The following is a 72,089-nucleotide window of genomic DNA, read 5'->3' as shown; positions in this document are numbered from 1 at the left end:
CTCATCTTGTACCCAAAAAATAAAATAAAAATTAAAGTCTTTGTCTTAGCACATTTGCAACCTCTAAATAAAACTTTGTGAAAAAGAGGAAAGGGAAATGAACATTTGCAACCTACAAATATCAGTTTTGACTACTGTATTCTTTACTTATTGCTTCTTCTTTTCCAGTACTGTGAAAAATCGCTTCGGATCGAGCAGTTCATCAATACCCATATCAGTTGTAGTCTTTAATTCATGAAAAATGCACTATAGCCGATCAAGAAACTACATAATACAAATTAAATTAAGAATAACTAAACAGAGAATGAGCAACAAGGGAAAGAACGGACAAAAAAAAAGTCAAAATCTTTTTAAATGATTTGGGGTGCAGGAAGAAAATAATTGTTCTTTCTTTCTTTCTTTCTTTTTTAAATTTTTAGGGCTTAAATAGTCATTTTATACAAGTTATTTAACATTAAATATTGAGTGGGGTGTATTCAATAATTTGTGGGGTGTTAATAAAAAAACCTATATTTAATTATCTAAATATCCGGTTGTTCCTTATATTTAATTATCTAAATATCCATTACTATCCTTCTTACCATGGCAGCATTACCACTTAACGTTAACCGTACATTTCATACAAAATAGATGGGAATTTTGTGTGATTTAATGATTTAAAAGTTTTAATAACAAAGGGTTGCAACTTGTTAATTAATTTGCTCATAAAAGTTGTTAGATTTATTTATATGTTTGAACAAATAATTATAAATAATATACTCAGACAACAGCTGTTAGATTCCTGTGGATGAATATAATTATTTTTTATTCAATAATGCATATAATTTCTGGAATGACAAAAGAGTGAAGACTACCACTTGCACTCATATGTTCATGTTATGCCATCCTCTGACAAAATTCGAATGCTTCATTTGTTCCTTATCCTTCATAGAAAATAGATGGGAATTTTGCCTAATGATTTAAAAGTTTTAATAACAAAGAGTTTCAACTTGTTTATTCATTTCAGAAAGACTTCACACTCTTGGACTAGAGATACTCCTGCGTTGATTGCCGACGGTCATGCATGGAGAAAGTATGGACAAAAAATTATCCACAATGCCAAGCATCCAAGGTAGATACATGTATACGATTTACCTTGTAAAATTATAACAATTTTCAATAATTAAAATGGTAATAATTTCAAGAAATGAAGTTAACCACATTATGCTATATATATATATATATATATATATATATATATATATATATATATATATATATATATGCAGGAACTACTTTAGATGCACACACAAATACGATCAAGCGTGCAAAGCAACCAAACACGTGCAACAAGTTCAAGATCATTCACCAGTGTTTCGAACCATATATTATGGCACCCACAAGTGCAGAGACCACCTCAAAACTTCTAAACTGCTCTTGGATTGTACAAGTCCTAGAGATTCTTCACAGTTCATTAGTTTTGAAAACGTCAATTGTATGACAAACAAACAAGAGCACCCATTTTTCGCATCCTTCGCTTCATCATCGGTTAAAGAAGAAGTGTTCGTCAAAGAAGATATGCCAACAACTGATCATATGGTGACAAGCGACCACAACCATTCATCACCGTGCGATCATCTTGTGTCGCGTGATCTGACGGCGTTCGAGTCCTCTGGGCCCATGAGCGGGTTTTCATCAAGCATTGATCAGTATGATCATGACAATATGTTTTGGGGGATGATTGCCGAGTCTTACTTTGATAAATATAATGAAGTTTTGCAATGTGGATTTTGAATTTTGAGTTTTGATGATTAGTACGTAGCTAGCGTACTCCTTGTAGTAAATTGAATTTAAGAGAATCGGGTGTATGTTCGGTTTCTTTGAAGAAACTTATTGCTTTCTCGGTGTATAAAATTGTGTAAACACAGTAAATTATTGGAAGAACAAAAAGAAAACAAGAAGCAATCTTTCCTATTTCTTCTTGTTAAGTGATTAATGGAAACTTAATGCTCAAACTTAATGGAAACTTAATGCACAAAATAATCAAATCAATTCTCCGATAAGTAGAGCTCTGATAAAATTCGATACGATCTGTGAATAGAAACGAAATGCACAAAATTATAAACCAACAAGAACCCTATTGTTTTAGAATTTTCCTTGTATAGTTTTACAATTATGATGATCTTACAACAAGAACCCTCTCTAATTTAGTTGTTTCAATTAGTGTGTGTTCTTTAACGTTTTCCAAAACAGTTTTTCATTTTGAAGATACCAAAAACGGGTTGATTTTTGGATTGGTATCCTATATCTAAACTGAATTCTTATTGTTAAATAATCTCTTTCTAGTTTCTCGGAGACAATTAGAAGATCCTCTAGAAGAAATACATGCTTCTTTGTTACATTGCTATGTAAAAATAAACTCAAAAAAAATAAAAAATGTAAAAAACAATATTTAGCTTAAGTTCTGTAAAACATCAAATTAATATTTCCTATGTTTTTCAAGAATAGTCTATATTAATAGAAAATGCACCGCATTTATTTAAGAAAAAAAAAATTCTTTTATGCCACCACCACCACCACCACATCCTCCACCTCTATCACACATCCACTATGGCCACCACCACTTCCACCATCCCACTGAACCACCACTACTGCCACCATAGCCACCACAATCATCACCATCAGCAATTTCACAATGTCCACCACCATCACCTCCACCATGGCCACCACCACCTCTACTATTTTCGCCACTATCATCCCCACCACCTCCTAACCACCAGTTTTGAAATCATCCCTTACAACCATTATTGACACAACCAAGCTCTGCTACCATCGTCTCCACTATCAGCACTACCACCACAGCCTCCACCATTGCCCCGTACTCGACTATGGTCACCACTTATCCCACCACAACTGACACTTCTATTGTCACCACTACTACCACCACCTCAGCCATCATTGCTATCAATACCACTCTCACAAGTTCACAACAATTACTATCTCTACCACTACATTATTCACCATCTTAAAATTTTACACAATTATTACTAGCTACCTAACATAAATTTATAAGTTTTTTTTTTTAACATTTTAGATATTCATATTAGACACGTTTTTAGTGTTTTTCTTTCTAAAAATCGCTATCGAATTAAACTATTAGACTCATTCTCATTTCATAAAGTCTTATATGTTGTCTTCATTTTACAAAATAGCTGTTGAAAATTGTTTTGTGAAATGTTAATTAACGAACCCTTCAATTTCTATTAACACGTATACCTGATGATTTGAGGTGAAATGTGAACAAATATATCTATGCAATTCCTGTTGTAATCGATAAGGCTAAAAATCTAAAACAAGTTGAAAGTCTAATTCCTTAAAGATAAGCCTAAGAAATATGATAATATAGATGGCCCAACAACTAGTGATTTTTATATTGTTGGTTTACTAATATTATAAAAAATAGGAACATGTGGCTGACGACACTAGCTTACCTCATGCAATGACGCCGTAAACATGTCGTAAGATAGCAACAAGTAAACAACAACCGCGCGTGGAACAATCACACCGAATATAGACTTAAAACGCGTGCGTGGTTTTGGATTGTGACTCTTGGACCGTCACTTTTCCTTTCCTCACCATGAGACTTCTAAAGGAAATGTCAAATACGCGCTAAAACTAAAAATATATCAAGATATTCTTCAAGAGAGATGTTATATACAAAGTGATAGATAAGTTATTTTACTATTTACTTTGTACTTATTTTTTTCCACAGTAAATAAAGATGGAGTTAAATGTTTTTAATTTAATTTTTTTAATGCACAGGTCCTATCGACAATTTTGATTATTTTTGAATAATTATTGTAACCATTGGACCAATATATTAATAAAATAAATATTTGACACATTTACTGGAGAGATATTTCAGTTTGTTGGGCGTATGACCTAATACACTAAATGTAATAATACAATTAGTTGGAAACTTAAAAACAAAATTTTCTAATAATTTTAGAGCATATCCAAATAAGATGTCAAAAGATAAATGTCAAATTTTAATTTGATAGATGAAGTGGCAATGTTAGATTTTCTTTTTTTCCAACCGATATGTTTTTTTGTTATAAATGATATTTATAGGGCTCATTTTAAAAAGAAAATAAATTAAAATAAATTTTCAAGATCTGTAATTGGTGCATTCATGGGATCCACACAATAAAATAATTTAAAATTATTTGACATCACATTTTCTCATATGTCAAATTTGACATATGAAATCTCATATGTCAATCCACATAGGATTGACATATTAGTTGGAGCTTGCTCCTGTTTTAGGATTTGACATCTCATTTGGCATGACACTTGGTGTACCGGGTTGCGTTCGTGGCACACTAAAAAATTTCTCCATCCATGAAAATGAAGAAAGATTTAACATTTATATTCAATTGACCATATCAACTTACGATTAATTGCAATGTCATACATCCGCTTACGATTAATTACGATTTCAGAGGACCTTCTTTTGACGGATGTAAAAGGTTACCTCCCATATCGACTAAATAGCCAAAATGGTCACTGAGATTTGCATAATTCATCACTTTGGCCCTAACATTTCAAATCAATCAAAGTGGTCCCCGAGATTGTCCACCATCCATCATTTTGGTCATTCCGTTAAAAATTCTGTTAAGTGTCCCAGAGCTCTTAGCCGAAAGTTTGGGTAATTTTCAAAGTTTTGTAACTCAATCGTTTCTTAACCAAATTCGACCCCTAATATATCAAAATGAAGATAGGAAAGTGTAGAATAAGATTATACCTATTTGGAAGCCCAATGGTTGCCAGAGATGGCCTTGAAAATAGCCTCAAAGTTGACTAATCCGAGGGAAAACTGGAAAACTCGTCGGAAACTGGGTAAACTTTAAACGTTCATAACTTCTTCAATACTCAACAAAATCAAGTGATTCAAAAACAAAATCATACTTCTCGATAAGACGAAGAGAATGGTACCTTTTTCGGTTGCTAAATCGTCATGGTTTGGTCGAAAAATGGCTCGAAAGTTGCATCAATTTCAGGCCAAACCATGACGATTTAGCAACCGAAAAAGGTACCATTCTCTTCGTCTTATCGAGAAGTATGATTTTGTTTTTGAATCACTTGATTTCGTTGAGTATTGAAGAAGTTATGAACGTTTAAAGTTTATCCAGTTTTCGGCGAGTTTTCCAGTTTTCTGCTATTTTCAGGCCATCTCTGGCAACCATTGGGTTTCCAAATATGTATAATCTTATTCTACACTTTCCTATCTTCATTTTGATATATTATGGGTCGAATTTGGTTAAGAAACGATTGAGTTACAAAGCTCTGAAAATTGCCTAAACTTCCGACCAAGAGCTCCGGGACACATAACGGAGTTTTTAACGGAATGACCAAAATGATGGATGGTGGACAATCTCAGGGACCACTTTAATTGATTTGAAATGTTAGGGACCAAAGTGATGAGTTATGCAAATCTCAAGGACTATTTTGGCTATTTACCCCTCCCATATCACTTAATTTGGCTACAGCTAAGAAAACCACAAACCCTCTACAGAGAGATTAATTAATTTTTTAATCGCTATATATGTTAGTTGTTAATCAGGAGATTAGGATTAATGCAGTGGTCGTGGTCGGAAAGCGTGCTCTCAAATAAGGAGAAGGTGATGGAGGAGTTGATCTAAGGGCGTGAACTGGCAAGTCAACTTAGTACGGCTTTTGATAACAGGTCACTTGTTAATGGTGATGATGGGGGATCGGATGAAGGTATTATTAATGAGATTTTGGGGTCAGTTGTGAATACCCCTTTGATTATGAATGGGAAGGAGACTGATCAAGAGTTTGTTTCTGATCAGATTCAAGGAAATAGCAGTGGTGTCAGTGGTAGTGGTGGTAGTGATGGTGGTAGTGGTGCTAGTGAAGGTGGTAGTGATGCTGGTGGTGGTGCAGATTCATCATCTTGGGGTGCTAATCATGATCATGTAGCTGCTATTAAGTCTGAAGATTATCCTGAGGAGGAGATCAAGATCAATTGTAAGAGCACTTCAACCTTCAAGGATCGAAGAAGTTATTACAAGGGAAGGTAATTAGTTATATTTCTCTAATTAATTACTACCTAGGTAATATTCATCAACATCTGCATTAACATGTTGTTCCAAATAATTTTTTTCTCCAATTAAGTGCTCTTTCCATGTATGATTAATTGATTGTTCAATCTCAAACATTTGTTTAATAAACCTAACACTAAATAATATTTTACTTTGACAATTAAATAATGATCCACCAGTGATGAATAACTGTAATTAATTTGCTTACAATAGCTGTTAGATTTATGTGGATGTGTGAACAACTATAATTAAAATTAATTTACTTATAACAACTGTTAGATTCATGTGGATGAGTATAATTGTTATTTTTTTATTCAATAATGAATAGAAATTTCTATTGAGACAAAAGAGTGCTGTCGTATGTTCATGTTTATGCCATATTCTGAAAAAAATTGGATGCTTCGATTGCTCCTTGTCTAATGATCTAAACATCCACATAATGTTAACCATACATTTTACAACAACTGTTAGATTCCTGTGAATGAGTATAATTGTTTTTATTTTATTCAATAATGCATAGAAATTATTGAGACAAAGGAATGAAAGACTAGCATACCAGTTATGCCATATTTTGGCCAAAACTTGGATGCTTCTATTAGTTTCGTTATATTTAATGATCTAAATATGCATTCCTATCTTTCTTACCGTGGAAGCATAATGCTAGCATTACCAGTTAACGTTAACCGTAATTTTATAAAAAATAGATGGGAATTCTGCCTAATTTAATGATTTAAAAGTTCTAACAAGAGTTGCAACTTGTTGATTCCTTACAGAAACACTGCACACTCTTGGACTAAAGACACTCCTGCTTTGATTGATGACGGTCATGCATGGCGAAAATATGGACAAAAAAATATCCGCAATGCCAAGCATCCAAGGTACATACATATATACGATTTACCTTGTGAAATTGTGACAAATTTCAGTAATTAAAATGGTAATAATTTCAAGAAAGGAGTAGACCATGTGGCTATGTTATATGTTATGCAGGAACTACTTTAGATGTACTCACAAATTCGATCAAGCGTGCAAAGCAACCAAGCATGTGCAACAGGTTCAGGATCATCCACCAATGTTTCGAACCACATACTATGGCACCCACACCTGCAGAGACTACTTCAAAACTTCTGAACTGGTCTTGGATTGCACAAGTCCTAGAGATTCTTCAGAGTTTATTAGTTTTGATAGTGCCAATTGTTTGACAATCAAACAAGAGCACCTATTTTCTGCACCCTTCGCTTCATCATCAGTTCAAGAACCGATCGTTAAGGCAACAAGTGATCATACGGTGACAAGCCATGACAACCATTGGCCATCGAGTGATTATCTGGTGTCGCATGTTGATCTGATGGCATTCGAGTCTTCTGGGCCCATGAGCGGGTTTTCATCAAGCATTGATCAGTATGATGGTGACGATGTGTTTTCGAGGATGATTGTCGAGTACTTTGATATATATAATGAAGTTTTGCAATACGGAATTTTGGGGGTTTTTGAACTATAATCCTTGAAGAAGATTAAAAATTCGTAAAAATTTGGTGTTAGATTACATTTTAATTTTAGTCTTTTAATGTGTACTTAATTCAAATTTATCTCATATTTTTGTTTTAATATTTAATGGATATCTTATTTAAAGTCTCCGCATAAAAAATTTCATGTATTTTTATAAACATTTTAATTCATTAATTTTGCTTAACTTTCTCTAATTTGTGTACCTAAACGTCTGTACCATAATACATTTTACTGAACTAGTATACTGAAATGTCCGTACTTAAATATATTATATTGAATTAGTGGCACATAAGAAAATATATTGTAAAGTTCATACCTAAACATATTATACTTAATAACAGAATGCTGATGTGGCTTTAGTGTATTGGTCCATGCGTCAAAGTGTAATTAAATTGTAATAAGATTAGGTTGTTATGAGTTAGTTGGCTGGCTGCCTTTATTTGTAAGCTAGTTAGTTAGAATCTCAAACACTATATGTACTGATGGAGCTTCTCATTTCTCATTAATGTGAATCTCTTCAAAGCTATACTTTTCCCTCTTTCTCTCTCTTCTCTCTCTTCGACTCTTTACATTTATGAAGTTTTTCAACTTTCTCATAATTTCTGCAACTTTGTAAAGCTTGATTGAGCATTGTTATGATGGTATCGAGCCAGCGATCTGCTGAGAAGATCTGATTGAGAATTTTTGTGGCAGATTTTGGTCATCATGTTTCCAGCGATTTGTCTTGTATCGATTTCTGCAACTGTGATTCTTATGGTAGTTTACAACGGAGAAAATGTTAAATCCGGTGACATCTCAGGTTCTATGTTCGAAATTCTTCAACATATCATCTTGTCATGAAGATTTATTGTTGAATCTTGCTTTTCTTGAAGCTCTTGAAGATCAATTTTTTGTGATAGTAGTTAGCATCTTTACTTTCTTGTCAAGATTAAGGCCAATGCCATTTCTATATGTCTCGATGATATAGATCTCTGAATTGTACAAAGGCCAATGCCATCAATTCAGTATGTGGAGTGAATCCAAAGGCCAATGCCAGTGATTCCAAGTTTTGGGTTTTTTTCAATCTTGTTAAATAGTGTTGATTGTAGTTGCTGAATCAAAAAGGTCAAAGCCAGTGATTTTAATTGTTTCTTGCAATTCTTGAAACTTGAAGCTTAGTGGTTTATTTCTTGTCTTGAAGAAAAGTTGTTTAGTTGTTGATTTGAAGTATAGCTATGGCATCTCCACTTGTGAAAGTTGAAGGGTTGTTGGGTATGCTTACAATTAAGCTTAGTAAACATAATTACACTAAATGGGCATTCCAGTTTAAGTCTATCTTAAAAGGATACAAGCTTTTTGATGGTTTTGATGGTATTGTTGAATGTCCTGCTAAATTTGTGCTCAATGCTGAATCTGGGGTTAACAAAGAAATTACAAGAGCATTTAATGAATGGGAGTCCATTGATTTGACACTGTTAAGTTTGTTGATTGCTTATCTTTCTGATGATGCTATAGAATATGTAATTGGGTGTAGAATTGCTAAAGAGGCTTTGTCTAATCTTGAGGAGAGATATGCTTCAGTGTCTAAAACTACAGTTAATCACTAGAAAACATAATTACATACCATTAAAAATGAGGAGATACAATGAATAAATATTTGTTGAAGTTGAAATCTATTAGGGTTTAGTTAACAGTTGCAGGAGAGTTTATGTTATATAATGATGTTATGATTGTTGCATTAGCTGGTTTGCCAAAGAAGTATGCTATGATTAGAACTATGATTCTGACTAGAGATATTACTGTTTCCATGAAAAAGTTTCGAGTTTTGTTACTTGGTGCTGAAAGGGAAAATGACATGACTATTAACTATTTTTCTCATAGCATGTTAGCTTTATATATGCAAGGGGGTTCTAGTTCTGTAGGATCATCTTAGTTCAATAATGGTGCATCTTGTTCTAATTCTGCTAATGAGGAATCCTCTAGCACTGGTGGTCGAATCATTCATGTTCCAAGGGTACCTTATGGATCCCAACCACCTGGATTCATTCCATTGTTCTCTCAAACACAGTCTCAGCCTCAGTCTCAGTTTCATCAAGTGCAATGTGCTTATTTTCTTGAACCAAATAAGTTTGGCTATGACAATGGGTTTGTTGGTAACATGGATCCATCTTTCACCAATGGTCAACAAATCCCACCTCCTACACAATATAATGGTAACCAACAGAGACCATATAATGGAAATTAACAAAGAGGAAATGGTTTTAAGTCTAACTATAGAGGTAGAAGGTTTAATAACTACAGATCAAGTAATAACTAGTCTAGAAAGGACAACTCAACATCTTGAGTGTCAAATTTGTCAAAGAAGATGTCATACTGCTTTAAATTGCTTTTACGAGAATTCTCAGATACTAGCAACTAGATTTACTACTAAGTGTCAGATATGTGGAAAAATAGGGCACATTGCTCTTGAGTGTTACCATAGGAGCAACTATTCATATCAAGCTGCTGGACCTCCACGATCTTTGCAACCAACTTTCAATGCAAATCAACAAGTTCCTCAAATCCCACACGTTTCATTTTCTCAGCAGCCTGGTCCATCTAACTCTCAAGGCTCATATGCTACTCATTTTTCATATCAAATTCTTGGTGCTCCAAATTTTGTTCCATCTCAAAATCCTCCTGGGATCGATAAGACATTAATACATGCTCTGGCAGCTCAAAATACTACAATAACAGCAAATCAACCTATGTGGATACTAGATACTAGAGTTTCTCATCACATGACATCAAATCTTACTAGCTTGAACAACATTTGAAGGTTCAAAAACTATTAAAATTGGCAATGGTTAAGACTTACCTATTCAGCACACTGGTTCTATAGTGATTAAAACTCCATCTCACTCTCTTATGTTAAAATAAGTTTTACATGTGCCTTCCATTGCAACCAATCTCATGTCTGTAACACAGCTATGTAAAGACAATACATGTTGGTTTATGTGTGATGACACATTGTTTTTATGCAGGACACAAGAGAGATGTTGTACAAAGGAAGAATTAAACCTGGTGAATTGTTTCAGATTCTTGCATTAACTTTCTCTTCTGCAACTACTTTGTTGGGTTAGTTAGTGAAGTATTTAGTGTGGCATCAAAGGCTACGACATCCAACTAATGAAGTTCTGTTAGTGATGTTAGCTAAATCTCATATTTCTCATTCTATAGATGATGTTCATAAGATGTGCACCGCATGTATTCATGGCAAAATAACTAAAACTCATTTTCATGATGAGTCAAATAGTTGTATTTTACCATCTGATAGAGTGCACACAGATGTATAGGGTACATCCTCCTATTAGATCAATTGAAGGGTATAGATACTATGTAGTATTTGTAGATGATTATACAAAATTTGTGTGGATTTTCCCACTATTCAATAAATCAAAAGTATTTTCTACATTTGTGAAGTTCTACAAGTTTGTTGAAGTGCAGTTTGGTTTTAAAATTAAAAGTTTACAATCAGATGGAGGCGGTGAATTCATAAGTAATGTTTTTAAGGATTTCATAGCAACAAATGGTATGACTCATAGAGTGGCATGTATTTACACACCACAATAGACCTATTAGAATGACTAATAGAGTGGCGATGTTTTCTCTCAGCTAATGGCTTGGCTGAGAGAAAACATCGCCATATTATTGAAACTGCAATTACTCTAATGGATGCAACTGGTCTAGCTTAAGAATTTTGGTATCATGCATGTGCTCATGCAATGTTCTTAATAAATAGGATGCCTTTTAAAACATTACACATGAACTCTCCTTATTTTGCATTGTTTGACAAACATCCTAATCTACAAGAGTTGAAAGTCTTTGGCACAATTGTGTATCCATACCTAAGGCATTATAATGATAACAAACTGCAACCTAGGTTTTCAATATGTTTGTTCTTAGGATATGCATCAAGATATAAGGGGGTTATTTGCTATCATCCGCAAGCCAAAATATTAATTTTATCCATACATGTGCTTCATGAGGAAAATCAATTTCCAACAAAGGTTAATAGATTTGAAATCTCTGAGAATATAAACACAATAGTTCCTAGTTCTTCATCTCTAGTGATTGTGAATGTTGTAACTTTTGAAAGTCAAAATAATACATCTCAGGTAATGAATCATGCTACAACTTCATCAACTCAAGTACAGCAATTTGATATTGGGTATACTTCATGATCTACATAACATCTGGTGGACTTCGAAATGGTTCTAATCACACTCAATCATCAAATGTTGAAGGGTCATCTCATGAATCTGAAACACACAGTTCACAGGTTCTTCCTCAAACACGAGATCAATTTCTCCCATTGTTGCATGTCTTTGATCCTGCACAACTTCAAGTAATATTGCCTATCCCAGATACACATAAATCCATTTATGAAGCTAATCATATATCTAGTTATAGCAAAACACACAGTATGACAACTAGATTGCAATCTAGTGCAATTATGAGGAAAAACTATGCTGCTTATTTGTATGTGTTACCTGAGCTAAAATCACTACAAGTTGTGATTATGCTAGATATTCCTTTTTAGCATAAATCAATGATACTAATGAACCAAAAATATTAAAAGCCGCTTCATCAAATCCTTATTGGCAGCAAGCAATGTTGAATGAATATGATGCACTAAAGGCTCAAGGTACATGGATATTGGTTCAAACTCCAGCTAATAGGTCTATTGTGGGGAGTAAATGGATTTATAAAATAAAGAAGAATCCAGATGGCAGCATTGCAAGATACAAAATAAGATTGGTTGCACAAGGGTATACACATGAACAAGGGCTTGATTATGCTGAATCCTTCAGTCCAGATGTGAGACACATTATTGTAAGGTTGATTCTTGCTCTTGCTACTTGTCATAAATGGGAAATTAGACAACTTGACAATAAAAAGGCCTTCTTGCTTGGAGATCTTCAAGAAGACATATATATGAAGCAACCAAAAAACTTTATAGATCCAAAATGTCCTCAACATGTGTGTAAGTTGGATAAATCTTTATATGGACTCAAACAAGCACCTAGGGCTTGGAATTCAATGTTCACATGCGTGTTAACATCTCTGGGATTCAGTGTATCTCAATTTGATACAAGTTTAATTGTCAAGAATGATGGAGAAAATATAGTCATTTTACTGTTGTATGTAGATGATATCAATTGATTATCACTCAACTTGGAGAGTTATTTGATTTGAAGGATATGGGGTAGCTGACATACTTTCTTGGACTTCTTATTCAATATAAGGCAGATGGAAGTCTCTTTGTCAATCAATTAAAATATGCCAGATAATTACTAAAAAAAGGCAAGAATGAAAAATTATAGACCTACACCAATTCCATCCAAACCACACACTCAGTTACTTGTCTTTGAAGGCAAGCCTATGTCTGATCCTACCATTTATATAAGTTTGGTGGGGCATTACAATACTTGATATTCTTTAGGCTTGACATTGCACACTCTGTCAATGTTGTTTGTCAATACATGACTAGGCCTACTGATATGCACTTCTTTCTTGTGAAAAGAATTATGAGATATTTACAAGGAACCTTGGAATGTGGTCTTACTTACACTCCCTCAACTGATCTTCATATATCAACTTTCTCTAATGCTGATTGGGCTGCATACATAAATATAAGAAGGTTAATAACAGGTTATGTTGTTTATTTGGGTGGAAATCCTACATCATGGCAATCAAAGAAGCAAGCCTTTGTCTCCAGAAGTTCAACTGAAGTTGAATACAAAGCACTAGCACATTGCACTGCTGATGTTTGCTGGATAAGATCTGTGCTCAAAGATTTGAAAGAGTTTGTAACTTTTCCACCTACTATGCATTGTGACAATATCTCTGCTTTGGCACTCAGTTCAAATCTAGTATTTCATTCTCGAATAAAACACCTAGACACTGATTATCACTTTGTCAAAGAGAGTGCAGAAAAGAGACATTACAGTTCATTATGTTTCAACTGAGTCACAAGTTGCAGACATTTTTGACTAAAGGATTACACAACCCAGTTTTCATCAAACATTGCATCAATCTCAGGCTTGGATATCCTAGCTGAGATTGAAGGGGAGTAATAATAGAATGCTAATATGGCTTTAGTCTATTGGTCCATGTGTCACAGTGTAATTGGATTGTAATAAGATTAGGTTGTTATGAGTTAGTTAGCTGGCTACCTTGTATTGTAAGCTAGTTAGTTAGAATCTCAAACACTATATGTACTAATGTAGCCCCTCATTTCTCATTAATGTGAATTTGTTCAAAGTTATACTTTTCCCTCTTTCTCTCTCCTCTCTCTATCTCTTCGACTCTTTACATTTATGAAGTTCTTCAACTTTTCTCATAATTTCTGCAACTCTGTAAAGCTTGATTGAGCACTGTTAGGAATACTAAACTAGTGTACCGAAATGTCCGTACCTAAATATGTTATACTACGAGAAAATGTCTGTACCTAAACATAATATTGAACTAGTGTACCGAAAAGCCTCTACCAAAATATTTCTTATATAAGATACTTACCATAAATGGGTGATGCAAAATGTCAACAAATAAAAGCTAATTCATTTGCTACTGAGTACTACGGTCAAATGATATTCCTCTTCACTTGTAAGTGAGGTCTTAGGTTCGATTCTCGCCAAAGGCGAATTTGAACCACAATATTGCTAGCCCATTGTGAGGCTTAACACACCCCCTCCCCTTAGTATAGATAATATCGTATGTTAAAAAAAAAAGCTGACTCATTTGAATTCAAATGAGTATTATAATTTACAATATTTTTATAAAATTTAATTCATGGACACTATAAGTTATCATAAAAAAAAAAGACATTGAATGCATATACTGACATTAAATTGAGTCTTGGGACTATAATTAATATTTAATTGTATAAGACATTCCTCTAAATTTCATCTTATTTAAGAATTAAAATCTAGTTTTCTTTTTGAGTTTTGATGATCTGTATGTGCTTATTAGCTAGCGTACTCCTTGTGATAAATTGAATATAGGAAAATTGTATGTATGTTCAGATTCTTTGGAAAAACTTGTTACTTTCTCAGTGTACAACATCATGTAAACACAGTTGATTATCGAAAAAATAAAGAAAACAAGAAGCAATCTTTTATATTTCTTCTTGTTGAGTGTTTAATTGAAGCTTAATTATGCTTAACGTATATACCATTTTCATATACAACGCAACGACAATTCTTAATCAAATCAATTCTCTAACATGTATAGAGACTTGATAAAATTCGATACGATCTATTACCAGAAATGAAATGCATGTTGGATTAAGTCCAATATAAATCAACTTTTAAGTAATCTTCACCGTAATAGGAATGAAATAATATAGGTTAATGCTAAACTTGAGATTTGATCCCTTTTTATCAGCCTTGTGAATGTGTGTCTTGGAATCAAATAAGGCTGATTGAATCCTTGATAAATAAGTAATTATGATACCTAACTGGTAGGCTAAGAAAGTGAGATTTGGGATTCTTTTATGAATGGAACCCTAATGCCTTAGCCATTATAAATACTAAGATCTTTGCAAACTCTAGACTCACAACAAACGTTTCTCATAAAATAGTTGTATCTGGCTAGGTGTTTGTAGAAAATTTTGTTATTGCTACTGCCTTCACCTTCTCATGTTAGACTTCCATGATTGCCGCTTCGATCATGTTAGTCACTTCCTTCATTTGTGTTTTAATTATATCACCACATAAGGCTAACAAGCTAGTGATATCAGAGCACTTGATTGTATGACTAAAGCCTATACAAGTTTAGGCTAATAAGCAAGAAAGCTGATCAATACGTCAATAATTCGAGTGGTAGCAGTTAACGATTGTACCTTCTATATTATAATTATTGGTCGTGTTAATTGTATCAAAATTATTTGAGTTTCGAAGTAAACACCCAGTACATCAGATTCTTCTTTCTCGTATTCAGTTTTGATATAATCAAGGATATGAATAGTTGGTTCATTACTTTGAGAAAATTTTCAGTGTAATCGGTACACGGGGTGATACATCACATGTCATTATACAAATTGTAGGATATGTATGTTAAAAAGTTAATAATTTAAATAATAAAATTTCTCATCACTTATATAAAAACATGTGGTGTACCCCCGTGTACTGGTCACAATAAAAAATTTCTCCATTACTTTATCGAATTAATTATGACTACTAGAAAACCATGGCATGTTTTAGATTTCTATTTCAATTTTCATGCTAATAGTTTTGGTTGAATCGATATAGTGATAAATACAACCACTTTCTGCTAATGTCGTTGTCAATTTTGTAAGCATATATATTTCTGATCTTGCATTGGAAGATTGATGAGCTGAAGCGCCTCAATTATATATATTTGTTTTCGTTTCTGATCTAGCATTGGAAGACTGATGAGCTGAAGCGCCTCAACTAAGCAAGCTCGATGAAGTCATCTATCAAAGCTATATGGTATTAGAACAGGGAGAAGATTTATGGTTTAAACATGACAAATTCATATATGCATGAGTGACATACTAATCGAGGTAAAGAAAATTATTAAGCAAAGGTAACTAATATTCAGAAACCAATTTTTGACTATTTGTTCCTCAGTTCTTTATTATGGTGGCATTGAAAAGATATCGTAATGACATAGGCAACTGAGTATTCAAAATCCAATTTTGACTGCAACCAAATTATTGCAATTAAAAAATGATAAGCATAAGAATTCGAATATAGTTTGATGTACTTCTGACTGCAGGAGATTGGAGATAGAATGGATTCTCTTATAGAATTTATCAAACTTACTGTTGATATTGTGTAAATATATGATTATGATAGCACGTATTTAAAGCGTATGTGACCGTTTAGCTTCACATGTGAAACAATCTGCTCTGATACTATGAAGAAAGTTGAGATTCCATCATAAAATTAATTGGTAATATGGGGAGTAGCCTAATTTACTTATAAGCCCATGCAAAATCCCACATCCTATCAATGTAGAACTCATTCTCAACAATTATATATATGTTTATGTCAATAAAGAAGTGATGAACATATAAATTTAAAAGGCATGATCCGAAGAGTACTTCTGGCAGGAAAGAAGAATGATCCAATGAGTACTTCTGGCATGAATCTCTTTCTGTATTGGAACTCAGACATATGTATGAGAATATTGTCTGCGGTAAAGGGACATGGAACACTAGGTATGTAGTAGCTGGGCGGCACATGAGCAATTTGAAATTTTGTATCGCTAGACGAATACATCCAAAAATACATAGAGTGCATGAGAAGGAAAAAGACTACTGTTTTCCAAGTCATTTTACTTCAAATGATTTGTATTATTCAACAATACATAAAATAAATGGTTGTGAATGAAAATAAAAGATTAAATGATTAAAATACTTGTATTATCGAAGCCACACCCAAGTCTATTTATAAGAATGGTTTCTCCTTGGCAATCAAATTCTTAAACAAATAGCTCTTAGAAATTTTAGACCTCAGGGAAATTAAAAAAGAAAGGAAAAATTAGTATCTGATTTCTAGTTTCTAATGTTCATTGACTAGGACCTTATCAGTTACATAATTTTTATAAAAAAAATAGTAATTGATTTAGAGTTTTAATACTCACACCCTTATTAAACTCCTAATTAATTTTCAATTCAAACATTTTCCGAAGATAAAAAATAAAATTAGAATAAGTTTGTACGCATTAAATTTTTATAAAAAAATTTCAATTTTTTAATCTTATATGTATCCATTCTTAAATATACCAATTTGTTAAAAATGTACCCTTTTTATAGTATAAGATGTGCCCATTTTTTTTTATATAAAATTTCGTTCAATATTTTATCTAATCCATTTTTTAAAATTTATATGGGTACATTCTATTTTGTTGATTTAGGAATGTATCCATGTCAAGTTTAATACACTAGTAGAAAAATCTGTTTGCGCAAAGAAATTGAAGTTGTCGCTCAAAGTGTCTTTGCGCGATGAAAATCTATAAGTCGTTGCACAAAGTTGAAAATTCAAATAAATAAAAAATAAAAACTTTGCGCCACGAAGAAGTGGTCACGCAAAAATTGTTTGCACGACGAACAATAAAAGTGGTCGCGCAAAATCCTTGAAAAATAAAAATAAAAATAAAAATAGAAAAACAACTTGGCGCGACAAGCAACAACCATTCTCTGCTCTTTCTTTCCCAAAATCCCGCTAGCCGGTCTCTGCGCAAGCCGCTCCCGATTCCCTCCACTCCCCCTCGCTCTCCTCTCATCTCGGCCTCCGTCTCCATCTTCATCTTTGTTGGGTTCTCACTAATTTCGCAATTCCCAATTCCTTTTTCAAATTCCACTTCCACCCATCCGCCGTCTCAACCCAAATACGCTCTCCAACCCTGGTTCTTTTTAAGTCTTCCCTCTCCTTGGCGTCCTTTTCTCTCACCCTTCTTCGATCTTCACTCTCTCTCTCACTCAATTCTAAAAATCTCTCTTTTTGCTCGTACTGCACAACTACCGTCCTCGTCGATCTCCCTTCCGTCGCAAGCCTTTCCCGAAGACAACCGTCAGTAATAAGGTATTCATGTGGGTAATTTCAATTGTATATTTTTTTCTTCTCTTTCTAATGCGGGAATTAAGCTATAATATTCCCTAATTTCAGGTCTAATTTGAGTATGGGATTGAGTTTTGAGTTAAGTTTTAGGGTTAGGAACTTCGTAAATTGGGGATTTCAGGGAAATCAATTTTAGGGTTAGGAATCTGGAATTTAGGAACTGTTGCTTATTACTGTTAAGTGAATTTCTATTTCAATGTTTGAACATGGTTGTCCACAAAGGTAAGTATGTCAAATAATTTTGGGGGTTTAATGGTGTTATGTGATGGAAGGGATGTTTTGTGAGTTCTATTTGCTGGTTTTCATTTAATTGAGAATAACTTTGATAACGATGGAGAAATTTTTGTGTCATAAAGAATGATAATGAAGCAGATGAACAAGAGATTGTAAAGAAATATTTTTTTTGAATTTGTATGAAATGTTTTGAATTTGTTAGTATACCATATCGCAACAACCAATTCTTTTGTCTTACATTGATTTGGGAAATTATAATATCAAGCTTCACGTCCTTGTTTATCTAGGTACTTGATCTATCTTGAACTTGATATTTGAAAACAGATAACCTGTTGCTTGATATAAGAAAATGGTAGCCTATTGCTTGATTGTTTTCGTCCAGGTACTTGGAGTTTTACAAATGCTACTTAAGATTATAATGTTTGTTAAGGACTTTAATAAATTCTTGATTACCTGCTTTTTGTTTGTCAACTATTGATCTACTTCTTCCCATTACTTAACTAGCGTTTTCATCCGAAAATTAGAGTGACAGAAAAAGTGGTATGAGCCCCTTTTGGTAAGTCACCCTCTTTTCTCCCAAATTTCAATCGCTTCTCATATGGGATTCCATTTCTTTCTATGCATTCGTCTGATTGTTATAGTTGTTAAAGGAATTCTTATTGATATTACCTTTTCATGGTAGATGCAGAACTCATATAGTTCTCCCTACACTTATGGTTTATTGCTTTTGGGCTGCTCTCTTTGTACAACTCAAGGAATGCAATCACGTTATTTTTTGGTAAGTTTTGATCACACACACACACACTATAAGAGTATAATTCATCTTTAATATTTTTAATCCTATAAATTATAGGTTTTATTTAAAATCTCATTAATATAAATAACTACAAATTTTATTTTTAATTTAAAAATATAATAATCTACATAGAAATACATTATTACATGAATGTCAAGGACTTTGATAAAAAACTAAAAACCACCCAAATTTCAGAACTACGACTCAAGTCACATGTGCAAGTGTTAGATTACTTTCCATATTACCAACATACGAAAGTACCATAGAAAGACGCAAAAGTTGGAGAATTCTATCCGACATTATTCATGCAAAAACATGATTCCAATTTAATGTGTATAAGAAAACACAACTGAAATTTTCTAATATATAAAAAAACAGAAACATAAGACAAAGTTATCTTTGGGACTACATGATCATTAAACTAACATATATGGTCTATAAAAGAATAGAATCATGGTCTAAAATATCCATAATATCCTGATATTTCTATCGAAATTTCCGTGTTTTTGGACTACCGATATTTTTTTGGACTACCGATATTTCCGATATCATCGATATTTTAGACCTTGCTAAGTCACTCATGTATCTTACCATGTAATGTATAAAGTGTAAAATATTGTACTAATTCATTATATATAAATGATTATGGTGTGTTTAAACTTCTTTCATTAATTACTACATATTTTCTACATTTACAATGTTTGCCAGCTCGCTATATAATCAACTTAAATCAGTTATATCTATCATGCAATGCATTTCCTTCCAATTTTTTGTGATAAACTAATAGATAATTGACTAAATAAACATCCTGCAAAGTTTCAATAAAAATTTCCAAGTTTTTCTTACAATTTCCGTGGTTTTTATTCAATTTTTATCGATATCGATAATATCCCGATATTTCCATCGAAATTTCCGTGTTTTTGAATTACTGATATTTTCGATATCATCGATATTTTATACCTTGAATAGAATTAGGCAAAAAATCAGAAAGGAAAAGAAGGAAACTAGGGTTTTGTTTGTTCTCAATGGGACAGGTAGGAAGAGAAAAAGCACCGAGCTAGTATGTTTTTTAATATAATATTATCTTGGTGCAATACATTGGTCTAAAATATATATAACCCTTCACTTTTTATTGGCTGGGTCCAAATATCTTTTTATCTGCTTTGTTTGCTGAGCTATTGTTTTTGTGCCTCAAGCAGAAATAAGAGGAGGTCGCCTTCGACAAACAAAAGGATAAAAAGAAGGAAAGAGAAGCCCACCAATCTTCAGCAATCATATTATGCTACAGAAAAAACGATGGGATGTCATTTCCAAGTTTTGGATTAGAAACTTTGATTAGTTAAGGTTCTGTGAAACTGATGGGAGAACAATGTTCGTGTCAAATAGTGCTTGCGAAAATTTTCCTAACCCTACTGTCTATTTTCTTCATTCCCAAAATCACTTTTATCAAAAGATTTCCATATTTTTTAAAGTTTGAACCAGTAATTGTTCTAACCATTAGTTGTTTTTTTTAGTACATCGATATTTTTAGACTAAGGGAAATGGGAGTTCGGCTAAACTACACAATGGGCAACCTAATTTTGTATCGAATTCGTCATCCACGAGATTCGAACCTAAGACCTCTTACTTCTAAGTGAAGAGGAATACCACAAGACCGTAGTACTGAGTGACAATCATTAGTAGTTTTGCAATAATTTTGATGATTAACCATGTTGGGTTTTTGCTAGAAAGATAAAAGAAAAAGGGCTTAAAAGCCCTGGTAAAGAGCTGTCTTAATCAAAAGGGTAGAGTGATTTGCACTCTCTCATTCACCAAATTTAGCAAGAAGAGATCATACTAATTAATTACCCCATAGAAAACATGCAAAAAAAAAAAAAGAAGGAAAAAAAAGGAGAAAAATATTATAGTAACCGCAAACTCATATCAATAACAAGATTCAGAGCCCATAAATGAGGTGGGCATGCAGTTGCTTGGTTGGTTAAGGATTGAGGAGGAACTTCTCTTTAAATTATTTATTGGCTTTGTTGGAAAATTTAATAATAATAATATTATATTAAATTTATTAATTGAATGGAAATTAGAAGTTGAGCCTTTTGGTAGAAAGATGTGTCTACTCAAATGAAGAGTTGCAACTTTTGACTCTTCATGAATAATCATATGCTTTCTAAAGAGATATTTCACATTCTATAAATAGGGAAGCCCCCTATAATTACAAAATAATTTTTCATTGTTTTACATAAACCTATAGTGCACTATATATTAGAGTCTTATTGAGTCCATATGAGACAGTTTTTAACACAATCGTGGTTCATGGAGCCTTGTGATTTGGAGTGCTACTATTAAAAGGACGGGGTCATTATATCTTGTGGGACATGAGCCGATCAACCATGAGCACCGTAGTGGGGTGTAATCTTGTCTTAAGGACAAAGTATCCAATACTTGCCTCGACCGTATTTTCTAGGTTTTTCTAATCCATTATATCATGTTCATTTAACATTGGTTACTCATTGACATGCATTAATTTTGATATATAATTGCATGAATTATTTCTTAAATTTTTATGTGATTTAATGTAGCGATTAGACCCTAATTTTTCCAATAGGCTTATTTACGAAACTTTGTGTTTATGATTTGGAACTGATTTTATTATAAATCACTATATAAAGATCATTTCTATAAAAAAATTAATTGAAATTAAGATCGTTTAATCATAGAAAACGGTATAAAAACAAATGGACGAATTCGGTAAAAACATTATAAATCTTCTATCTATTTGCTACAATTGATTAATTAAACGATTTTAGTTTTAATTGATTTTTCGTTGAGACGATTTTTGCATAGTGATTGATAATATAAATGGAATCGATTATAAGCGCGAATTTTGTGAATAGGTCGCAATGTATATTTTTGCTACAAACAGGGGAGGTTAGGGATGGGGCGGCTCTGCAAAAACGTCGGCCGAGTAAATCCACGTATGAAAGCTTTGTGTCTCAAATGAAATTATTTGGACCAATAAAAAGACAAAATTAGTTTAAGGTTGGGATAAGATATAGTACTTGATGTCCCATTTTCCCAACAACTTGAGAATTTCTAAATTAATATTTTGCTAGTTGCAATGAAGAATAAATTTAAAATAAATATCCAGAAGGTCAGTATGCCAACATATTAGAGAGATGGACCTGGTATAAATAGATGGTAAGTGTAAAAATAAATTAACGATTTCGGTAAAAACATTATGAACCTTTTATGTATTTGTTACAATTGATTGATTAAACGATCTTAATTTTAATTGATTTTTCGTTGAGACGATATTTGCATAGTGATTGATAATATAAATGAATTCGATCATAAACATAAAATTCTATGAATATGCCACAAATACAAACAGAGCAGGTTAGTATGGGGGCGGCTCTGAAAAAACATTGGCTGAGTAAAACCACGTATGAAAGCTTTGTGTCTCAAATGAAATTATATTTGGACCAATAAAAAGACAAAATTAGTTTTAAGGATGGGATGAGATGTAGTACTTGATGTCCCATTTTCCCAACAACTTGAGAATTTCAAAATTAATATTTTGCAGGTTGTAATGAAGAATAAATTTAAAATAAATATCTAGAAGGTCAGTACGCCAACATATTAGAGACATGGACCAGATGATACAAGTGATTGTACAAATAGATGGTAAATGTAATATTACTCTTTATCAAATCTTTAAAAGCAACAACTATTTAGTCTTAATATATAATTAAAAAATGATGTGCTTATATCAAAATGCCCCTTCTGCTAAATATATTTAAGTATAACCATGCTTCCTACTTCCACTTTGTTTTCATATACGAAGCATGATTACTTGCATGAAATGTGTACTGAAAATTTTCTAATTTGTGTAGCAATATTAGAATTATCATAATTCTTACTTTCTCATGTGTTTATTTACGCATTCTTTAAAAATAATATACAATTCATTCCAATCCAATTCATTCCAAACGAGACCATAGTAAAAGAATATTGAAAGTACTTTGAGCCTTCCAACAAACCCGTTTGAGCTTTGCTCGTCTGAAAGTTGAATTTCTATTATAGAAATTCCTCTCTTGAAACCGTTGCATAAAACCACACTTTTTGTTTTGGGGCAATTTGTAACCATATAAATTGTGAGATACAGCAGTACTTGTTGATGGGCACGGAAGCAGGAATTGTTGACAAACGGAGCATGTTATTCAAGATTTTTTTTTTCCTTTGTGATAATTCAAACTACTGGGCACGGAAGCATGAATTGTTGACAAACGGAGCATGTTATTCAAGATTATTTTTTTTCCTTTGTGATAATTCAAACTACTTTTAATTTAGAGTTTTTCAATCACTTATTTCTATCTATCTAGCTAGTAGTGACATCAATAATTTAAAAATCATTTGTACTAACTCCTATAGGGTTAAGGATGATAGACCGGCGAACATGTGCTAGAGTCATATAATAAGTGACGAAGAGAGTATGAAAGAGTAAAGTTTCATAGTCAGAGAGGAAATTAAAAAAGCAAAGAGGACAATGAGACACTTTGAAGTTTGAGAGCAATTTTGTTATTAGTCTTCATTAAGAACAACATTTATATTTAAAATGAAAGAAGGAAAAAGTAGAAGGGAGACGGGGTTATAGCTGCGGGAGTTTGCCATGCAGGCCCCGACAAAATTTGAACTTTCCTCCAAATACATGTCGCAACCTTATTCTTACAACCGATGAAATACCCATAATTTGCAAACTTATCCACATAAACGTTAACAAATTACAAATGTACTTATAGATTATCTAAAGCTAAGTTTCTTAAACCCCTATTATCAATATTCTGGTTGGCTGCTCATTAAAAATAGACTACAAGCCAGGGGCAGACTATCTAGATCAAAACTCCCCAATATGTGTAATTCCCACTTGGAAAACTATTAACATCTATTTGTGAAATGCGGCTTTGCTTATCAAGTCTGTGTTATATAAATTCCTCCGTTTTGAATTACTTTGTCTTCCTTGACAAGATGTAATTGTTTTTTTTTTTTTTCTGATTCAACAAAATTTATCTCGTACTGTCGATGTTTCTCTTAAAAAAAGCACTTTGATTGATTACTAATTAATTTAATATCCTAAAACATAATTTAGTCATGTAAACTTGGTATTCTAGCATTGTATAATGATTCTTTTCTAATACAATTAAATATGTCTACTGGCAATATTACTTTTTCTTTTAAAATATATTTTTTATACAATATTAGGGAGAACACATTATACCACATCGCATGACCTATTTTTCACTATGTTGATTTCGTGCATTCGAATTTCCAGAGTTGAACTAAATAATATTGGTTTCCCGCTGAGGTGCATCTCTCCCAATTTGGGCTTTTTATGAATGAATTTCCATGAAATTAGCAGGAAAATTTTCCAATTAAAAAAAAAAATTCTAGGTGGTCGATGACGATTGACGACGCATGAGAACCCTAATGACGTTGATAGAAATGTGTCACTTGATTACGTCATGAAGGCCTTGAATTTTCTACTGGAACGTGGGTATTTTGCTCAAATGAATGATGAATGAATTTGAAATTAATTTCTAAACAAATCAAGGTTACAATTGTCAATCAATTGCAGGAAGACTTCCTACTTTTGGACAAGAAATGCTGCTGCTCTGACCGACGACGGTCATGCATGGAGAGAGTGTGGGCAAAAATTCATCCATAATGCTACCACTCCTGGCTAGTCGTCAAAGATCATAAGGATTGACGACACTATCAATGTCTCAAACAAACAAGAGCACCTTTTTTTTTTTTTTTCTTCTCATCCTTCATATCATTTGAAGAAGATTTGATCATCAAGGAAAAAATACCAACAAGTGATCGTGATCATCATATGAGTCCATTGGCCCATCAAAATCATATCAACCAACCATGGCTGTTTGATTATCTCTGTCGTACTAAAGTATCTTCGTCGTACTAAAGTAGAAATAGGAAGTTTGTTGGATGATTTAGGGCAGGGGACATGAAATGTATTAAAGTCAAATAAAAAGTAGACACTCATGCTTCTAATACGGTTTTTTTTTTTAATTTTATTTTATTTTAACAAATGATATTATCTACATTAAGGGGGTGAGAAAGTAGATTTGGCCTCACAATAATCTTACTAGCTACTCCATCATTCTTCAGTCGACACATGGGGACGAAATGACATCTACCTAGGTCTAATTGCATGGTTTCCTGGGCCAACATGTACTGAGCGCCTTACTTGGTCTTTAAGTCAACAAAAATCATCCCGAGTGCTTGGTCTGACATCCTTTATGTCCCTTAAATTCTTTTATCCTTGTTGATGACCAACATGTGCTCTAGATTGGTGTCAGAGTGGACCTGTCTTCGGGACTTCATGCTATAAAGTTGTCGGTCTCCCAACTTGCCTTCAGTGGTCGGACATTACTTTATGAAAAGGTGCTCGTCCCCTTAGCTAATAGTTAGACCCAACCGTCGAGCGGATGTCCACAACACTCAGAGCTATCTCCCTAATTCCCTTGGTCATCTTTTCCTTCTTTGGATTGCCTTTGGGCCATTACTAGGTCTTTCTTAGGCCTGCCTGCACTATTTTAGGGGTCGAAAAGTCCCAAAAAGACCATGTGTTAACAAGTTTCCCAACTCCTTGCTGAAAGGTTCTTTCTTGGGCATGGAGTTGTAACAGTCGGTTGGACCCTAAAAATAATTATCGGGTGTTATGTAAAATGTTTGAAGTTGGGCTCTGGGGTGGTCGACCTTCTTCCTAGAAGCGCTTGGTTCAAAATTTCATCAGTCTCCTGACTCCTTGGTCAAGATAGAAGCGGTTGAGATATCTGTGCTCGTTGTGTATGTGTCTATTGTGGGTTGATGGAGAAATCAAGGCATCTCACCATTAAAAGCGTAGCAGACAAACATGGCTGTGTGGACAAAAAATAATAAAACTCTTAAATCTTGCTCTTATGACATAACCTTAGCTCGTCTAGTCCTTGTCTTGCCAAATAACTCATCTATAAAATAAAAGGGTGGAGTGAGCAACAACCATCGTTGCCCAGTTAGTAAAATATGTAATATGCCAATCAACCGATGTCGTTTTACACAGTCTAGAAAATATGAGAATAATATCAAAGCTTTAGTGACATAATTCCACATCGCATCATCCCTTCACATGTTGGTTATACTTCATAATATGTAGCGCACCACGTGACCCCTAAATTGGTCATTCTGCCCTAACGTCACCATGTGCCACATACGTTTATCCCTAGGATAGCCCAACACTAAAGTTCTTATGCTCCATAAGCATTTCCAATTATCCACATATCACCATATATAATAACTCCGAAAACATTTCAACAAATCCAACATGCTTGACTTGAAATAGAGAGATATTTGGAAATAGATCAAAACCCATGATAGCTCATGGTTTTCACATTTATAGGAAAATAAGAATATTTTGAAAACATTACATAAACCACTCACCTCGATCGATAGCTAGAACCTCAGCAAGACAAGTTATCTACCGAAACCCACCGAGACAACCAAATACTTTCTCTCCGCTCTCTCTATGTATATAAGTATATATAATCTCTACGTGAACTCTTACTGCATGCACTGTATGCTCCTCGTTATTTTCTCTGTTGTAAAACAATGGGACATGCTCCTATTTATGGTCTCAAATAGTCGGCACCCCAAAGACTCTAATTGGTTGAAACTGAAGCTACTGAGTTACTTAGGGGCTCTGTCTTTTGAAAGTACAATAAGAAGAAGATAAGTCACCAGCATATATGATAGTCGTGGCATCAAAGTGTTTACTCACTCTAATAAACCAAACACCTGGTACTGTTGCACGCAAATAATAATTTCCGTACCTCCATGGGTTTAACAACTACTAACGCTATTTTAATCAGTTGCTCCGGAATATGCCACGTCAAAAATCTAACTAAGATAAGATGTAAAAACATGGTTTCCTAATGGGTATAAGGGTGATAGGTCAATAATTCCAAGCGATACGAAAATGAAATAGTAAATCTGAATAATAAGAGAAATACACACACATATATATTATATTACGTAATATACGAGATTTTACAGCCACGTTGAAGATGTAAACTACCACCTTAGTGTCATCGTATTAACAACCCTAATGCAACTCTCTTTGCCATATATAACTAAAGTCTCCACCTCTCAAACGCTCCAAGAGCACAATTCTAAAGGATGCAATCGTAATTCGCCCAAAGGGCAAGAGAGTATAATTTCAGAATGAGGATAATAAGATAATATAGATGGCCCAACAACTAGTGAATTTGTTTTGTTGGTTAGCTAATATTATAAAAAAATAAAATTAATTAGAACACGTGGCTGACGACACTAGGGTTACCTCATCAATGACGTCGTAAAACATATCGTACTATCGCAACAAGTATAGAACAACCGCGTGTGGAACAGTCAACCAAATATAGAATTATGTCGAGGGCTAATCTAGCGATTGGTAGAAAAGATAGACCTTAATGGCGGGGATGGTGTCGAATTACTGGACTTTCACTTCTCCTTCCTTCAACATGAGCTCATCTTACAAGGAGATGTCAAATCTAAGCAGATGTCAAATATACTAACTAGAAATAAAACACATTAAAGTGTTGTAAAAAAAGATGTCGTCCATGACGTAGTAGCTGAGTAATTTAATTTCTTATTTTTTATCTGTCTTTTTTACAACAAACAAAGATAGAGTCAAATGGCTTTAATTTTTTTATTAATACATGGATCATATTGACAACCAATAGAATGAAAATTACACCAATTTTGATTATTTTTTTAATAAATAATGTAATTATGAGGCCCACTATCTTAATAAAATAAATATTTAACACATTTATTAGAGAAATTTTTTAATGTGCCGGGAATACGGCTCGATAAACCAAGTGATAATACAATTAGTTGAAAACTTAAAAAAAAAAAAATTTCATTCATTTATATTTTGACACTTGATATACTATTCGGCACACTAAAAAATTTCTCCATTCATTGAAAAGGAAAAAGATTTAACATTTAAATTCAATAGGCCACATTAGTAACAAATAAAATTGTGGCATATAGTAAATTACATTTTATCATCTCAACTTTGGGTCACATAGTAATTCATACCTCATCTTTTAATATTGCTATTTCATACATCAATTTAAGATTAATTGCAATGTCAGAGGAGTTTTTTGACGGATATAAAAGGATACCTCCCATCCAACACTTTGGCTACAGCTAACAAAACCATAATCCCTCACATAAACAAGAGAGATTAATTAACTTTTAATCGCTATAGTAGTTAGTTAAGCAGGAGATTAGGATTAATGGAGTGGTCGTGGTCGGACAGTGTGCTCTCAAATAGGGAGAGGGTTATGGAGGAGTTGATCCAAGGCCGTGAACTGGCAAGTCAACTTAGTACGGCTTACGATAACAGGTCAGTTGTTAACGGTGATGATGAGGGATCGGCTGAAGGTTTTGTTAATACCCTTTTGATTTTAAATGGGAAGGAGTCTGATCAGGAGTTTGTTTCTGACCAGATTCAAGGAAATAGTAGTGGTGTTAGTGGTGGTGGTGGTGGTGTTAGTGACGGTGGTAGTGTTGTTAGTGGTGGTGGTGGTGGTGGTGGTGGTGTTAGTGACGGTGGTAGTGTTGTTAGTGGTGGTGGTGCTGATTTATCATCTTGGGATGCTAATCATGATCATGCAGCTACTATTAAGTCTGAAGATTATACTGAGGAGGAGATCAGTTGTAAGAGCACTTCAACCTTCAAGGATGGTAGAGGTTCTTACAAGAGAAGGTAATTAGTTATATTTCTCTAATTAATTACTACCTAGGTAATATGATCATCAACATCTGCATAATTAACATATTGTTTAAAATGAATTTTTTTTCCAGTAAAAGGATCTTTCCATGTATGATTACCTGATTGTTCAATTTCAAACATTTATGTATAATACCTACAATACTAAATAGTCTCTTTGAGAACTAATGACCCACCCGTGATAAGAATAACTGTAATTAATTTGTTCATAACAGTTGTTAGATTTATGTGGATGTGTGAACAACTAGAATTATAATTAATTTTCTCATAACAACGGTTAGATTCTTGTGGATGAATATAATTGTATTTTTCTATTCAATAATGCATAGAAATTTCTATTGAGACAAAAGAGTGAAGACTACCATTTGCTCTTATATGTTCATGTTATGCTATATTCTAACAAAATTTGGATGCTTCAGTTGTTCCTTGTATTTAATGATCTAAATATCCATTCCTATCCTTCTTACCATGGCAGCATAATGCCAGCATTACCAGTTAACGTTAACCGTACATTTTATCAAAAAAATAGATGAGAATTCTGCCCAATTTATTGATTTAAAAGTTCTAATAAAGAGTTGCAACTTGTTGATTCTTTGCAGAAAGACTACACACTCTTGGACTAGAGATACTCCTGGTTTGATTGACGATGGTCATGCATGGAGAAAGTATGGACATAAAGTTATCCACAATGCGAAGCATCCTAGGTACATACATATATACGATTTACCTTGTAAAATAGAAACAAATTTCAATAGTTACAATGGTAATAATTACAAGAAATGAAGTTGACCATAGTTATGTTATGTGTATGCAGGAACTACTTTAGATGCACTTACAAATTCGACCAAGGGTGCAAAGCAACCAAGCATGTTCAACAAGTTCAAGATCATCCATCAGTGTTACGAACCACATATTATGGCACCCACACGTGCAGAGACTACTTCAAAACTTCTGACCTGGTATTGGATTGCACAAATCTTAGAGATTCTTCAATGTTCATTAGTTTTGACAACGCCAATTGTTTGACAAACAAACAAGAGGACCCATTTTTCGCATCCTTTGCTTCATCATCAGTTAAAGAAGAACTGATTGTCAAGGCAGCAAGTGATCATACGCTGACAAGCCACGACAACCATTGGCTACCGAGTGATTATCTCGTGTCGCCAGATGATCTGATGGCATTCAAGTCCTCTGGGCCCGTGAGCGGGTTTTCATCAAGCATTGATCAGTATGATGGTGATGACGATGTGTTTTCGAGGATAATAGGCGAGTTAATTTGATAATAAAGTTTTGCAATAAGGATTTTGAGCTTTGAGCTTTGATGATTAGTACGTACTTAGTAGCTAGGGTACTCCTTGTAGTAAATTGAATTTAGGAAAATCGTATGTATCTTCAGTTTATGTGAAGAAACTTGTTGGTTTCTCAGTCTATAAAATCGTGTAAACATAGTTAATTATTGAAAGAATAAAGAAAACTACAAGCAATCTTTTCTATTCTTCTTGTTAAATGTTTAATGGAAGCTTAATTATGCTTTTCGTATACCCTTTTCATATACAATGCAATGACAATTCTTAATCAAATCAATTCTCTAATACGTAGAGATCTGATAACATTCAATACGATTTATTAACAGAAACGAAATACATGTTGGTTTTAATCCAATATAAATAAATCTTTAAATGGTCTACACTGTAATAGGAATGAAGTAATAGAGAGTAATGCTAAGATTGTGATTTGATCTCTTTATATCAGCCTTATGAATGTGTGTCTTGGAATCCAAATAAGGTTTGAATCCTTGATAAATATGTGTTTATGATACCTAACTGGTAGGCTAAGAAAGTGGGATTTGGGATTCCTTTGTGGATGGAAACCCTAATACCTTAACCAATATAAATACTAAGGTCCATGCAAATCCTAGACACACAACAAAACACTTCCCATAAAGTAGTTGTATCTAGCTAGGTGTTTGTAGAAGATTTCGGTATTGCTACTCATCTTCTCATGTTCGTCTTCCATGGTTGCCACTTCGATCAGGTTAGCCACTCCTTTGTTTGTGTTTTAATTATATAACCATTTAAACTTGACAAGTGGTATCAGAGCCCTTGATTATATGATTAAAACAATAAAAGTTTAGGCTAATAAGCAAGAAAGCTGATCAATATGTCAATAATTCTTGATTGGAGTGGTAATTCTTGATGTCATTATATAGTCATATATCATGTGATCGCATGTACGATAATACATGGATTTTGGCATATTAATAATTAACGATTATACCTTCTGTTATAATTATTGATCGTGTTAATTGTATCCAAATTATTTGAGTTTCGAAGTAAATACCCTGTACTTCAAATCTTTCTTTATTCAATTTTGTAACGATATGAATAGTTGGTTCATAACTATATCGAACTAGCCATGACTAGAAAACCACGGCATGTTTTAGGTTTTTTTTTCTTTGTTTTCATGCTCATAGTTTTGGTTAATTGATATAGTGATAAATACAACCACTTTCTTCAAATGTCGTTGTTGATTTTATAAGCATGCATGTATGTATGTATGTATGTATGTATGTATGTATGTATATCTGAAATTTTGTTCTGATCTTGCACTGGAAGACTGATGAAGCGCGTCAACTCAGCAAGCTCGATGAAGTCATTTATCAAAGCAATCGGTGTTGATATATATGGTTTGAACTCTGAAATTTTGCTGATCTTGCACTGGAAGACTGATGAAGCGCGTCAACTCAGCAAGCTCGATGAAGTCATTTATCAAAGCAATCGGTGTTGATATTTATGGTTTGAACTTGGTTATTAGAAGAGAGGGTATATGGTTTAAACATGATAATTTCATATATACATGTGAGTAACATATACTAATCGAGTTATACTAATTGAGGGAAAGAAAATTATAAAGCAAAGGTAACTAATATTCAGAAACCAATTTTTGATTATTTGTTCCTCAGTTCTTTATTGTGGTGCCATTGAAAAGTTTTCGTACTGACATAAGAGATTGAATATGTTTGGGATAAAATCTGAACTTTGGGCCAGAGAGAAAGTCGGCCCAAACCCAAGGCCCAGAGGAAAACTTAGGAGGCAGGAAAGAGGCTTTCGGCTGGGCACAAGTTACAAAGGCCACCTGCTTACCTGCTCAAAGACCACAGGGGGTAGGCTATTCAGTCACTACACAGCCCAATAAAGTACTTTATTGGTGGCATTCATGTAAAAAAGCTAGTGAGTCATCACCAAACCGCATTCGGGCACCGCTATTGCTACAGGAACCCAAGCTGAAGTCGTCTATAAAAGGAGGAAGAGAAGACAGAATTAGGGACACTCAAACAAACAAACAAAAGCCAAAACTCTGCTCAAGCCAGATTTGCCTTCAACGAAGTTGTAGTCAGCACAAGCCTTCATCCCATTCGGGATAAACCTTCCCAAACCCTTGTAATAGCTCTGCTACCTTGTTCATGGTGGTATCGATTCATTTTGTATCCTCTTCTCCCCCGTCAACCCCTCTAAAAGCTTTCAGACCTCTGACAGAGCCACAAAGATAGATTTTGTAAGAAGTTCAGCCTTGGCCGATAAGGTTCAAACTTACCCGACTATCTTTGCTCTGTCTTTGTCTTTTCTTTCTTTTAAAAGCACAATAACATGTTATATATTCCCAGTTATATACAAGTTATTTCTAGCAAAGTCATAATGAAAATGAGTCTTCAGCACTTGAATCCGATCTGAATCGCGTCAGAGTTCAAATCAGATCTAAGTCTTAAGCCCGGTGGGCATGTAATTTAAAGATCAGCTTAAAAGTCCTTGGCCTCAAGGCATAAAAAAGAACTCTATGTGGACTCAACTCATCCACGACAATCCTTGATAAGCGAGAAGTCCGAAGTTACTTGGGGCGCAAGTAATCAATCTATTTCTCCGTTTTGTTGCTATTATATCTTGATTCATAGAAAAGGCTTAAGCATGGAGTGAATTCTGATAGAAAGCCTCAAGGCCTACACCTAAGGCCCCACGAAGGCATCTATTTAGCTTCATTTCATGTTGCGGTCTAGTTGGTCCGAGTATAAGGATTAACTCTGATGGGAAGCCTCAAGGCCTATACCTAAGGCCCTACAAAGGCACTCATTTGGGTTCGTCCTACCTCTTGGATTCAGATAATCAAAGGTATAATAGTGATAAGACTCTGGCAACCATAAAAGACCAAATATGATACATCCAAGCGCTGGTTTAGTTTGACAGGAAGCCTCAAGGCCTATACCTAAGGCCCCACAAAGGCACCTGTTATATCTAACTTGGTTTCTCGGGCGTATACATATTCAATCAAAGCTTAACACCCATTCAACATCTGCCATACTGAAGATGGCAGTGGCACGCCTGAGCACGACAAAGTTAATCTTGATTGTGAGCCTTAAGGCCTACACCTAAGGCCCCACAAAGGCACCATTTCAAATTAACTCTGTCCTTCTCTTTCAGAACTGCCCGACGAGCCTTGCCCGAAGTGTGTCTTGCCCGACCAAGATCTGCCCGACAAAGGCTTGCCCGAGCGAGCCCGAGAAGAAAGCAGAAGTACGACAGATACCCTCAACCGACGCCATTCTCCCAGGGGAGTTGTGTGCTCGTCCGCCAGGAGATTCCTGCGACGAACATAGTTTTGGCACGCCCGGTGGGATCCTCTGATCTGAAGATAAAGATAAACATGCCAGAAGATTTACAGAATACATTGTTTCAAATGCTATAGAGACTGAATGAAGCCTCCCTAGGCTCTAGAAATGAGACAGGTTTGGCTCCTCCCAAAGGAGAAAGACACAGGACTACCCAACCAGATGAGGTAGTCATAGTCAACCCTGTGTTGCCCTTTTCTGAAGCCCCGGTAAACATGCTCAACATGACCTGGGCAGAGAAAGGAAAAGGGAAAATTATAAGGGAAGAAGAAGAAGGGAAACTAGCCAAACGACCTACGGAAGGGATAGGCAAACCATCCGAGTACCCAAAGGCTGCCATAATCAAAGGACTGGTTATGTGTAGTAAATGCCAGTGTGAATGTGAACTCGAGATTCCCCCAGCTGGAGTCCTTATTGATCACGAGTTAATTAAAAGAGAAGCCCGCGAAAGGCTTAAACAGGCAACAAGAAAAAATACTTCCCGAAGCGTTTTTCAACGTTTAGGAGGTGATTCCCAACCCAAGGCGTTGTTAGAAGTATTTCGAAACTATGAAGTTTCTGACGAGTTTCGAAACTATGAAGTTTCTGACGAGGCAGAGGACATGGAAGCCAAACTCCAAAGAAGTACAGAGCAGCTTCAAAATGGCCAAAAGGGGAAGGAAGTCAAAAGAACTGATGGGATAGCTAATCCTGTTAAGAAAGCAACTCCTGCATATCGTGGGCGGAAATGGTATGTAGTTAGAAAAGATGGGCAGCCCACCAGACCAATGGGAGCATCCATGGTCAGAAGGGTTCAAAGGCAGCACAAAGCCTACATGAATTCCCTGATGACCCCCATCACCTCTGAAGCCTCAAAAAATCAAAAGCCAGAGAGGGCAACATCTGGAAGTAGTAGTCAGCTTCGTTGGCGAAGTAAGAAGGAAGTAGAAAGGGCCAACGGCAAGACGGAGGGTATGGGGAATCATGTGCCACAAAGCCAACATCCTGGCAAGTATAGGATCTTAAGAAGGGCTCAGGAAGATCTGACTATGATGCCAACACCTGGTTGGAGGCCAGGGCCCACCCATGAGGAAACTGTTGCATCTGAGAGGAGACCAACCTTTTTGCCTTTGGATCCGTTTGGTGAAGTTCCAAAGCAAGCGCTGTACGGAGACATGAATCAACCACAACAGGAAGGGATACCAGAGCCCTTACTACCAGCCGATGCAATGGCCTGGTTAGACGAGTTCATGGATCACATTAGGAGCAAGAAGGAGGACTTGCTCGAACCCAGCAACTTCCACATCAACATTACGTATGTATTATCCGCCATGTTTGGCGCCAGGACTGACCAGCCCGCTACCATGGAAGGTGATTATTTAACAACTGAGCCGATGATGGCTCACGTCAATGTGGAGGTAGTTACAGAGGAAGACTCAGGCAAGGTTGAATCCTCAAAAGTACCTAAATGTGGTCCCCTACGGATTTACACAGATAAAATGGTGTTCAGCCACCCAAGTATTTCGTTGGCCAACCACCTGAAGCCTATATACGTTTCAGCTCATCTGGAAGGTGTACCTTTCAAAAGAATTTTGATTGATGGAGGAACGGCTGTTAACATATTGCCAGCCAAGCAGATGAAGAGGATGGGGAGAAGCACTGAAGATCTTATTCCCACAAACCTTACAGTCTCGAGCTTTTCAGGTGCCATCACCATGACTCATGGGATATTACCTTTGGAGGTAGATCTGGGGTCCAAGAAAATAATGTTGGCGTTCTTTGTAGTAGACTGCACTTCCACTTACGGGGCCCTACTTGGAAGAGATTGGATTCATCAAAGTTTAGCCATACCTTCTACTCTTCATCAACAAGTGGCTGTATACCACGAGGCAAGTACTGAATGATCAAGCTTTTGGGAGTTGGTAGAGGCCGAATCACGGCCGTTCCTCCCCTCAGCTAATGTTGCAGAAGCAAATTTCTACAATCCCAACGTGGGAATTTTGAAATGTTTAGGAGCTGATGAGAACAGCCGCCCTACCAAGGTGACGGCCCGAAAGCTTCTAGAACAAGGGATGCTCCTTACCAAGGAGGAGTGGGAGAGACCCTGTCTTATACCAAACTCTCTATACCATCAATGATTGAACAAAAGAAGAAAGATCAGGTCATGGCAGTCAGATCCCTGATTAAAAGACTGTTGATGTATGGAAAGGGAAGAAGACAGGAAGAAAAGCTCTTGGATAAAGAAGAGCAGGAGTGGCAGGGGAAAGTTTCTACCAGCCAGCAGGAAAATGAGGAAGAATCTTGCACAGAGGAGTTAGATAAGGCCATTCAAATGGCCGAATGCGTCTACGATATAGACGAGCCAGACGGTCTGCCCGAGAACCCGGAGTTAGTTGAATTTTTGTGTGCAGAACCTGATAAGCCACCTCCAGAAGTCCAGGATCCATTGGAAGTTATTGATCTAGGCACAGAAGAGGATCCGAGACCAATTCAAATCAGCGGTTTATTAAGGATTAAGGATCGGGCCAAGATTATCTCTCTTTTGCAAGAATTCAAAGATTGTTTTGCTTGGCATTACACCGAGATGCCAGGATTAGACCCAGCCTTGGTGGAACATAGAATGCCCATCAAGGAAGGATATAAACCTGTCAAGCAGGCACCACGAAGGATGTCAAAGGAGATAGAAGAAAAAGTCAAAGAAGAAATTGAAAGGCTGGTGAAAGCTGGCTTTATTAGACCAGCCAAATATGTAGAGTGGCTAGCCAACATTGTACCCGTTTTAAAAGCTATAACAAAAGCAGTACGGTGTTGTGTTGATTATAGGAATATTAATAGCGCCACACCAAAGGATGAATATCTCATGCCCATGGCTGACTTATCCATAGATGTTGTAGCAAAGCATAAAGTTTTATCGTTTATGGATGGAAATGCCGGTTACAATCAAATAAAGATGGCGCCAGAGGATATTCATAAGACAGCTTTTAGATGTCCTGGTCATGTGGGGGCATATGAATATCTGGTCATGCCATTCGGGCTCAAAAATGCAGGCGCCACGTATCAAAGGGCAATGAATGCCATTTTTCATGATTTAATTGGCCAAAGCATGGAGGTGTATATCGATGACATTGTGGTGAAATCTAAGACAGAAGAGCAGCATCTCGTGGACCTCAAGCAAGCATTGATGAAGATGCGGATCCACAAGTTGAAGATGAATCCAAAGAAATGCGCTTTTGGAGTAAGAGCGGGCAATTTTTTGGGATTCTTGGTGCGTCGGAGAGGTGTGGAGGTGGACAAAAATAAGTCTCGAGCAATATTAGAGTCACTTCCACCTACCAACAAAGTACAGCTTCAGAGATTGCTAGGTAAAATCAACTTCTTAAGGAGATTCATTGCTAATTTGGCGGGCAAAATCCAGCCACTAACTCCGCTACTGAGATTGAAGGATATGGAGAATTTTGAGTGGGGGCCAACCCACCAGCAGGCATTTGATAGCATCAAGGCTTACTTAACTTCCCCACCAGTGCTGGTGCCACCTCAAAGGGGAAAGCCATTGAAACTATATATTTCTGCATCGGAAAGATCAATTGGGAGTCTACTAGCCCAGAATAATGAAGGAGGAAAAGAGCAGGCTGTGTATTACCTCAGCAGAATTCTGACCGAGGTAGAAACAAGATATTCTCCGGTGGAAAAACTGTGTTTGGCTCTATATTTTACTGCCAGCAAGCTAAGGCATTACATGCTACCTTGTCATGTGCACATTATCGCCAAAACAGATGTGATAAAGTATATGTTGTCAAGACCTATGCTAGCAGGGAGGATTGGGAAGTGGATTCTAGCATTATCAGAATTCAGTTTTCAGTACATACCCCAGAGGGCAGTCAAAGGCCAGGCAATTGCTGACTTCCTGACCGAACATCAGGAGTCTCAAAGCGAGGAAATCAATATCCCGGGAAGTTTAGAAGTTGCTAATGTATGGATCCCACCAAGAAGTGATGTTTCGGGCAAAGAAGATTGGATCCAGAAAGAGATAAGGAGAGTAGCAGGTCTTTGGATTACACCTTGGAAGCTATATTTCGATGGATCCTACACTCAGAAGGCAGCAGGAGCTGGAATTGTGATTATAAACCCTCAAGAGGTTTATCATTACTATTCCTTCCTACTTGATTATCAAGAAAATACCAATAATCGGGCGGAGTATGAGGCATTGATTATCGGCCTGGAAATCCTGATGGACTTGGGGGCAACTGAAGTAGAGATCTTTGGTGATTAAGAGTTAGTGATAAATCAACTAAATGGCGAGTTCAAATGCAGACATATCACTATGGCAGGGTACTATATGGCAGCAACACAACTGCTGAGTTTGTGGGAGTCTGAGATATCAGTCAATCACATTCCTAGGGGATCTAACTTGGCAGCCAATGAAATGGCGCAACTAGCTTCAGGAGTGCCAATGCAAGAAAGGAAGTATGGTGTTGATGTTGAGATCCAAACAAGAAACCTTCCCTCTATCTTAGATCGGAGGTTCAGTCTGGATGTAATGGTTCTAGTGATCGAGGTGGAAGATTGGAGGACACCTATTACTCAGTATCTGAAAGATCCTTCTTCACCCACAAGTAAGAAGAACAGGCAGCAAGCAACCAAGTATGTCTTGTGGACAAAAAATCTGTTGAGAAAGACCCCAGATGGGTTGCTATTAAAATGCTTAGGCCTAGAGGAATCCATGAGAGTAATGGCCGAAGTATATGAGGGAATATGTGGAGCACATCAAGCGGGAACAAAGATGAGATGGCTACTCAGAAGGTATGGTTATTTCTGGCTCGACATGGAAAAAGATTGTAAGTCCTATGCCCGCGGATGTGAAGAATGTCAGAGACATGGACCTCTCCAGCACGTACCATCAGTACCTCTCAATCTAGTGGTCAAGCCTTGGCCGTTCCGAGGATGGGCAATGGACTTCATCGGGCAGATTTATCCGGCCTCTAGTAAGGGACATACTTTCATAATTGTGGCAACGGATTACTTCACCAAATGGGTAGAAGCATCGGCAGTAAAATCCATAACTTCAGCCGTGGTCGAGAATTTTATTGAGACCAAGATCCTGCACAGGTATGGGGTGCCTGAAACTATAGTAACGGATCGTGGGCCATCTTTTATTTCAAAGGAGGTTGAAGAGTTTGCAAGCAAGTACAAAATAAAGATGATCCAATCCAGTCCATACTACCCTTAGTCAAATGGGCAAGCAGAGGCTAGCAACAAGATCTTGGTCAACATTATTAAAATGATGGTGATTGATAGTCCAGAAAGGTGGCATGAGATGCTAGGGAACACGTTGTGGGCATACCGGACTTCTAAAAGAGCGGGGACAGGCACGACTCCTTATGCCTTGACTTTCGGGCAAGATGCAGTGCTTCCTATGGAAATCAACGTCAGTTCCGTAAGAATTCAAAACCAATTTGGGTTGCATAGTGCAGAATATATCGAAGCCATGTGTCAAGGTATTGAAGATCTGGATGCAGCCCGAATTGAAGCCTTGAACCAGATTCAAGAAGGAAAGATTGCTGTTGCCCGAGCTTATAACAAAAGGGTGAAGTTAAAGTCTTTCAAGGAAGGAGATTTAGCGTGGAAAGCGGTCCTCCCGCTAGGCGCTCAGCTGCGTGGCTTCGGGAAATGGAGCCCGACATGGGAAGGTCCTTTTATTATTAGTCGGGTTTTGAACAAAGGAGGATATTATCTAGCAGACCTCGAAGGCAATGAGCAGAAACACCCTATTAATGCAAAATTCTTGAAGAAATATTGTCCTACATTATGGGATGTTAGGGATTGTTATATCGAAGAGGGAGCAGAGTGAGACGGACCTTAGAAATTCACATACGGTATTTTGTTCATCCAAACATTTAAAGAAGACAGAGATGCAGAAATAGATAAAAATACTTATTTCATGTCGACAAATTGATGAGATTACAAGATACCAAATCTTATGTATTACAAGATACCAAATCTTATGTATTACATTTGATCCTCTCTGAAAGTGTTGGTGTCTTCAACTGGTTTCCCGCTATCTTCTTGGTTGAAACCCAATCAGGTGATCGGGTTGTGCGGCCAACATGAGCTTGGTAGAGGACCCTCCCACAAGATCTTCACCATGTATGATGATGAAGCCCGACTTATCACCACAAGTTGTGGGAAGATCAGTCATCAAGAGGAGACCGCCTGACCAAGGGTGTTAGAGGTAGAGGGGTGATCGACCAAAGGTGTTGGAGGTAGCAATCATCAGGTGAAAACTTTCTTTTTTCTCACGAAAGGGGAGTTTCAGGAAACTCCACTCAAAACCTGAGGAACCCATTTCTCAGTGGGGAGACGGAAGGATTCAAGGTGGATGAAGGGTGAAGACCAAAATGAAGAAGAGGTGATGATTTGAAAAGGGTTTCCAAAGCCAGAATTTATAGAGAACCAGAAGGCAGTTTAAAGGTCGCAAGAAGCTCAAAGGGCACGCATGCTGTTATTCATTTAATGTTGGCGCTTGGGATCCCAACCTTAACATCAATTGAAGGGGGCACTGTTTGGGATAAAATCTGAACTTTGGGCCAGAGAGAAAGTCGGCCCAAACCCAAGGCCCAGAGGAAAACTTAGGAGGCAGGAAATAGGCTTTCGGCTGGGCACAAGTTACAAAGGCCACCTGCTTACCTGCTCAAAGACCACAGGGGGTAGGCTATTCAGTCACTACACAGCCCAATAAAGTACTTTATTGGTGGCATTCATGTAAAAAAGCTAGTGAGTCATCACCAAACCGCATTCGGGCACCGCTATTGCTACAGGAACCCAAGCTGAAGTCGTCTATAAAAGGAGGAAGAGAAGACAGAATTAGGGACACTCAAACAAACAAACAAAAGCCAAAACTCTGCTCAAGCCAAATTTGCCTTCAACGAAGCTGTAGTCAGCACAAGCCTTCATCCCATTCGGGATAAACCTTCCCAAACCCTTGTAATAGCTCTGCTACCTTGTTCATGGTGGTATCGATTCATTTTGTATCCTCTTCTCCCCCTTCAACCCCTCTAAAAGCTTTCAGACCTCTGACAGAGCCACAAAGATAGATTTTGTAAGAAGTTCAGCCTTGGCCGATAAGGTTCAAACTTACCCGACTATCTTTGCTCTGTCTTTGTCTTTTCTTTCTTTTAAAAGAACAATAACATGTTATATATTCCCAGTTATATACAAGTTATTTCTAGCAAAGTCATAATGAAAATGAGTCTTCAGCACTTGAATCCGATCTGAATCGCGTCAGAGTTCAAATCAGATCTAAGTCTTAAGCTCGGCGGGCATGTAATTTAAAGATCAGCTTAAAAGTCCTTGGCCTCAAGGCATAAAAAAGAACTCTATGTGGACTCAACCCATCCACGACAATCCTTGATAAGCGAGAAGTCCGAAGTTACTTAGGGCGCAAGTAATCAATCTATTTCTCCGTTTTGTTGCTATTATATCTTGATTCGTAGAAAAGGCTTAAGCATGGAGTGAATTCTGATAGAAAGCCTCAAGGCCTACACCTAAGGCCCCACGAAGGCATCTATTTAGCTTCATTTCATGTTGCGGTCTAGTTGGTCCGAGTATAAGGATTAACTCTGATGGGAAGCCTCAAGGCCTATACCTAAGGCCCTACAAAGGCACTCATTTGGGTTCGTCCTACCTCTTGGATTCAGATAATCAAAGGTATAATAGTGATAAGACTCTGGCAACCATAAAAGACCAAATATGTCTTACCCGAAGTGTGTCTTGCCCGACCAAGATCTGCCCGACAAAGGCTTGCCCGAGCGAGCCCGAGAAGAAAGCAGAAGTACGACAGATACCCTCAACCGACGCCATTCTCCCAGGGGAGCTGTGTGCTCGTCCGCCAGGAGATTCCTGCGACGAACAGAATATTCAGAATATTTTGACTGCAACCTGATTAATGCAATTAAGAAATGGGCATAAGAATTCGAATACAGTTTGACGTACTTCTGACTACAGGAGATGAAATTGGCTCTCTTATGGAATTTCTCAAAATTACTGTTGATATTGTGTAAATATATGATTAGGATAACACGCATTAAAATTGCGTTGGAAGGATACATCATATGCTAGTTATATACCATCAATATACATGCCTGCCAATGTATTTAATATATTTTCTATATATGAAAGTTAGTCAATATAAATTTTGGCACATATATTAAACAAATGACATGTATAGTACTACTGGTATGGCTATTTTGGTTCAAGCATGTTAAGGTGGTTTTTTCTTATATGCTTTTATCCTTGTTTATGACCAATGTGTGCTTTGGTTTGGTGTCAGAGCAAATATGTCTCCGGAACTTCGTGCTATAAAGTTGTTAGTCTCCCAACTTGCTGTGAGATCCCATATTTTCATAATATTATGTGGAGATGTTTAGTACATTTCAACCGTGTTAGGTGTTATGCATGTTACAAGCAAGTGATTTCATGCTTACTAATACATGACTAAGCTTTATAGCTTAGCTAAGTGGAAAAGACCAAAGCGGTAATGGCTTTGAACTTGCTTACAAGGGACATGTGTGTATGTGACTCATGAAATTCAAGCAGGAGGTGGCTTTTTGTGAGAAGACACAAGTGCTTTGTGAGCACTCTACATAGTGACTATGTGAAGCTACATAGGTGGACGTGTCTTGTGCTTTTCCCATGCAATTGACACCTCAATGCCATTAGGATAAGAAACGATCTTAAGTTTCTATATTTTATTACTATTTTTACTCGGTAATTAAGTTTACTAACCCTCTCCTTCTAGTATCAATAGGAGAAGCTCATCATCATTTCTATTAAAAACCAAAATAAGAACTTGAGTGAGAATGGGATGGCATGCAATGCGTGGATTAGTTTACATAGAGATTGGCATATGCGCGCGCGCGCGCACACACACATATATATATATATATATATATATATATATTTGTTTATATATAGTTCTATATAGATAGAATAGAAAAGAGACTAGAAGAAATACATGGTGATCAAGGAGCTTGTTCAAGTACGTGGGTTTAGCTATTGCGGTAGTAATGTGGATCTTCGTTTTAGCTTTGGAATTCAAGTAGGGGAAATACGGCAGACCTTTACGGAAATTGATTTTATTAAATTTCGTGAAGTGTTATAATATTCTTGATCTTTTTGGTTGATTAATGTGGTTGGATATTAATTGGCTAATTGCTTCAGTTAGGTGTTTACTTGTTATTGGTTATGGAATTATTGCTAGAATGCTATTCGTTGAGAATATAATGTGATACATGTGAAAGATGAAATGACATTATTTGTGCATCACTCATGTTGTGAGATGTGGTTGGAACTTTAGTGTTGAGATTGGAATTCGGGAAATGAGGGTAGTTGTAAAGGATCTTTTGTGTAGTTGAATCTATTCATTGTGAAACCAGTTCCAGGCAAGCCCGATGTGCACATTAGAATAGGATATCGGTGGGAAAATTGTCGATGTGGGTGATTTGGGCTAGAGATCAATGAATTAGATAAGATGACTAGCAAAAAGGGTTTATGAGCTTGGGATATCGTAAAGCGGTTAGTTTCTATAATAGAACATTCGAACCACCACTGCAGTGGTAAAATACATGGTATGGGACGTGCAGATCCGCGTGTTTTATTATATAAATTAACGGGTGTAGCTGAAGAGGTTGGATTGCATACATGCATTGTTTTCATTTATGATTTGATATTTGGCTATATGATTTCATGACACTTAATTTAATATTGTCAATTTACTGTGATAAGGTTATGTCCCTCATGAGCTGTTAAAACTCATCCCTCTATTGTTATGCAGGTTTATGAACTAGACATTGAAGAGGGTACGCAGGATGAGATCGGATTAGATGTGAGAATAGAATGTTTATTCATCTATTTACTGTAGGTTGTAAAGAATTCTTGATTTGTTTAAGAATCATGAATTCTTTTTATAAGAGGAATTTATTTTCCAACATGTTTCAATTTCATTTTATTTATTGAGCTTTTAACTCACGTTTCAGATTTGGATTCAAGTTTTAATTACCGACCATGGGTTCAGAGCGTGACACTTGCCTTTAGCGGTCGAAAAATACTTTATGAAAAGGTGCTCGGCTTCTTTGGTAATAGTCAAACCCAACCATTGAGCGGACATCCACAACACTCGAAGCTATCGCCCTAGTTCCCTTGGGCCTTGGTCTTTTTTTCCTTATTTGGATTGCCTTGAGCCGTTACTAGGTCTTTCTTAGACCTGCACTATTTTAGGGTCAAAAAGTCTGAAAAAGACCATGTGTTAATAGTCGGTTAAACCCTAAAATAATACCATGGTGTTCTGTAAGATGTTTGAGGCGGGGCGCTTTGGTGGCCGGCCTTTTTCTTGGAAATACATTGTTCGAAATTCATCAGTCTCCTGACTCCTTGGTCAAGATAGAAACGGTCGGGATATCTATGCTCGTTGTGTTCGTGTCTGTTGTGGGTTGATGGAGAAATCAAGGCATCTGAGCATTGAAGGCGTAGCAGATAAACATGGCCTTGTGGACTGTGAAGTCGTTTCGCATCCCTTTCGTTTCAGAAACGGAGCAAGTGGGTTGTCACGTGTCATGATATGATCATTTTGGCTCTTTTTTAATCGGCTGAGATCAAGCACTCAGTGGGGCTTATATAGACTTAATCCCGGGAGTAATTTTTATTTCACTTTGTCTTTTCAGTCGATACTCTGTCGAATTCGTACCGTGATATTTTCAGTGTCCATAATGGTTCCACAAGTCTCCAATCTTCTGCTTTGACCTTTCTTATGTTAGTTTCTCACATCAGCACCTTTCTTTGTTTTCACTTGGTATATTTTTTGTGGTTGTTATTTTTCCATGAAATTCAAACGGTCGGTTGTCACCACTGTGAGTAGATGTCGATGAAGACAAAGTCCGATAAGTCTGGTTGGCAGATTAAAGTAGGACATCTTTGCTTACTTGGTAGGCTACGTAGGTTTCAAAACTCATCTGAACGAGCCCTTTAACAGCCTTAGTAATCTAATTTTGTATAAGTAGTTCATTTCACATTAATGAGACCAAAAATATGTGTAAAGACCGAGCACCGCGATGTCTTGCGCTTCAGGCTCAGATATAAGACCAACAGACTCAAAACTACTAGCAATTGGTTGGGAGTGAAAGAATAGATCACGACGACCTTGACGACTTACAAGTCAGTTTTGGCGATAACCTCGTCCACCGAGCGCCGATGGTAGATTTATGAGACTCTTTTCATCAACTGCCCCAGAAGAATAATCCACCTCTGGCTATCGAAAGGAGAACCTTAAACAAGATGTCATCAGAGCCGCTTTTAGTGAGATAGGGGATGGAGACTTCTTCAATACCTCTGACTACCTAGGGTCTTCGATACCCCAGGTAGATATGGTTGAGTTAGCTGAAAATCCTCTCTCAGTGAGTTATAAGAAGGCGTTGGGGGATCATACCGATGACCATACTGTCAGCATTATGACCCAGCTAAGGGTGGAAGAGCTAAAAAGTCGGTATCGAACATCGAGTAACATCGTTCCGAGCACCAATGCAAGGAGAAAATCTTAGATGATCGCCACCGTCACGCCCCGGACCCAGGACCGGTGAAAAAATTAACCCATGTTTGGTGCACGACTAAAAACAAAAAACAAAAACAAACGAAATACACGGTTGAAAAACCCTTACAGAGTGTACAAATATAATAAAACTCTTAAATCCCGCTCTTATGACACAACCTCAGCTCATTTAGTCATTCTCTTGCCAAATAACTCATCTATAAAATAAAACGGTGGGGTGAGCAACAACCATCATTGCCCAGTGAGTAGATTATGTAATATGCCAATCAACTGATGTCATTTTGCATAGGCTAGAAAATATGAGAATAATATCAAAGCTTTAATGACATAATTCCACATCACATCATCCCTTCACATGTTGGTTATACTTCATAATATGCAACTCACCACGTGACCCCTAAATTGGTCGTTTTGCCCTAATGTCACCATGTGCCATACATTTATCCCTCGGATAGCCCAACACTAAAGTTCTTATGCTCCATAAGCATATCCAATTATCCACATATCACCATATATAATCACTCCGAAAACATTTCAACAAATCCAACATGCTTGACTTGAAATAGAAAGATATTTGGAAATAGATCAAAACCCACGAGAGCTCATGGTTTTCAAATTTATAGGAAAACAAGAATATTTTGAACACATTACATAAACCACTCACATCGATCGATAGCTAGAACTTCGGCAAGACAATTTATCTACCGAATCCCACCGAGACAACCAAATACTTTCTTTCCGCTCTTTCTATGTATACAAGTATATATAATCTCTATGTGAACTCTTACTGCATGCAATGCATGCTCCTCGTTATTTTCTCTGTTGTAAATGTCACGCCCCGACCCACTTATAAAGACTATTCACAAGCTAGGGTGTGAGCCATATCTTAACTATAGAAATAAATTCTACAACCAAGATATGGTGGAAAATAAAATAAAATTATAACAATTACACCATACATCAACAAAATCTTACATAAAAATTATTGAGTTTGTTGAAGTGCAATTTGGTTTTAAAATTTAAAATTTACAATCAGATGGAGGCAGTGAATTCATAAGTAATGCATTTAAGGATTTCATAGCATCAAATGGCATAACTCACAGAGTGGCATGTCTTTACACACCATAACAGAATGGCTTGGCTGAGAGAAAACATCACCATATTATTGAAACTGCAATTACTCTAATGGATGCAGCTGGTCTAGCTTAAGAATTTTGGTATCATGCATGTGCTCATGCAATGTTCTTAATAAATAGGATGCCTTCTAAAACACTACACATGAACTCTCCTTATTTTGCATTGTTTGACAAACATCCTAATCTACAAGAGTTGAAAATCTTAGGCACAACTGTGTATCCATACCTAAGGCATTATAATGATAACAAACTGCAACCTAGGTTTTCAGTATGTTTGTTCTTAGGATATGCATCAAGATATAAATGGGGTTATTTGCTATCATCTGCAAGCCAAAAGATTAATTCTATCCAGACATGTGCTTCATGATGAAAATCAATTTCCAGCAAAGGTTAATGGAGTTGAAATCTCTAAGAATATAAACACAATAGTTCCTAGTTCTTCATCTCTAGTGATTGTGAATGTTGTAACTTTTGAAAGTCAAAATAATACATCTCAGACAATGAATCGTGCCACAACTTCATCAACTCAAGTACAAAAATTTGATACTGGTATACTTCAGGATCTACATCAACATCTAGTGGACTTCAAAATGGTTCTAATCACACTCAATCATCAAATGTTGCAGGGTCATCTTAGGAATCTGAAACACATAGTTCACAGGTTCTTCCTCAAACACAAGATCAATTTCTCCCATTGTTGCCTATCCTTGATCCTGCACAACTTCAGGTAATATTGCCTATTACAGATACATATGAATCCATTTCTGAATCTAATCTAGTTCTGGCAAAACACACAATATGACAACTAGATTGCAATCTAGTGCAATTATGAGGAAAAACTATGCTGGTTATTTGTCTGTGTTACCTGAGCTAAAAGCATTACAAATTGATGATTATGCTATATATTCCTTTTTAGCAGAAATCAATGATACAAATGAACCAAAAACATTCAAAGCCGCTTCATCAAATCCTCATTGGCAGCAAGCAATGCAGGATGAATATGATGCACTAAAGGCTCAATGTACATGGATATTGGTTCCAACTCCAGCTACTAGGTCTATTGTGGGGAGTAAATGGATTTATAAAATAAAGAAGAATCCATATGGCAACATTGCAAGATACAAAACAAGATTGGTTGCACAAGGGTATACACATGAACAAGGGCTTAATTATGTTAAAACCTTCAATCCAGTTGTGAGACACACTACTGTAAGGTTGATTCTTGCTCTTGCTACTTGTCATAAATGGGAACTTAGACAACTTGACAATAAGAAGGCCTTCTTGCATGGAGATCTTCAAGAAGACATATATATGAAGCAACCACAAGGCTTTATAGATCCAAAATGTCCTCAACATGTGTGTAAGTTGGTTAAATCTTTATATGGACTCAAACAAGCACCTAGGGCTTGGAATTCAAAGTTCACAAGTGTGTTACCATATTTGGGATTCAGTGTATCTCAATTTGATACAAGTGTAATTGTCAAGAATGATGGAGAGGATATAATCATTCTACTATTGTATGTAGATAATATCATCTTGACAGGTTTTAACAAGTCCAAAGTTCAATGATTATCACTCAACTTGGAGAGTTATTTGATTTGAAGGATATGGGGTAGTTGATATACTTTCTTGGACTTCATATTCAATATAAGGCAGATGGAAGTCTCTTTGTCAATCAAACAAAATATGCCAGAGAATTACTAAAAAAGGCAAGAATGGAAAATTGTAGACCTACACCAATTCCATCCAAACCACACACTCAGTTACTTGTCTTTGAAGGCAAGCCTATGTCTGATCCTACCATTTATATATGTTTGGTGGGGCATTACAATACTTGACATTCTCTAGGCCTGACATTACACACTCTATCAATGTTGTTTGTCCATACATGACTAGGCCTACTAATATGCACTTCTTTCTTGTGAAAAGAATGATGGGATATCTACAAGGAACCTTGGAATGTGGTCTTACTTACACTCCATCAACTGATTCATATATCAGCTTTCTTTGATGTTGATTGGGCTGCAGACATAAATATAAGAAGGTCAATAACAAGTTATGTTGTGTATTTGGGTGATGGTAATTAAAGAAGCAAGCCTTTGTCTCAAGAAGTTCAACTGAAGCTGAATACAAAGCACTAGAACATTGCACTGCTGATGTTTGCTGGATAAGATCTGTGCTCAAAGATTTGAATGAGTTTGTAACTTCTCCACCTGCTATGCATTGTGACAACATTTCTACTTTGGCACGCAGTTCAAACCCAGTATTTCATTCTCGAATAAAACAACTAGACACTGATTATCACTTTGTCAGAGAGAGTGTAGAAAAGAGACACTACAGTTGATTATGTTTCAACTGAGTCACAAGTTGCAGACATTTTGACTAAAGGATGACACAGCCCAGTTTTCATCAAACATTGCAGCAATCTCAGGCTTGGATATCCCAGCTGAGATTGAAGGGGAGTAATAATAGAATGCTGATATAGCTTTAGTATATCGGTCCATGTGTCACAGTGTAATTGGATTGTAATAAGATTAGATTGTTATGAGTTAGTTAGCTGGCTGCCTTGTATTGTAAGCTAGTTAGTTAGAATCTCAAACACCATATGTACTGTTGTAGCCTCTCATTTCTCAATAATGTGAATCTGTTCAAAGTTATACTTTTCCCTCTTTCTCTCTCTTCTCTCTATATCTTCGACTCTTACATTTCTGAAGCTCTTCAACTTTTCTCATAATTTCTGCAACTCTGTAAAGCTTGATTGAGCATTGTTATTAATACAAAACTAGTGTACCGAAATGTTCGTACCTAAATATGTTATACTAAACGAGAAAATGTCTGTACCTAAACATAATACTGAACTAGTGTACCGAAAAGTCTCTACCAAAATATTTCTTATATAAGATACTTACCATAAATTGGTGATGCAAAATGTCAACAAATAAAAGCTAATTCATTTGCCACTTAGTACTACGGTCCAGTGATATTCCTCTTCACTTGTAAGTGAGGTCTTAGGTTCGATTCTCGCCAAAGGCGAATTTGAACCACATTATTGCTAGCACATTGTGAGGCTTAACACACCCCCTTCCCTTAGTGCAGATAATATCGTATGTTAAAAAAAAAGCTAACTCATTTGAATTCAAATGAGTATTATAATTTACAATATTTTTTATAAAATTTAATTCATGGACACTATCAGTTATGATAAAAAAAGACATTGAATGCATATGTTGACATTAAATTGAGTCTAGGGACTATAAAATAAAAGGGTGGAGTGAGCAACAACCATCATTGCCCAGTGAGTAAAATATGTAATATGCCAATCAACCGATCTCGTTTTACACAGGCTGGAAAATATGAGAATAATATCAAAGCTTTAGTGACATAATTCCACATCGCATCATCCCTTCACATGTTGGTTATACTTCATAATATGCAGCTCACCACGTGACCCCTAAATTGGTCATTCTGCCCTAATGTCACCATGTGCCATACGTTTATCCCTAGGATAGCCCAACACTAAAGTTCTTATGCTCCATAAGCATATCCAATTATCCACATATCACCATATATAATAACTCCGAAAACATTTCAACAAATCCAACATGCTTGACTTGAAATAGAGAGATATTTGGAAATAGATCAAAACCTACGATAGCTCATGGTTTTCACATTTATAGGAAAATAAGAATATTTTGAAAACATTACATAAACCACTCACCTCGATCGAGAGCTAGAACCTCAGCAAGACAAGTTATCTACCGAATCCCACCGAGACAACCAAATACTTTCTCTCCGCTCTCTCTATGTATATAAGTATATATAATCTCTACGTGAACTCTTACTGCATGCACTGTATGCTCCTCGTTATTTTCTCTGATGTAAAACAATGGGACATGCTCCTATTTATATGGTCTCAAATAGTCGGCACCCCAAAGACTCTAATTGGTTGAAACTGAAGCTACAGACTAACTTAGGGGCTCTGTCTTTTGAAAGTACAATAAGAAGAAGAAGATAAGTCACCAGCATATATGATAGTCGTGGTATCAAAGTGTTTACTCACTCTAATAAACCAAACACCTGGTACTGCTGCACGAAAACAATAATTTCCGTACCTCCATGGGTTTAACAACTACTAACGCTATTTTAATCAGTTGCTCCGGAATAGGCCACGTCAAAAATCTAACTAAGATAAGATGTAAAAACATGGTTTCCTATTGGGTATAAGGGTGACATGTCAATAATTCCAAGCGATACGAAAATGAAATAGTAAAACTGAATAAGAGAAATACACACATATATATTATAGTAATATACGGGATTTCACAGCCACGTTGGAGATGTAAACTACCACCTTAATATCGTCTTATTAACAATCCTAATGCAATTCTCTTTGCCATATTTAACTAAAGTCTCCACCTCTCAAACGCTCCAAGAGCACAATTCTAAAGGATGCAATCGTAATTCGCCCAAAGGGGAAGAGAGTATAATTTCAGAATGAGGATAATAAGATAACATAGATGGCTCAACAACTAGTGAATTTGTTTTGTTGGTTAGCTAATATTATAAAAAATAAAATTAATCAAAGTAAATAAATACATTTCGGGCAAGGCCAGGTAAGAACACGTGGCTGACGACACTAGGGTTACCTCACCAATGACGTCGTAAAACATGTCGACTATAGCAACAAGTATAGAACAACCGCGTGTGGAACAGTCAACCAAATATAGAATTATGTCAAGGGCTCATCCAGCGATTGGTGGGAAAGATATACCTGAATGGCGGGGTTGGTGTCGAATTACTGGACTTTCACTTCTCCTTCCTTCGACATGAGCTCATCTTACAAGGAGATGTCAAATATACTAACTAGAAATAAAACACATTAAAGTGTTCTAAAAAGAGATGTCGTACATGACATAGCAGCTGAGTAATTTAACTTCTTGTTTTTTACCTGTCTTTTTTACAACAAACAAAGATAGAGTCAAATGACTTTAATTCTTTTTTTTTAAATACATGGGTCATACTGACAATCAATAGAATGAAAATTAAACCAATTTTGATTATTTTTTAATCATTAACGTAATTATGAGGCCCACTATCTTAATAAAATAAATATTTAACACATTTATTGGAGAAATTTTTCAATGTGCTGGGAATACGGCTCGATAAACCAAGTGATAATACAATTAGTTGAAAACTTAAATACAAAATTTTTCATTCATTTATATTTTGACACTTGATATACTATTCGGCACACTAAAAATTTCTCCATTCATTGAAAAGGAAAAAGATTTAACATTTAAATTCAATAGGCCACATTAGTAACAAATAAAATTGTGGCATATAGTAAATTACATTTTATCATCTCAACTTTGGGTCACATAATAATTCAAACCTCATCTTTTAATATTGCTATTTCATACATCAATTTAAGATTAATTGCAATGTCAGAGGAGATTTTTGACGGATATAAAAGGATACCTCCCATCCAACACTTTGGCTACAGCTAACAAAACCATAAACCCTCACATAAACAAGAGAGATTAATTAACTTTTAATCGCTATATTAGTTAGTTAAGTAGGAGATTAGGATTAATGAAGTGGTCGTGGTCGGACAGTGTGCTCTAAAATAGGGAGAGGGTTATGGAGGAGTTGATCCAAGGCCGTGAACTGGCAAGTCAACTTAGTACGTTTTATGATAACAGGTCAGTTGTTAACGGTGATGATGAGGGATCGGCTGAAGGTTTTGTAAATACCCTTTTGATTTTAAATGGGAAGGAGTCTGATCAGATTCAAGGAAATAGTAGTGGTGTTAGTGGGGGTGGTGTTAGTGACGGTGGTAGTGTTGTTAGTGGTGGTGGTGCTGATTTATCATCTTGGGATGCTAATCATGATCATGCAGCTGCTATTAAGTCTGAAGATTATACTGAGGAGGAGATCAGTTGTAAGAGCACTTCAACCTTCAAGGATGGTAGAGGTTCTTACAAGAGAAGGTAATTAGTTATATTTCTCTAATTAATTACTACCTAGGTAATATGATCATCAACATCTGCATTAACATATTGTTTAAAATGATTTTTTTTCCAGTAAAAGGATCTTTCCATGTATGATTACCTGATTGTTCAATTTCAAACATTTATGTATAAAACCTACAATACTAAATAGTCTCTTTGAGAACTAATGACCCACCCGTGATAAGAATAACTATAATTAATTTGTTCATAACAGTTGTTAGATTTATGTGGATGTGTGAACAACTAGAATTATAATTAATTTTCTCATAACAACTGTTAGATTCCTGTGGATGAATATAATTGTATTTTTCTATTCAATAATGCATAGAAATTTCTATTGAGACAAAAGAGTGAAGACTACCACGTGCTCTTATATGTTCATGTTATGCTATATTCTAACAAAATTTGGATGCTTCAGTTATTCCTTGTATTTAATGATCTAAATATCCATTCCTATCCTTCTTTCCATGGCAGCATAATGCCAGCATTACCAGTTAACGTTAACCGTACATTTTATCAAAAAAAACATGGGAATTCTGCCCAATTTATTGATTTAAAAGTTATAACAAAGAGTTCCAACTTGTTGATTCCTTGCAGAAAGACTACACACTCTTGGACTAGAGATACTCCTGGTTTGATTGACGATGGTCATGCATGGAGAAAGTACGGACAAAAAGTTATCCACAATGCGAAGCATCCTAGGTACATACATATATACGATTTACCTTGTAAAATAGAAACAAATTTCAATAGTTACAATGGTAATAATTACAAGAAATGAAGTTGACCATAGTTATGTTATGTGTATGTAGGAACTACTTTAGATGCACTTACAAATTCGACCAAGGGTGCAAAGCAACCAAGCATGTTCAACAAGTTCAAGATCATCCGTCAGTGTTACGAACCACATATTATGGCACCCACACGTGCAGAGACTACTTCAAAACTTCTGACCTGGTCTTGGATTGCACAAATCTTAGAGATTCTTCAATTTTGATTAGTTTTGACAACGCCAATTGTTTGACAAACAAACAAGAGCACCCATTTTTCGCATCCTTTGCTTCATCATCAGTTAAAGAAGAACTGATTCTCAAGGCAACAAGTGATCATACGCTGACAAGCCACGACAACCATTGGCTACCGAGTGATTATCTCGTGTCGCCTGATGATCTGATGGCATTCAAGTCCTCTTGGCCCGTGAGTGGGTTTTCATCAAGCAATGATCAGTATGATGGTGATGACGATGTGTTTTCGAGGATAATATCCGAGTTAATTTGATAATAAAGTTTTGCAATAAGGATTTTGAGCTTTGAGCTTTGATGATTAGTACGTACTTAGTAGCTAGCGTACTCCTTGTAGTAAATTGAATTTAGGAAAATCGTATGTATCTTCAGTTTCTGTGAAGAAACTTGTTGGTTTCTCAGTCTATAAAATCGTGTAAACACAGTTAATTATTGAAAGAATAAAGAAAACCAGAAGCAATCTTTTCTATTCTTCTTGTTAAGTGTTCAATGGAAGCTTATTTATGCTTTTCGTATACCCTTTTCATATACAATGCAATGACAATTCTTAATCAAATCAATTCTCTAATACGTAGAGATCTGATAACATTCAATACGATTTATTAACAGAAACGAAATATATGTTGGATTTAATCCAATATAAACAAACCTTTAAATGGTCTACACTGTAATAGGAATGAAGTAATAGAGAGTAATGCTAAGATTGTGATTTGATCTCTTTATATCAGCCTTATGAATGTGTGTCTTGGAATCCAAATAAGGCCAATTGAATCCTTGATAAATATGTATTTATGATACCTAACTGGTAGGCTAAGGAAGTGGGATTTGGGATTCCTTTGTGGATGGAAACCCTAATGCCTTAACCAGTATAAATACTAAGGTCCATGCAAATCCTAGACACACAACAACACTTCCCATAAAGTAGTTGTATCTAGCTAGGTGTTTGTAGAAGATATAACGATATGAATAGTTGGTTCATTACTACATCGAACTAGCTATGACTAGAAAACCATGGCATGTTTTAGGTTTTTTTTTTCTTTCTTTGTTTTCATTTTATAGTTTTGGTTAATTGATATAGTGATAAATACAACCACTTTCTTCTAATGTCATTGTTGATTTTATAAGCATGCATATATATATATATATATATATATATATATGTATGTATGTATGTATGTATGTATGTATGTATGTATATCTGATATTTTGTTCTGAACTTGCACTGGAAGACTGATGAAGCGCGTCAACTCAGCAAGCTCGATGAAGTCATTTATCAAAGCAATCGGTGTTGATATATATGGTTTGAACTTGGTTATTAGAAGAGAAGGTATATGGTTTAAACATGATAAATTCATATATACATATGAGTAACATATACTAATCGAGTTATACTAATTGAGGGAAAGAAAATTATAAAGCAAAGGTAACTAATATTCAGAGACCAATTTTTGATTATTTGTTCTCAGTTCTTTATTGTGTTGCCATTGAAAAGTCTTCGTACTGACATAAGAGATTGAATATTCAGAACCGAATTTTGACTGCAACCTGATTAATGCAATTAAGAAATGGGCATAAGAATTCGAATACAGTTTGACGTACTTCTGACTGCAAGAGATGAAATTGGCTCTCTTATGGAATTTCTCAAAATTACTGTTGATATTATGTAAATATATGATTATGATAACACGCATTAAAATTGTGTTGGAAGGATACATCATATGCTAGTTATATACCATCAATATACATGCCTGCTAATGCATTTAATATATTTCCTATTTATGTAAGTTAGTCAATATTGTGGAACCAAAAATATTCACCAGGCGACACGTGGACTTTTGAACGAAAGAGGACAAAAATACCCTTGAGGCATACCGGGATTCCTACGCGCAAATAGTGGGTAATCATCCTCAACCAATTCAAAAATGCTCCAGAAGAGGTAACCAATTCCAAATTATCTTATTTTAGGTAATTATTTCCAAAACTTAATTTCCCTAATATATTATTTAGTTAATTAATTATCTAAATAATATATTCTTCCCATATCTCCTAAAATCATCCCTTAATTACCAATTTGAAACATCCACTCAAACCTAAAAAATGGCATAGGGCCGGCTACCCCATTCAAAATCTATTCCATCACCTTTTTTTCTACCTTTTCCACCTTTCTTTCCCTTTTAAATTAGCCAATCAATACCATAAATAATAAAATATCTCCTTTCATATTTAATTAGCCAATTAATTGGCTAATTAAACCAAAAATAAAACCCAAAACTCCCATCTAGGAGCCGGCCACATTCCCTCTCTTTTTCCTTATCTTTTCATATTTCCTCCACTTCATTAGCCAAATAATGATAACCATTCAATTTAGTAACTTCCCATTTATTTCTATTGTATTTTATTAGCCAATAAAGTGGCTAATAAAACCAAAAAATTCACCCAAAAGCACACAAAGGGGCCGGCCCTTTTCTGGAAAATGTGGACCAATTTGGTCCTATAAATAGTCACCCATTTCTACCAAACGCTCATTCCAAACCTCTTGCAAAAATTCCAAAACACTCTAAACACTATTTCTCTCTAAATTTCTAACTTTGGCATCGGAGGTTCTTCGGCCAAAGCCCCCCCCCATTCATCGTGGGCGCGTGAGGCTTTTGGCCTTAACCTAAGGTGCTAGTTGTTTTGTAGGTGCAAAATCGTCCAAGATCGAAGAGGAGAAAATTTGCATCCACAAATTGGTGCTTTCATTGAGAGTTGAAATCCATACTCGTAGAAGACTCTCGTACAAAAAGGTTTTTTCTTTATTTTCTAGTCCATTTGAATATTTTTCATACGTTCTTATTATTAGAATTTTCTACTTGCAAAGGTTCTTTGATAAAACGTATAAGAAAAATATAATGACTAGAAGTTTAGAAAATTCCGCAAGTAAAAATTCTAGTATTCAAGAAATGGGACTGCGGAGATCCATGAGGCAAAATGCGACAAGAAGGGGAGCGGCATCATCACCACGAGCTTCCACCATGGGAACCACCGTGATGGCTACCTCGGTAGCCACCCGCGGCGAGGTCCATGGTGCCTTCACCACAGCCACCATGGGAACCACCGCAGGGGCTACTCCGGTAGCCGCTCGTGGCGAGGTCCATGGAGCCTTCACCACCGCCGCCATGGGAACCACCACGGTGGCTACTTCGGTAGCCGCTCGTGGCGAGGTCCATGGAGCCTTCACCACGGCCGCCATGGGAACCACCAAATGACTAGAAGTTTAGAAAATTCCGCAAGTAAAAATTCTAGTATTCAAGAAATGGGACTGCGGAGATCCATGAGGCAAAATGCGACAAGAAGGGGAGCGGCATCATCACCACGAGCTTCCACCATGGGAACCACCGTGATGGCTACCTCGGTAGCCACCCGCGGCGAGGTCCATGGTGCCTTCACCACAGCCACCATGGGAACCATCGCAGGGGCTACTCCGGTAGCCGCTCGTGGTGAGGTCCATGGAGCCTTCACCATCGCCGCCATGGGAACCACCACGGTGGCTACTTCGGTAGCCGCTCGTGGCGAGGTCCATGGAGCCTTCACCACGGTCGCCATGGGAACCACCACGGTGGCTACTTCGGTAGCCACTCGTGGCGAGGTCCATGGAGCCTTCACCACGGCCCGAGCCGTGTCATCCAAGTTTACGTGGACCAAAGCCCAAGCCTCGCATTCACATGCACCGCGCATTGAGCAGCCTGCTCCCGTGATCCAGCCAGCTCTTGTAGCCCAGCCTGCTCCCGTGATCCAGTCTGCTCTTATAGCCCAGCCTGCTCCAACGATCCAGCCTGCCCCAGTGATCCAGCCTGCCCCCGCAGCCCAGCCTGTTTTCATGGTTTCCCAAGCTGCCCAAGTCCGCCCAAGACAATCTCAACCATCCGGACCAATCATCGAGGCTGAGGTGTTTTCACCACATTTCTCCGCAGATTTGACATTCCCCAACTCAAATCTCGCACTTGGAGTCAACCACCCTTTCATTGTTCAAGGAGGTGCATTCCATCCAAGTTCTTCCAATCCGAATGGCGAACAAAACTTGTCCCGACAAGTCATAGAATTGACGAGCGCCCTTGCACAACAAACTACCTTGGTGAATCAACTTTTACAACGTACTGAGATGCATCGCGCCCACGATGAAGTTTCCCGAAGTAGAACAAGGGTAGACAATGAGCCTTTTAAACAACGTCCTGGAAAGCAGCCATTCAACCCATCACAAGTCGAGCATTCAGACAGTGCACACTCTCGATTGGGCCCCCGAAATAGCGTATACTCCCGTCTTAGCGCGCGAAGGAGCGTGCACTCTCGGTTAGGCCCACGAGCAAGTATACATTCACGGTTGGGGCCACGCTTTGATAATCAACATGGGCAACCTTCCAGGCAAAACATTCATTCGCGATTAGGCTCACAAGGAGTATCCTCCACATCACATCGGAACAGGCAACCTGACAAACGGAAGGAAACGATCGTTCAATCTGGCTCTAGTTCAACCGGTAGCCTGCAAAGAAATCCCTCGCCTGCTAGGAATCTATCTCATCCATTGCAACCACAGCATAGACGAACCGACCGAGAAAAAGAGCAGCCTAGACCGGTAGAAAAAGACCAAGGGCAGCCAAAAGCTCCGCTACCCCAACAAAAGCAAATCCAAGAAGAGGTAGAAAGGCTTTTCAATGAGCGAATGCGTGATTTTCGGTGCAACGAAATGGTTGATGAGGCACTAAGGCGAGATATGACCAACATGAGCAGGTCACCTTTCGCGGATGAGATCGAGCAGGCAGAGCCTCCGCGCAAGTTTAGCATGCCACACTTCACATCTTTCAAAGGAGATGGGGATCCCGAAAGACACTTGAAGCATTACCGAAATGCGATGGTTCTTTATCGGAATAATGACGCCCTTATGTGCAAAATATTCGCCACTACTTTACAAGGCGAGGCGCAAGATTGGTTTCATACCTTGCCGGCACGATCCATCCAGAATTTTGATGATCTTTCCTTGGTCTTCACCAAAGAATACTCATCTTATCGATCGATCAAGAAGAAGTCCGATCACCTGTTCAACGTAAAGAAAAACCCAAAAGAGTCGCTTCGCGATTACGTGAAGAGATTCAAAGCAGAGAAGGCGAAGATCGTCGGATGCGACAACTCAATAGCAAGTGCAGCCTTCCAAAAAGGACTACCAGCGGACCACCCACTGTTTGGAGAAATGATCATGAAAGAAGACCTAACTCTAGCAGATTCCTTTGCTCTGGCAGAAAAGCATGCGCTTTGGGACGAGGCTCGACAAGCAGAAAAGGCTCCCGAACAACCTCGAAAAGAGTTGGCAGCTGCTCAAAAGAAGGATGAAAAACAACCCAACAAGGGCAGGCAGGAGTTCAAGCGCAGGGACCGACCCACGACCAAAGAAGGCCCGATGACCAACAACTATTCTAAGTTCTCAATTCCGATTCATCAAATCCTTCGTGACGTCAAGAATGAACCATGGTTCAAGTTGCCGAAGCAGTCAAAAGGAGATACTTCCAAGTTGGACCACACTAAGTATTGTGCATTCCACCGAGGTCCCGGTCACACAACCAACGATTGCTACACTTGGAAGAACTACCTAGAGAAACTCGTGAAAGAAGGCAAAGTCGATAGATATTTGGACAAGCCAGCTGAGCAGCCAAAAAGGAATGCAGACGGAGATGAGGAGCCACCAACTAAGACGATTCGAATCAATGGCATTTTCGCTGAGTCCAAGCACTTAGGGGCTACTAATAACTCCAAAAAGAGGAAGATCCAGCAGGCCTTACTAATCTCACAAGTTCATGCAGTCGATACCCAACCTGGACCTATCATTGGCTTCACGGAGCAGGATGCAGAATGAGTCGATTTCCCACACGACGATGCATTAGTAGTATCTGTCCAACTAGCCCATGCTATAGTCGACAGGATGATGGTTGACAATGGAAGTGCGGTCAACCTACTTCAACTTTCAGTCATTCAAAAGATGGGCCTGGAAAGTACAATCATACGCCGGGCAGAGGTACTTACTGGATTCAACAGACACACCTCAACTGCCATCGGTCATATCATACTTGACGTAAAAACACCGCCAGTCGTCTCAAAGCAAACATTCACGATTGTAAGCGACCCATCTCCCTACAATGGGATTCTTGGGAGACCTTGGTTGATCAAGCTGGATGCTGTCACTTCCATCAAGTATCAAAAAATCCGATTCCGCATCCCGGGAGGAGGAGTCGGAGAGATCAAGTCTGACCAGGTTTCATCCCGACGATGCACTGTGCAAATGTTAAAAGAAACAAAGAAGAAGACCTTTACCCCCGTAGAGGTTACCGAAGTCCAAAAGGGCAAAGAAATTGCCAAATAGCAATTACAGCAGATGGATCAAGAAGATGGCGCCCAAGCAGACAAGATAGGATGGAAACCCGAAGAGGACGCCGATGACATCATTCTTGATCCCTAGCAGCCGGAAAAGAAGGCTAAAATTGGCTCACGATTAAGCCCAGACGAGAAGGAAGAACTCACAATTTTCCTTAGGAAAAACCGAGATATCTTCGCATGGTCACCATCCGACATGCCTGGTATTGATCCTAAAGTGGCCTGCCACAAGCTGCACGTCGATCCAACTGCCAAACCGGTAATTCAAAAAAGAAGACATTTCGCTCCCGAACGAGTAGCGATCATCGAGGTAGAAATCGACAAACTATTGGAGGCCGGCTTCATAGAAGAGGTAGCACACTCGGCATGGCTTGCTAATGTCATACTAGTCATGAAGAAAAAGAAGGGCAAATGGAGGGTTTGCGTAGACTACACTGACCTCAACAAAGCATGCCCAAAAGACCATTATCCTGTCCCCCGGATTGATCTATTAGTAGATTCAACTTCTGGAAACCAGTTACTTAGTTTCTTAGACGCATACTCCGGCTACAACCAAATAGCCATGCATGAGCCCGACAAGGAGAAAACTGCGTTTGTGGTAGAGCGAGGCACTTACTGCTATAAGGTCATGCCTTTTGGCCTCAAGAACGCGGGAGCCACTTACCAAAGGCTAGTAAATATGATGTTCAAAAAGCAAATTGGGGTAACCATGGAGGTCTATGTCGACGATATCATGGTAAAGGGCAAGCAGCGATCAGATCACATTCGCAATTTAGCAGAAGCTTTCAATATCCTTAGAAGGTACAAGATGAAGCTCAACCCCACCAAGTGCACGTTTGGAGTATCTTCAGGTCGATTCCTAGGGTACTTAGTAACCCAACGAGGAATTGAAGCACATCCCAAGCAAATCCAAGCAATCATAGAGATGAAATCTCCAACTACCTTGAAGGAGATCCAAAGCTTGACCGGACGAACAGCCGCCCTCAATCGCTTCCTCTCACGATCCACCGATCGATGCAAACCCTTTTTCAAAGCTATCAGGAGGGCACAAAGAAACAAATGGGATGAAGAATGCGAAAAAGCTTTCCAAGACTTGAAGAGTTATCTCACATCACCTCCCTTACTATCCAAGCCGGAAGCAGCGGAGGATTTATATATTTATTTGGCAGTTTCCAAGGTAGCAGTGAGCTCTGCTCTCATACGAGAAGAGCTGGGGGCCCAACTGCCGGTATTCTACACTTCTAAAGCTCTTCTCGATGCGGAAACAAGATATCCGAAGATTGAAAAATTAATTTTGGCGTTAGTTGTTGCGGCTCGGAAGCTCAGACCCTACTTTCAAGCTCATACAGTCATTGTTATGACTCAATATCCCTTACGATCAATATTACATGGTCCGGACGCTTCTCAACGAGTGATGAAATGGGCATTGGAACTTGGCCAATATGGTTTAGTTTTCCAACCTCGCACAGCGATAAAGGCCCAAGCCTTGGCAGATTTCGTGGCAGAATTCACACCTAGCCTAGACAACGCAACAGTGCGGCCCAACGACGCCCCAGAAGTAGCAGAGAGTACCTTAGCCACACTTACTCCATCTAATAAAGATTTCTGGAACTTGCATGTCGACGGTGCATCCAACTATAAAGGCTCGGGAGCAGGTGTAGTTCTTGTTACTCCAGATGGCTCAATGCTCGAGCAGGCGACCACTCTAGGTTTCAAAGCATCCAATAACGAAGCAGAGTACGAGGCTCTACTAGCGGGCCTCCGAATGGCAAAAGACTTGGCGGTGAAGAAACTCGCAATTCATTCTGATTCCCAACTAATCACCATCCAGGCTACTGGGGAATACACGGCAAAACACCCAAGGATGGCACAATACCTAGAGAAAGTGCGCCAGCAGCTTGAAGCATTTCAGACTTACACTCTCACTCAAGTTCCGCGGGCAGACAATGCACATGCAGATGCACTAGCTGGTTTAGGCTCCGCCCTTGACCACCAATTCAAACGCTCCATTCTGGTGGAATATCTAGACAAGCCAAGCATAGAGATGGAGTCGATAGCCGAAGTGTCACAGGTTAGTGTAACTCCCACTTGGCAAAGTCCAATTATAGACTACTTGGTCAACGACACATTACCCACAGAAAGATTGGAGTCAAGGAAGCTCCAAATTAAGTCGGCACGTTACTATATGTGGAATGGCATTCTCGTCCGAAGATCCTACACCGGACCACATCTCCGCTGTCTGGCACCTCCCGATGACTTGAAGGTTCTAAGCTCAATCCATGAAGGCGTTTGTGGGAATCACTCTGGAGGTCGATCCTTAGCCCAAAAGACTCTTAACGCAGGCTATTACTGGCCTACCATGCACCAAGATGCTAAGGAGTTAGTACAAAAATGCGACCGTTGCCAACGCTACAAACCAGTACCAGCACTACCCCCTAGTGAGCTACACCCGCAAACGAGTCCTTGGCCATTCATGCAGTGGGCAATCGACCTGGTAGGGCCTATGCCGCCTGCTACGGGGGGCAGATGCATGATGATTGTGGCAACCGACTATTTCACCAAATGGGTAGAAGCAGAACCCATGACAACCACGACTCAGACGGACATAGAGCGCTTTATATGGAGGAACATCATTTGCCGATTTGGCATCCCTCAGTCCATCGTCACTGACAACGGCCCTCAATTTGTGGGAAAAGATTTGGCAAAGTTCTTCCAAAAATACGGCATCAAACAACACATGTCCACACCAAGATATCCTCAAGGCAATGGGCAGGCTGAAGCATCCAACAAGACGATTCTCGACTGCCTCAAGAAATCCCTCACCGACAAAAAGGGAAAATGGCCAGATAAGCTCCCAGGATGTTTATGGGCATATCGCACCACCAAAAGACGAGCAACCGGTGAAACTCCTTTCTCTTTGGCGTTTGGTTCGGAAGCAATCATACCTCCCAACATCATCGTGCCAAGCATCAACACTCTATTGCCAAACGTTGAACGGAACAGTAAAGAAATGGCCACAGATTTAGATCTGGCAGAAGAAAGGCGCGAACGAACCATCACCCGCATCGCAGCTTACCAGCAACAGCTCATTTCCAGCTACAACAAAAGGGCCAAGATCCGGCAGTTCCAACCCGGAGACCTAGTCCTAAGAAAAGCTTTCATCACTGCCCGTAGAGAAGGCTCGAAAAAAATGGACCCCATCTGGGAAGGTCGTTACAAGATCAACAGAGTCGGCGGCAAATGCAGTTATACTCTTGCTACCATGAATGGTAAAGAGATCGAGAAGCAATGGAACGCCTACAATTTGAGGAAATACCATGTGTGACTTCACACTATATCAAGACCCGAAGACTCGAGCATCTCAACGGGCACCACCTCGTAAACCAAGGACTATCCAATCATCACGCAGTTTTTGCAACCAAGTTATTTGCTCATTTTATTTTTCAATAAAGAATTCAAAAGTAATTTGTAATTTGGCTTTAATATATGTTTACAACAACTTATTTCTTTCTGCACTTCAAAAGAAAATTACACCCCCCAAGGGACTAACTGTGCTCTCCAAGGAAGGAGGATAAACTCAACACTCCGAATATCCAGACGTGGATGAGCTTGGCTGCCCTAGAATGACTAGGTGCATGATGGCTTGCGCCGGGATTCCTAGAAGTAGCTACAATGGTCTGTTTCAAGGCTTAGCTAATTGAAGGATTATGGGTCTATCGGCTTAATCCGCAGGGAACCGGGCCCTAGAGACGGAGGGGGCACATTATGCAGCACACCCAATGGGCGGCTGCCCTGGAAACCTAAAGCTGCTACCGAGTGCACTAAGGTAGCCTACGGATTTCCAGAAGACTGCCTACGGCTTGCCCTTCGAGCAGTAGAACCACGCTAGACTTATGCAACCGCACATTATTGTGAAAGGTTAAACAAGTTAGCGTGCACACACGAAGATTTTATCCACTACCGACATGCTACGTAGTTGATAAGCTTCACCTCTGTCAAACGCAGAATAACTTATACCAAATCCTAAAGTGTTGTGATACTTGCTACACAGCCTACGAAATTGGAAAGATCCAAGGTTGAATAGCCAAGTGGTTACGCGGATTCGTCTGCTTCTGTAAGTAAGGCATCCGGCTGCCAACCCTATGGTTAATAACTTTGCAAAAGTTCTACATCAACACCTACGGCTGCATAGGCTATGTGGGCTTGTCTGCTTATAGAAAAGTAGCACGCCTGCCACTGGCTTATAAGGTCTAAAGGTTAGAAAAAAAAATGGGAAAAGCAAAAGAAGCGAGTTTATTAAATTTTATAGCAAAATTGATAAACAACAAGCAAATACCGAAGGAGTTCAAGCAAAAGCAACAAAGGAAAGAAAAGGAAACCCTAAAAGCTACCTAGAAGACTACTCTTCAGTAGTTTGGACATCTCCCAACTGCTCGGTTGTTACACCTTCAGCAGCCTTGGTGTTCTCAGCAGCAGCATCCTCCGAACCTTTACCCTCGACTGCTCCAGCCTGGGTATCAACTCCTCCAGCTATTTCACCGATAGAAGACTCAAAGGTAAAATCAAGCAAGTCTTCTGGGGAAATAGAGAAGGTCTCGAAGTCTTTACCGGAAAACTCAAAGTCAGACGGCCGCCCATAGAGATGATCTACATAGCCCAGCTTGTAGAAATCGGATTGGTTCTGAATAAGCGAAGCCTCGAAACCATTTTTCTCACTCTTCAACTGCTCATTCTCCTCAAGCAGGCAAGCACGAACTCGCTGCAACTCCTCAATTTCTTTCTTCAGATTGTCGTTGGTCTTCAAAACACCTTGAAGTTCCGACACTTGAGGCTCAAGCCTGTCAGCAACCTCTTTGAAGTGGATCGCTTGGTTGTAAGTAGCAATCAATTCTTCATCCTTTGCATAGGCAGCGGAGCGAAGTTCAGATATGGAGCGTTCAAGATCTCGAATCTGAGGTATGTAACGCTCGATTTCCTTCTCTGCACTTTCATTCTTTGTTTGGACCACATCAAACCTAGTCTTCAAATCCATGATCTCCTGGTGAGCGGCCTCAAGCTGCAGAGAAGTGGGGTCAGAAGTATGAGATTCCTTCAAAGCAGCAAGCTCAGATTCCAATTTTTTGATTTTTTCGACCGAGGAATAAGCTTCAGCAGCCATAGTTCTTGCCATCTCTTTAGCAGCCTTGGTGTCCTCTTGGTCAAGGAACATAGACTCGGCTGCCAGAATTGTTGTTTTCTGCATCATGGCTAGCAGAGCAGTCTTCCTATACTCGGGTGTATGCTTTGCAAAAAGACTCGGACCAACAATCTCTTTGACGCCATCAACAAACTGGGCGCATACATCCATGTCTTCAAGAAGATCTGGTTTCAAAAGAGCACAAATCTTAGCAGCCTCCTCAGAAACGGCCTTGGCGGATTCTTCAAGCCTGCCTGAGTGAGCAGCTTCATTCTTATCAGCAGACGAGATGGTTGCAGCAGCGGAAGAAGCAGTATTCGACGCCACTTTAGCAGACAGGGGCACCTTATCACTCTTCATAGTAGCAAGTCTCTTCAAGGGTAAGTCAGGTTTAGTCTCGGACGGACATTTTGGCACAAACTTCGGTACCAAAGGCACGGAAGAACTTTTACGCTGAGCAATTTTTTCAGCAATCGAGCTAGCAGCCTTCGAAACAATAGGCGTTACTGGCACAAATGTAGCAGTTTGTTCTTTCTCGCCCTTAGAGGAAGTCAGGTCAATCACAATCTTGGGAGCAGCCGGAGAATCCCCACGAGCAGTCTTCGTTTTCTTCTCAGCAGGCATCTCTTGAGCAGGCGGGGAATGTTTCTTTTTCCCACCTTCATTGGTAGTAGGCTCCACCACAGTGATAGGATGAGCCATCGCGTCTGCCTTGATCCGTTTTATTTCTTCTTCTGGGGGTAGTCCACCTTTTCCCTACGAAGAGGACTAAGCAGCCAACGCCACTCACGATACTCGGAAGGAATACCCAGAGCGACATGCACTTTTTTCATATCTGGAGAAACCCTAGGAGTTGAGCCAAATTCCGAATCTAAAAAAAAAGAAAAAAAAAACAGAAGACAATCAGAAAATTGAAGAATGATTTGGCACTAAAGCAAAGCAGCCGAAAAGACTAAGCAGTCTGCTTACCAGATATGAAGACCGTTGATACACGCAGCTCGGGAGAAGAATCAGATTCCCATTCTCCACTTATCTCCAAAGTCTCTTTGGCCCAATCATGATCTCCTTTACTCGAATTATCAAAAAGCTTATGACGGATTCGCAGTTGTCCAACTCCATCAATACGACCTATGTCAAAGAAATACTAAAATTCGTTGGTGGTTAGTCCCAAGTCAAAGAATTGGTTCAAATTGTGGAACCCCACCATCACTCGGACCGCATTCGGGGAACATTGGGCAGGCGCACATTTCATAGAGCAAAGCACTTCTTGGAAGAAACGCGGCATAGGGAAAGTAAACCCTAACACAAAATAGTAAGGATGGAACTTGATAGTTCTCCGAGTTCCACTGCATGGTTCTCGGCTGCTACCATCTTTAACTCGTCTCACACGCACTCCCGACGGAATGGCATGCCAATACGTTTCAAGAAAATCTCTAAACAAATTGTCGGAGCTAATCTTGATGTGAGCAGCTTTGAAGTAGCCAATCTTGCTCAAAGACCCGCCTTGACGGTACAGCGGGGGCACACCATCATCATTCTTACGGCTCGAGGAAGACATGCTTGAAAATTCTACAAAAGTACATGGAAGATTTGTTAGAGAGTTGTTTAAAAAACAAAACAAAACAGCTCTCGGCAAAAAAAAAAAAAAAAAAAAAAAAAAAAAAAGTTGAAAGCCGCAGCCGCAGCCGCAGGAACCAGCCAAATTGCCAAGCCCCACAGCTTGGCTAATCATCCATTCACCATAGCCCAGCAAGAAAAACCAAAATAAAAAATCAAGAAGACAAGAAAATCAATTTCTTCTTACCTGGAAGCAACGAAGAGCGATCCTTTACACGGACAAGACGTAGAAGATTGTTAGAGGAGGGGGAACAAATATCCTCTAAGCTCTCTTTTTCTCTTGTAAGGATGAATAAGTTTCTCTCTAAAAAAGTTGATTTAACAATCCACTTAAGGTGGACTTAAATGAGCTTTGGGGAAATTTATTTCCTTTTCCTAGAAGGATTTAATTTCCTATTGAAAGAGAGAATCAACAACAAAATAGGAAACAGTTCAGAATTTCCTAAAGCAAGAAAATCTCTACACCTATTGCCCTTTTCTGCAAATAGCTCAACAGGTGTGGGGGCATTTGTGGAACCAAAAATATTCACCAGGCGACACGTGGACTTTTGAACGAAAGAGGACAAAAATACCCTTGAGGCATACCGGGATTCCTACGCGCAAATAGTGGGTAATCATCCTCAACCAATTCAAAAATGCTCCAGAAGAGGTAACCAATTCCAAATTATCTTATTTTAGGTAATTATTTCCAAAACTTAATTTCCCTAATATATTATTTAGTTAATTAATTATCTAAATAATATATTCTTCCCATATCTCCTAAAATCATCTCTTAATTACCAATTTGAAACATCCACTCAAACCTAAAAAATGGCATAAGGCCGGCTACCCCATTCAAAATCTATTCCATCACCTTTTTTCTACCTTTTCCACCTTTCTTTCCCTTTTAAATTAGCCAATCAATACCATAAATAATAAAATATCTCCTTTCATATTTAATTAGCCAATTAATTGGCTAATTAAACCAAAAATAAAACCCAAAACTCCCATCTAGGAGCCGGCCACATTCCCTCTCTTTTTCCTTATCTTTTCATATTTCCTCCACTTCATTAGCCAAATAATGATAACCATTCAATTTAGTAACTTCCCATTTATTTCTATTGTATTTTATTAGCCAATAAAGTGGCTAATAAAACCAAAAAATTCACCCAAAAGCACACAAAGGGGCCGGCCCTTTTCTTGAAAATGTGGACCAATTTGGTCCTATAAATAGTCACTCATTTCTACCAAACACTCATTCCAAACCTCTTGCAAAAATTCCAAAACACTCTAAACACTATTTCTCTCTAAATTTCTAACTTTGGCATCGGAGGTTCTTCGGCCAAAGCCCCCCCCATTCATCGTGGGCGCGTGAGGCTTTTGGCCTTAACCTAAGGTGCTAGTTGTTTTGTAGGTGCAAAATCGTCCAAGATCGAAGAGGAGAAAATTTGCATCCACAAATATAAATTTTGGAACATATATTAAACAAATGACATGTATTGTACTACTGGTATGGCTATTTTGGTTCAAGCATGTTAAGGTGGTTTTTTCTTATATTGCCGTAAGCTTGGCTTATGATAAAATTGTAGCTTTTGGTTTGAACCAATTTTCTCAAGAGATGTGAATAGCATATTATGCTTAAAAACTAATTATGAGAGGTTAAACTTGTCTATAGCAATATTAACAGCATAGGAGATTTGAATGACTACTCAATTAATTTTTGTCTACAATTTTGCTTTCCTCATTAGTCATTTAATTATATATGCATGATTAGTTAACTATGAAGAACTGACGCATAACTTGTTGATTAACAACTGAGAGTGATAGAAAGCATTTAGCAACAAGAACATTATACAAATGAATGAGGTTTATAGTAATCTATGTAACAATTATCATTTGTGCTTTATCTATTTTTATGTGAGAATTATGAATTTGTCATGTGATTATATATATGTTTATGTAAATAAAGAAGTTGTGGACATACAAATTTAAAAGGCATGAGGGATACCCAAAGAGTATTTTTGGCAGGAATCCTTTTCCGTATTAGAACTTAGACATATATATGAAAAGATGGTCAAGGGACATGGGACACTAGGCATATAGTAGCTGGGGCGGCACATGAGGAATTTGAAATTTTGTATCGCTGGACGTATAGATCCAGAAAGATGTAAGAGTGTGAACAAACACAAAGATGAGAATCCAAGTGAAGGGAATTTAAGGGTCTAGATGATGACAAGTGTCACAAGATCCAAGGGAAGTTATAAGGTTGTTAGAATCTGTTGTTAGAATACTAGCTTATGCATTAAGCAATGTAATCATATAAATACATATAGCAAAGGTGTAAGGAATGTAACTTGACACTCAAGAAATACAAGAAAGCTTTTCTTTCTCGCTCTCTCTCTCTCTCTCTCTCTTCTTCTCTGTATCTGCAAGTCTGCTTTTCTTAATCGTCTCCATTGAAGCTACTGCTTCAATCTTTACATGGTATCATCACCAAGCATCGACCTGGTGCTTCCGCACCTCAATCAAAGCATCTATTTCTCTTCTTTATCCTCTAGTTTGCAATATGTTCTGTGATAAACAAAAACAATTGGCTTCTTCCGATCTCCACAGAGTTTCAAGAAATTGCTCTTCTTGTCTGCATATCAACTGTTCGATAAATTGTCTTAGTGAAAGAATTCTACACATCATCAACAATGGTTACTGCTGATCAGCTCAAGATTGTTCATTCTCCGATCACCAGTCTTATTCCCACCATCTCTACATCCGTTACAGTCAAGCTCGATGATTCTAACTACCTCACATGGAGTTTGCAGATCACACTCCTCTTCAAAAGTCATGACATTGTGGGGTTTGTGGACGGATCAAGAAAATGTCCTCCATGGTTTGATGATGATTCTACAAGTGAAGGGATTGAAAAAGATGACTGTCTCGTTTGGAAGATGCACGATCGTGCCCTTATGCAATTAATCATTGCAACTCTATCTACAACTGCAATGTCTTGCATCATTGGGAGCCGAAGTTCTCATGAAATGTGAGTTAATCTTGCTGAAAGATTTTCAACAGTTACAAAAGCTACAATCTTTCAGATGAAAACTGAACTCCAAAACATCAAGAAAGGGTTTAAATATGTTTCTGTGTATCTACAAAAGATCAAAGATGTAATGGATCATCTTGCAGCTGCAGGTGTTCATTTTGATAATAATGATATAAACATTCTTGCCCTGAAAGATCTTCCTGCATAATTCAATACCTTTAGATGTGTCATAAGAGGAAGAGAGAATAATATTTCACTAAAGGATTTCAGGTCTCAATTGTTGGCAGAAGAGACTACAATTGGTCAATATTTTGAGTCTTCAACATCTTTTGGTTCTGCACTGGTGGCTGGCACTGCAATCAACAAAGGGAAAGCTTTAGTTCTTGATCAAAATTCCTCGCATTCTGTTGAAATTGGTTCAAGCTCTGGAATCAATGACCAAAACTATAAGAGTAATGGTAGTGGGTTACCTTCTGGTCAAACTTTTGGGGGTCATTACAACAATAATGGCAGTCAATTTCACAGCAATGGTGGTCATTATCAAGGCTCCTCAAGTTTTAGAGGTTACAGAGGCAAAGGAAGAAGTAGATCATATTACTTTAGACTAAGGCCTTATAATCCTCCACTAAATGCAAATCCTGGAATTCTTGGTACTCCAAGACCATTTCAAGCTTATTGTCCAGATCATCATTTTGAGATTCCCACATGCCAAATTTACAACAAAAGAGGGCATGTTGCAGCTGATTGCTTCCAGAGACACAGTACATCAGTCACAGGTTCTCATTCTCAGATTCAATCCTAAATTTGCTGGAAATTTGGTCATTCAACTACTCAATGCTATCACAAAGGCAATTTTGCTTATCAAGGCTAGTCACCACCCTCGAATCTTTCAGCCATGCATGTCAATCATCAACCATATACACTTATGGAACAATTTTGGGTTGCAGATACTGGTGCAAGCTCACATATGACTTATGAGCTAGCCAACTTGGAACTGGCAAATCCATATCAAGGCAGTGACACAATAACCACAGCTAGTGGTACAAGTTTGCAAATTTCTCATATTGGAACTTTGAAATTACACACTTTTACTCATAGTATTGCATTGAATAATGTGTTACATGTTCCAAAAATATCTCAGCATCCATTATTAGTTTATCAGCTATGTAAGGATAATAGATGCAGGTTCATATGTGATGATGTTTCTTTTTGGGTTCAGGACAAATTCACAGGGACAATCCTACTGTGTAGGGCTGGCTATTACCCTATACTTTTCCATATTAATTAGAAGCCATCATCTGCATCATCTCGATCACAAAACTGCTTTCTTGCACAACCTGTTAGCACAAGTTTATGGCATCAAATGCTAGGACACTCATCTAATGCAATCACCTCTGCAATCCTTCATCAAAATAAAGTCTCTGCATCTTTTGACACATGTAAATCAGTTTGTACATCATGTCTAGAAGGAAAATTCATCAAGTTACCTTTTGTTTTTCCTACAACCAAGTCTATACATCCACTAGAAGTCATACATAGTGATGTATGGAGACTTGCCCCTCTATTGTCATATGAAGGATTTCGATACTATGTCACCTTCATAGATGAATGTACAAGATTTACATGGATTTTCCCATTGACTAATAAATCAGAAGTGTTTGCTCTATTTGTCAAATTTCATGCCTTTCTGTGTACTCTGTTTTCTGCCAAAGTAAAAGTTCTACAAAGTGATGGAGGTAGATAGTATACCAGTTCTCAATTTCAACTTTTTCTAGCTAAAAATGGTATTATTCATCAAAAATCATCCCTGAACAAAATGGTTTAGCTAAGAGAAAGCATAGGCACATTGTAGAGACTGCAATTACCCTACTTTAAACTGCAAAATTACCTAATCTTTTTTGGTTTCATGCTTGTGCTACTGCAACATATCTAATCAATAAAATGCCTTGTGTCACTTTGAAAATGCACTCTACTTATCAACTGTTATATGGTCAAATTCCCAGTATTAATCATCTCAAAATTTTTGGTTGTGCCTGTTTTCCACTTTTAAAACCATATAACACTAGTAAGCTACAACAAAAAACAACAACATGTGTCTTTCTGGGTTATGCAGGGAATTACAAAGGATTCATATGTTTAGACATTGCTCAAAATAAACTATACATATCTAGACATGTCTTGTTTGATGAATCAGTTTTTCCATACAAACAGTTTTCAAGTTCTGTCAAACCTTCCCAATCTACAGTCACATCTCCTTCACTATACTCTTGTCCATCTCTGCCATGCATTACATTAACAAATCGAGTCACATCATCACTTCATTCTCATGCATCCCCATCAAATATCACATACAAATGCATCTAGTGCTCTAGAT

The 72,089-nt window shown here is 37.5% G+C and overlaps 6 protein-coding genes and 1 long non-coding RNA gene across 9 annotated transcripts in view; 6 read left to right on the top strand and 1 right to left on the bottom strand.

Moving 5' to 3' along the window:
• The window catches only part of LOC103430452 (probable WRKY transcription factor 70), a 3,744-nt gene extending 1,791 nt beyond the window's left edge, over positions 1–1,953 (top strand). The window contains exons 2-3 of the mRNA XM_008368584.4: positions 1,007–1,111; positions 1,269–1,953. Of these exons, the coding sequence (XP_008366806.3) occupies positions 1,007–1,111; positions 1,269–1,773 (610 nt within the window). The 3' untranslated portion in view covers positions 1,774–1,953. The remainder of the gene's footprint in view (positions 1–1,006; positions 1,112–1,268) is intronic.
• A 3,681-nt stretch (positions 1,954–5,634) lies between these two features.
• On the top strand, positions 5,635–7,734 carry LOC108172851 (probable WRKY transcription factor 46). The gene is made up of 3 exons (XM_070810121.1): positions 5,635–6,079; positions 6,878–6,982; positions 7,095–7,734. The coding sequence occupies exons 1-3, from the start codon at positions 5,811–5,813 to the stop codon at positions 7,603–7,605; spliced, it is 885 nt and encodes a 294-aa protein (XP_070666222.1). The 5' UTR covers positions 5,635–5,810; the 3' UTR covers positions 7,606–7,734.
• A 10,063-nt stretch (positions 7,735–17,797) lies between these two features.
• Positions 17,798–20,731, top strand: LOC114819960 (uncharacterized). 3 transcript variants are annotated; one of them, XR_011574211.1, is made up of 3 exons: positions 17,798–18,187; positions 19,140–19,235; positions 20,453–20,731. It is a non-coding gene; the product is annotated as an uncharacterized lncRNA (long non-coding RNA). The 3 variants fall into 3 exon arrangements; XR_011574212.1 differs by lacking the exon at positions 17,798–18,187 and adding an exon at positions 18,405–19,013; XR_003767315.2 differs by lacking the exon at positions 17,798–18,187 and having other exon boundaries at positions 19,095–19,235.
• Positions 20,732–28,532: 7,801 nt separating this feature from the next.
• LOC103423637 (probable WRKY transcription factor 38) lies at positions 28,533–30,437 on the top strand. Its single transcript, XM_008361726.3, has 3 exons — positions 28,533–29,079; positions 29,703–29,807; positions 29,918–30,437. The coding sequence occupies exons 1-3, from the start codon at positions 28,607–28,609 to the stop codon at positions 30,381–30,383; spliced, it is 1,044 nt and encodes a 347-aa protein (XP_008359948.2). The 5' UTR covers positions 28,533–28,606; the 3' UTR covers positions 30,384–30,437.
• A 21,521-nt stretch (positions 30,438–51,958) lies between these two features.
• Positions 51,959–53,968, top strand: LOC114820032 (probable WRKY transcription factor 70). The gene is made up of 3 exons (XM_029089894.2): positions 51,959–52,464; positions 53,083–53,187; positions 53,298–53,968. Exons 1-3 carry the CDS (start codon positions 52,115–52,117, stop codon positions 53,761–53,763), a joined length of 921 nt encoding a protein of 306 aa, XP_028945727.1. The 5' UTR covers positions 51,959–52,114; the 3' UTR covers positions 53,764–53,968.
• A 5,492-nt stretch (positions 53,969–59,460) lies between these two features.
• On the top strand, positions 59,461–59,895 carry LOC139189906 (uncharacterized). The gene has a single exon (XM_070809173.1). It carries the CDS (start codon positions 59,461–59,463, stop codon positions 59,893–59,895), a length of 435 nt encoding a protein of 144 aa, XP_070665274.1.
• Positions 59,896–64,305: 4,410 nt separating this feature from the next.
• On the bottom strand, positions 64,306–65,784 carry LOC139189905 (protein WEAK CHLOROPLAST MOVEMENT UNDER BLUE LIGHT 1-like). The gene has a single exon (XM_070809172.1). The coding sequence runs from the start codon at positions 65,782–65,784 to the stop codon at positions 64,306–64,308; it is 1,479 nt and encodes a 492-aa protein (XP_070665273.1).
• Positions 65,785–72,089: the final 6,305 nt, after the last annotated feature.

The sequence above is a fragment of the Malus domestica genome, chromosome 12, assembly GCF_042453785.1.
Source record: "Malus domestica chromosome 12, GDT2T_hap1".
Lineage (NCBI taxonomy): Eukaryota > Viridiplantae > Streptophyta > Magnoliopsida > Rosales > Rosaceae > Malus > Malus domestica.
This window is presented reverse-complemented; position numbering and strand designations above follow the sequence as displayed.

Bases quoted from the DNA above. Each gene is read 5' to 3' on its own strand.
- LOC139189905 (XM_070809172.1), bottom strand. From the start codon at position 65,784: ATGGCTCATCCTATCACTGTGGTGGAGCCTACTACCAATGAAGGTGGG.
- LOC139189906 (XM_070809173.1), top strand. From the start codon at position 59,461: ATGGTTGACAATGGAAGTGCGGTCAACCTACTTCAACTTTCAGTCATT.
- LOC103423637 (XM_008361726.3), top strand. From the start codon at position 28,607: ATGGAGTGGTCGTGGTCGGACAGTGTGCTCTCAAATAGGGAGAGGGTT. The intron at 29,080-29,702 runs GTAATTAGTTAT...GATTCTTTGCAG, and splicing joins AGAGGTTCTTACAAGAGAAG to AAAGACTACACACTCTTGGA. The intron at 29,808-29,917 runs GTACATACATAT...ATGTGTATGCAG, and splicing joins CACAATGCGAAGCATCCTAG to GAACTACTTTAGATGCACTT.
- LOC114820032 (XM_029089894.2), top strand. From the start codon at position 52,115: ATGGAGGAGTTGATCCAAGGCCGTGAACTGGCAAGTCAACTTAGTACG. The intron at 52,465-53,082 runs GTAATTAGTTAT...GATTCCTTGCAG, and splicing joins AGAGGTTCTTACAAGAGAAG to AAAGACTACACACTCTTGGA. The intron at 53,188-53,297 runs GTACATACATAT...ATGTGTATGTAG, and splicing joins CACAATGCGAAGCATCCTAG to GAACTACTTTAGATGCACTT.
- LOC108172851 (XM_070810121.1), top strand. From the start codon at position 5,811: ATGAATGGGAAGGAGACTGATCAAGAGTTTGTTTCTGATCAGATTCAA. The intron at 6,080-6,877 runs GTAATTAGTTAT...GATTCCTTACAG, and splicing joins AGAAGTTATTACAAGGGAAG to AAACACTGCACACTCTTGGA. The intron at 6,983-7,094 runs GTACATACATAT...TATGTTATGCAG, and splicing joins CGCAATGCCAAGCATCCAAG to GAACTACTTTAGATGTACTC.